This window comes from Aegilops tauschii, chromosome 7 (genome assembly GCF_002575655.3).
Source record: "Aegilops tauschii subsp. strangulata cultivar AL8/78 chromosome 7, Aet v6.0, whole genome shotgun sequence".
Classification (NCBI taxonomy): Eukaryota; Viridiplantae; Streptophyta; class Magnoliopsida; order Poales; family Poaceae; genus Aegilops; species Aegilops tauschii.
The window spans coordinates 3724353-3795350 of record NC_053041.3 but is presented as its reverse complement, the minus strand read 5'-3'; the positions used below and the strand labels follow the sequence as shown (position 1 = coordinate 3795350).

Here is a 70998-nt window from a genome sequence, read left to right as displayed (position 1 = left end):
GGCCCTCTCTATGGAGGTAATACCCTACTTCCTGCTTGATTGATCTTGATGAATATGAGTATTACCACGAGATCGTAATGGCTAAAACCCTAGAAGTCTAGCCTGTATGATTGTGATCGTCCCTATGGACTAAACCCTCCGGTTTATATAGACATCGGAGGGGACTAGGGTTGTACAAAGTCAGTTACAGAGAAAGGAATCTTCCTATCCGAACGCCAAGCTTGCCTTCCACGCCAAGGAGAGTCCCACCCGGACACGAGTGATAGTCTTCGGTCTTGTATCTTCACAGCCCATCAGTCCGGCCCATGTCCAACAGGCCGGACACCCGAGGACCCCTTAGTCCAGGACTCCCTCAGTAGCCCCTGAACCAGGCTTCAATGACGAGGTGTCCAGTGCGCAGATTTTCTTCGGCATTGCAAGGCGGGTTCCTCCTCCGAATACTCCAAAGCATTTCCCGAACACAGAAAATGTGTCCGGCTCTGCAAAACAAGTACCACACACAACCGCAGAGAGTATAATATTTCACGAGTCCAATCTACTGACAACTTTTTGTAATGTGACACCACGTCATCACCCGGTCATTATTTCGAACCGGTTTTCAGCCTGCCGCTCCATGTTTTAAGATGCGGTTTCATTGGCACGTCTTGTCGAAGCAGAGATCGTGTCCCCTTATTGCGGGATTCTCATCAATACGGGCGTGGGTAATCCAACCGCGCCGACTGCGTGGCCCTAGGGAAACATGCGAGTTTTAAGGCGAATGGGGAGGCCCTTGATATTCGCTGCCTTTATAAAGGGATAATGATTCACCCTCTTTCACCCATGCCTTCTCTCTCTGCCTATCCATTCTCGAGCTCCAGCGCCCAAGTTCTCATCCTTTCCGCCTCAAGAAAGCACTCCAGCCATGTCCGGATCCGGAGTGCAGGGCAAGTGGATGGGTTCCTCCGTCAAGGAGAAGGACATCACCAAGCTCCGGGAGGCCGGATATTTGGCCAAGGTGGTCACCCACTGGCTTCCGACCAAGGGACATATTGTCCCTACCCCGGAGCCCCACGAGAGGGTAGTGTTCATCCCCCACTTCGTCCACGGATTGGGATTTCCCCTCCACCCATTCGTCCGCGGGCTTATGTTCTACTATAGGGTGGATTTCCGCGATCTGGCCCCCAATTCTTTCCTCAACATTTTGGCATTTATTGTCATGTGCGAGGCCTTCCTTCGCATCTCCCCCCACTTAGGATTGTGGCTGAAGATCTTCAATGTGAAGCCAAAGGTGGTGGACGGAAAACACGCAGAGTGCGGAGGCGCCATGGTGAGCAAGATGCCCAACGTCATATGGCCCAAAGGTACTTTCATGGAGACCGTTAAAGGGTGGCAGAAGCAGTGGTTCTACGTCACAGAGCCCCGCGATACCACCTGGGCCGCGGCACCCGAGTTCCGGTCTGGGGCCCCGATGCGGCTCACCTCCTGGCTAGAGAAGGGCCTAGACTGGGCCTCGTCAGACGAGCTGACAGCGCTGCAGACGTGCATCAAGAACATGGTCGACAAGACACATCAAGCTCGTCAATGTGATCCAGGTGATGCTCTTTCGTCGGATCCTTCCATGCCAAAGCTGGACCTGCAATTTGTGGGAGTTCGATCCGGCCAAGCACCAGACCCTGCAACACTTCTTCGGCGTTACGCACGAAGGTATTTGGAAGGTGCTCTTCAAGGGAAAACAGACGTGGCCGAAGGAGACCGAAGACCGTGGGTACAACCTGACCCACCCTGCCAGTCCGGTGAGTTTTTCTATATTTTCAAGGTGTATCCATTACTTAGATACCCGAGGAGAATGTCTGAACTTCCCCATCTTTCTTTCTTAGAGCTGGACAAAGAAGGTGGAGCTGGTCAAGAGTCTGGCTCCACTGCCAGAAGACCCAGCAATTCCACTTCTGACGAAGATGCTGGTTCCGGCGCCCTACAAGACGCCGGAGAAGAAGGCCAAGAAGAAGGCCAAGGGGGCCAGAGGTGGCCTCCGCCATAAGGGCACTTCAGACGTGACGCCCGAAGACGCCGAGACTCACTCTTCCACCGCTGAGGACGACGAGGAGGAGGTGGAGGAAAGGAACTCTCCGCCTAAGGGGGGAAGGAAGAAAAGGGCGGCCTCCACACATCTGGAAGCCGAAGCATCCAAGAAGGGGAGAGCCTCCTCCGCGGACGACACCGCGCTAGATACTGACAGCAGCTCGGAGTGGCGCTTCAGGGATAAGCCCCTGGCTGAATCGTAAGTACTCAAAAACGTGCATATATATCCAACTCCTTTACTTTATGGTTTTAAGATATACAATTACGCGCTGCAGTCCGGCCCACAACAGCTCCCAGCGGTCCTCATCGAGGGGTTCACTAGATCAAAAGGCTATGGACAAGGATTCGCCACCGACAGCCACCTCCCCCAAGGCCACGGACGACGCCGAGGCGGTGTCCCGAAGGACCTTCAAGGGCCAGGGAGAGACGCATCGGGCCATTAGGACGGCGCCGGAGGGTGAAACCTCGGATGCCGGACATCTGGGGGAGCAAGTCCCCCTGGAGACTGGTGATGGGGGCCATATCCAGTTCAGCCCCCAGCCGAATACCATTCTGGAGACCCACACGGCTCCGGAATCAGGCAGGCAGCCTCCTTCGAAAGGAGGAAGTGCGCCTATTCCGCCGATGGCCTCTGTCCATCCAGAGACACCGGATAATCTGCTGGAGGCACTGCAAGGTGCTTCCATTGTTGAGGAACACCGTATCCTCATGGGTACGGTGATTGAGAGGGTTCAATCCGTTAAGAGCGGACTGATTGAAGCCTGCACCAGCCTTCTAACAGGCTTTGAGGTAAGCGACGCGATTGTGTACAAAGAATGTCACAGTATAGACAGTAGCCCCTGATACTCTGTCCGGTGTTCGGAAAGAAAAGCCGGACTGAGGATCAAATGATGTCCGCAGGAGACTAACCTTACATGTCTATGTGAAATGAGCAAGCATCGTTGCTGGCTGCGACCTCTCATGCTGCCGAAGTCTTCGGACTGAAGCCGAGTCTGGAGCGGGCCGAGGAAGAGCTCGGCCATGTAAAAAAGCAGCTGGATGACACGCAAGGTATGCCATGACCTTTTGTATATCAGAAAGGATAGATGATTTTGTATTGACCGTAGTGCCCTGATATTTGTAGGAGCGGCGACTAAGGTGGAGGCCCTTAAGGAGGCGTTGGCCGAGGCCAAAAAGAAAGCGGCAAAGGAGCAACCGCCTGTGAAAAACACGAGGCCAGAGCTGGAGAGGTCCAGCAAGAGCTCCAGAATGCCGTGAAGAAATGCGAGTCCTTGGAGCGCAAGATTGCGGATCAAGAGACCGAACTCGCCAAGGCTCGTCAGAGCGAAAAACAGGCCCGAGTTGAAGCCCAGGGCGCCCACCAGGAAATCCAAGAGGCCAAGAAAATTACGGCGGGTAAGGCCTTCATTATGCAAAGCAAATATGTGAAGAAGAGATATCTCTTACTAACCCAGATTTGAAGTTCTCCAGGGGCGTTTGCAGATCTGCCGCGCAGCGTTTCTGACGCTGCGGAATTCTTCCGAGCCGAAGAGGGGAGCTCAACAGAGAAGTTGTTCTGGCCGCAATACCTTGCGCCAGAGCATCCGGTGCCCTTTAGCGATCAGCTAAAGAAGCTGGCCGAACTACATAGGGTGGCCGAACTAGCCATGAAGGATTTCATAATCCGGCTGTGGCCTGCCGAAGCTATACCCAGCAGCTACTTCGGGTTCGTGAAGCGGCTGGTCAATGCCTGCCCTCTGCTTGATGCGATCAAGCGGTCGGTCTGAATTGAAGGTGCACGGATGTCCTTCGCCCGTGTCAAGATAAAGTGGGCGAAGATAGATGCCGTTATGCTCGCGTCCGAGGGACCGCCCGCTGGTAAGGAGCACCGCACGCTGGAGCGGTATTTCGATGATGTCATCAAGGGATCCCGCATTGTAGAGGGCCAATGTTCAAAAGACATTATCTTCGAATGAATACATTCATGTTATCTTGTCTTGTATGATGAAACAAAGACGTTATGTAATATAATGCTTATTAAAATTTTACCTCCTGTGCGGCCGTTTTTTATTAAATCTGAGAGTTGGCCAGTCGTCGGCTTCAGCCCCCACGTAGGTAGTACGGGGGTGTTCGGGATGAATCTAAACACTCCTGATCCAAGATTTTGGTCCTTGAAGGAGGTGTTTAGCGCAACGAACCAGGCAATCGGACTATGTGGCTTTATCACTCTCACTTAGCCATAGGAGTTTGACAATAAAAATGTAGGCACAGCCCCTAGTTAGCATCTAATCTGGACTAGGGTGCTGTAAACACCTGATCGGCCGATTCATCGCATAACGCGGAAAAAATCGCAAAAGATTTTTAACCTCCGAATAGCTGACCAGCTCTCGCGGCATCATGACAGTCAGTTTTCGGCTTTCGCTACTGAGGTGCTCATCCGGATAAACCAGGACACTATCGCAGTAGTTCTCCCTTTACTACCCTAGCCGATATAGCGGAACGTAAGGTAGTAAGCACAGGAGCCGGGCAACCGAACTATTGACCAAAGACATGATTCGGAGCCAATGCATATAATGCTAAAATTCGGGGTGCCGAAATATACTGTAAAAGTGTTCGGACTTTGTTGCCAAAGTGTGGAGCATAATGAAGCCCCTGGCGAATTTAAAGCGTACCAAAGTGTACAGGTGCAATCGACAGGAATGACGAAATAAAATGAAGCATTAAGCTAGTGCCACAAAAGCTGGGCCGCAATTTGTTTCCATTATAATTTGATTAATATGTCAAAGCGTATTTGTACAAATGTGCGATAAGCAACCTGGCTATTTAACATGCCACGACCAAGGGAGAGCTGCGTGCGGGTCCTGAAAGCAGGTAGAGTAATCGTCAAAAAGACCACCTAGAGGTTCCCTTATACGTCAATGCTTCTTGCCGCCTTGGTGTGTCCGTCCTTCGAAAGGACCGATGAGCATGCCGCCACGAGGGACCTGTGGAAAACAGACCTGAAAAGAAAAAGAAAAGTGAAAGTATGTGTGCCCGGAGAGGGTCGAGCCGTATTGTGGGCCACATTCTGGTTATGCCTCGTCTCTGCCCATGGTATTTTGAGTGCGTAGTTATGTACGCGCGGCACGAGCGCCACCGTTTGATCGGGACTGGGACGGAGGCCAAATTGTTAGTCGAGCTCTTGACAAGCTGGACTGTCCTGCTGCAGAGTAGTTTGGACTCGTTTGACAGTGTCCGGGAGCTTGGCCGCCGAATTAAGGTTCTGCTTGAAAAGGCTGCTCTGTACTTCTGCTGCTAGGGCCGCGGTGTGCTCCTTGGTACGGAGGGAGCACTCCATGTTTTCGTTAACTATTATGACACCGCGTGGTCCGGGCATCTTGAGATTGAGATAAGCATAGTGTGGCACCGCATTGAATCGAGCAAATGCGGTTCGTCCGAGCAGTGCATGATAGCCGCTGCGGAAGGGGACGATAACGAAGATCAACTCTTCGCTTCGGAAGTTGTCCGGAGATCCGAAGACAAGCTCCAGTGTGATTGAGCCCGTACAGCGGGCCTCTACACCTGGTATGACTCCTCTAAAGGTAGTTTTTGTGGGCTTGATCCTTGAGGGATCAATGCCCATTTTGCGCACTGTATCCTGATAGAGCAGGTTCAGGCTGCTGCCGCCGTCCATGAGGACTCGCGTGAGATGGAATCCATCAATGATTGGGTCGAGGACCAGTGCGGCTGAACCGCCATGACAGATACTGGTCGGATGGTCCCTGCGATCGAAGGTGATCGGGCATGATGACCATGGGTTGAACTTTGGGGCGACTGGCTCCATCGCGTAGACGTCCCTGAGCGCGCGCTTGGGCTCCCTCTTGGGGATATGAGTAGCGTATATCATGTTCACCGTTTTAACCTGAGGGGAAACTTCTTCTGTCCCCCTGTGTTTGGTGGACGGGGCTCCTCATCATCGTCCTTGCTTTGCCACCCCTTCTCCTTGTTCTCGACATTTAACTTGCCGGCCTGTTTAAAGACCCAACAGTCTCTGTTGGTATGATTGGCTGGTTTATCAGGGGTGCCGTGGATTTGACATGGATGATCCAGTATGCGGTCCAAGCTGGAAGAGCCCGGATTGTTCCTTTTGTATGGCTTCTTCCGCTGACCGGACTTGGAGCCACTCAATCCGGCGTTGACCGCTGTGTCATCGGTATTGTTGCTATTGTTTCGACGCTTATGCCTGCTGCGTCGGGGCTGCCGTTGCTATCCTTGGCTTCGGAAGTGCCAGGTTCGCTTGCATTATTATTGCTATGGGCTAGCCAACTATCTTCGCCCGCATAGAAGCGGGTCATAAGTGCCGTGAGGGCTGCCATAGACTTCGGCTTTTCCTGCCCGAGGTGTCGGGCGAGCCATTCGTCGCGGATGCTATGCTTAAAGGCCGCTAGGGCTTCGGCATCCAGACAGTCGACGATCTGGTTCTTTTTAGTTAAGAACCTAGTCCAGAATTTCTTGGCTGACTCTCCGGGCTGTTGGACTATATGACTTAAATCATCTGCATCCGGAGGTCCGACGTATGTACCTTGGAAGTTGTCGCGGAAGGCGTCTTCCAGGTCCTCCCATCTGCTAATGGAGTTTTCAGGCAGGCTGTTCAACCAGTGTCGAGCTGGTTGATACGTCCATTTTGCATCATGCTTTGATATTGATATTTATTGCATTATGGGCTGTTATTACACATTATGTCACAATACTTATGCCTTTTCTATCCTATTTTACAAGGTTTACATGAAGAGGGAGAATGCCGGCAGCTGGAATTCTGGGCTGGAAAAGGAGCAAATATTAGAGACCTATTCTGCACAACTCCAAAAGTCCTGAAACTCCATGGAAGTCAGTTTTGGAATTTATAAAAAGTACTGAGCGAAGAAAGCACCAGAGGGGGGCCACCCACCATCCATGAGGGTAGGGGGCGCGCCCCCTGCCTCGTGGGCCCCCTGGCAGGCCTCCGGTGCCCATCTTCTGCTATATGAAGTCTTTCGTCCGAGAAAAAATCATAAGCAAGCTTACGGGAAGAAACTCTGCCGCCACGAGGCGGAACCTTGGCGGAACCAATCTAGGGCTCCGGCGGAGCTGTTCTGCCGGGGAAACATCCCTCCGGGAGGGGGAAAGCATCGCCATCGTCATCACCATCGATCCTCTCATCGGGAGGGGGTCAATCTCCATCAACATCTTCACCAGCACCATCTCCTCTCAAACCCTAGTTCATCTCTTGTATGAAATCTTTGTCCCAAAGCCTTAGATTGGTACCTGTAGGTTGCTAGTAGTGTTGATTACTCCTTGTAGTTGATGCTAGTTGGTGTATTTGGTGGAAGATTACATCTTCAGATCCTTAATGCATATTAATACCCCTCTGATTATGAACATGAATATGATTTGTGAGTAGTTACGTTTGTTCCTAAGGACATGGGAGAAGTCTTGCTATTAGTAGTCATGTGAATTTGGTATTCGTTCGATATTTTGATGAGATGTATGTTGTCTTTCCTCTAGTGGTGTTATGTGAACGTCGACTACATAACACTTCACCATTGTTTGGGCCTAGAGGAAGGAATTGGGAAGTAATAAGTAGATGATGGGTTGCTAGAGTGATAGAAGCTTAAACCCTAGTTTATGCGTTGCTTCGTAAGGGGCTGACTTGGATCCATATGTTTCATGCTATGGTTAGGTTTACCTTAATACTTCTTTTGTAGTTGCGGATGCTTGCAATAAGAGTTAATCATAAGTGGGATGCTTGTCCAAGAAAGGGCAGTACCCAAGCACCGGTCCACCCACATACCAAATTATCAAAGTAACGAATGCGAATCATATGAGCGTGATGAAAACTAGCTTGACGATAATTCCCATGTGTCCTCGGGAGCGTTTTCCTTCATATAAGAATTTGTCCAGGCTTGTCCTTTGCTACAAAAAGGATTGGGCCACCTTGCTGCACCTTATTTACTTTTATTGCTTGTTACCCGTTACGAATTATCTTATCACAAAACTATCTGTTACCGATAATTTCAGTGCTTGCAGAGAATACCTTACTGAAAACCGCTTGTCATTTCCTTCTGCTCCTCGTTGGGTTCGACACTCTTATTAATCAAAAGGACTACGATAGATCCCCTATACTTGTGGGTCATCAAGACTCTTTTCTGGCGCCGTTCCCGGGGAGTGAAGCGCCTTTGGTAAGTGGAATTTGGTAAGGAAAAATTTATATAGTGTGCTGACATTTACTGTCAGTTGTTACTATGGAAAGTAATCCTTTGAGGGGCTTGTTCGGGGTATCTTCACCCCGACCAGTAGAGGAAAGAGTTGCTCCTCAACCTACTAAACCTACTGAAAATGTTTACTTTGAAATTCCTTCGGGTATGATAGAGAAACTTCTAGCTAATCCCTTTACATGAGATGGAACATTGCATCCCGATTTGCACCTAATCTATGTGGATGAAGTTTGTGGATTATTTAAGCTTGCAGGTATGCCCGAGGATGTCATCAAGAAGAAGGTCTTCCTTTATCCTTGAAGGGAGAGGCATTGACATGGTACAGGCTATGTGATGATATGGGATCATGGAACTACAAACGATTGAAATTGGAATTTCATCAGAAGTTTTATCCTATGCATCTTGTTCATCGTGATCGTAATTATATATATACTTTTTGGCCTCGCGAAGGAGAAAGCATTGCTCAAGCTTGGGGGAGGCTTAAGTCAATGTTATATTCATGCCCCAATCATGAGCTCTCAAGAGAAATAATTATTCAAAATTTTTATGCTCGGCTTTCTGACAACAATCGCTCCATGCTCGATACTTCTTGTACTGGTTCTTTTATAATGAAGACTATGAATTCAGATGGGATTTATTGGAAAGAATTAAACACAACTCTGAAGACTGGGATCTCGACGAAGGTAAGGAGTCAGGTATAACACCCAAGCTTGATTGTGTTAAATCTTTTATGGATACCGATGTTTTCCGTGGGTTTAGCACTAAATATGGACTTGACTCTGAGATAGTAGCTTCTTTCTGTGAATCATTTGCTACTCATGTCGATCTCCCTAAGGAGAAGTGGTTTAAATATCATCCTCCCATTGAAGTAAAAGTAGTTGAACCTATAAAAGTTGAAGAAAAAACTATCACTTATAATGATCCTATTGTTCGGACTACTTATATCGAGAAACCACCTTTCCCTGTTAGAATAAAGGATCATGCTAAAGCTTCAACTATGGTTCATAAGAGTAATACTAGAACACCTACAACCCCTGAGCAAATTAAAGTTGAACCTAGTATTGCTATGCTTAAGGATCTCTTGGCTGATAATATTGATGGGCATGTTATTTACTTCTATGATGAAGCTACTAGAATTGCTAGACCCGATACTAAGGGTAAACATAGACCTGTTGTTGGCATGCCTGTTATTTCTGTTAAAATAGGAGATCATTGTTATCATGGCTTATGTGATATGGGTGCTAGTGCAAGTGCAATACCTCATTCCTTATACAAAGAAATTATGCATGATATTGCACCTGCTGAGATAGAAGAAATTGATGTTACAATTAAGCTTGCCAATAGAGATACTATTTCACCAGTTGGGGTTGTTAGAGATGTTGAAGTCTTGTGTGGGAAAGTTAAATATCCTGCTGATTTTCTTGTTCTTGGCTCCCCACAAGATGACTTTTGTCCTATTATATTTGGTAGACCCTTCTTGAATACTGTTAATGCTAGGGTAGATTGCAAAAAGGATGTTGTTACTATCGGTTTAGGGGATATGTCTCATGATTTTAATTTTGCTAAATTTCGTAGACATCCCCATGATAAAGAAATGCCTAGTAAAGAGGAAATTATTGGTGTTGCTTCTATTTCCCTGCCTCCGAATGATCCTTTAGAACAATATTTCCTCGACCATGAGAATGATATGTTTATGAATGAAAGAAGGGAAGTAGATGAAGTATTCTTTAATTAGGGGCCTATTTTGAAACACAACTTGCCTGTTGAAATCCTAGGGGATCCTCCTCCACCCAAGGGTGATCCCGTGTTTGAGCTTAAACCATTACCTGATACTCTTAAATATGCTTATCTTGATGAGAAAAAGATATATCCTGTTATTATTAGTGCTAACCTTTCAGAGCAAGAAGAAGAAAAATTATGAAAACTCTGAAGAAGCACCGTGCTGCTATTGGATTTACTCTGGACGATCTTAAGGGCATTAGTCCCACTTTATGCCAACACAAAATTAAATTGGAGAAAGACGCTAAACCAGTTGTTGATCACCAACGACGGTTAAATCCTAAGATGAAAGAAGTGGTAAGAAAAGAAATACTAAAGCTTCTGGAGGCAGGTATAATTTATCCCGTTGCTGATAGTCAGTGGGGCCCTGTCCATTGTGTCCCTAAGAAGGGAGGTATTACTGTTGTTCCTAATGATAAAGATGAATTGATCCCACAAAGAATTGTTACAGGTTATAGAATGGTAATTGATTTCGGCAAATTAAATAAAGCTACTAAAAAGGATCATTACCCTTTACCTTTTATTGATCAAATGCTAGAAAGATTATCCAAACATACACATTTTTGCTTTCTAGATGGTTACTCTGGTTTCTCTCAAATACCTGTGTCAAAAGAAGATCAAGAAAAGACCACTTTTACTTGTCCTTTCGGTACCTTTGCTTATAGACGTATGCCTTTTGGTTTATGTAATGCACCTGCTACCTTTCAAAGATGCATGATGGCTATATTCTCTGATTTTTGTGAAAAGATTGTTGAGGTTTTCATGGATGATTTCTCCGTGTATGGATCTTCTTTTGATGACTGCTTAAGCAACCTTGAGCGAGTTTTGCAGAGATGTGAAGAAACTAAAGATATTGAAAAAGGTATTGAAGTTGATAAAGCTAAAGTTGATGCTATTGAAAAGATGCCGTGTCCTAAGGACATTAAAGGTATAAGAAGTTTCCTTGGTCATGCCGGATTTTATAGGAGGTTCATTAAGGACTTCTCTAAGATTTCTAGGCCTCTGACTAATCTCTTACAAAAAGATATTCCTTATGTCTTTGATGATGATTGTGTAGAAGTATTTGAAATACTTCAGAAAGCTTTGATTTCTGCACCTATTGTTCAGCCACCCGATTGGAATTTACCCTTTGAAATTATGTGTGATGCTAGTGATTATGCTGTAGGTGCTGTTCTAGGACAAAGAGTTGATAAGAAATTAAATGTTATCCAATATGCTAGTAGAACTCTAGACAGTGCCCAAAGAAATTATGCTACTACTGAAAAAGAATTTTTAGCAGTTGTATTTGCTTGTGATAAGTTCAGATCTTACATTGTTGATTCTAAAGTAACTGTTCACACTAATCATGCTGCTATTAAATATCTTATGGAAAAGAAAGATGCTAAACCTAGACTTATTAGATGGGTTCTCTTGCTACAAGATTTTGATTTGCATATTATTGATAGAAAGGGAGCTGAGAATCCCGTTGCAGACAACTTGTCTAGGTTAGAGAATGTTCTTGATGACCCACTACCTATTGATGATAGCTTTCCTAATGAACAATTAGTTGTCATAAATGCTTCTTGTACTGCTCCATGGTATGCTGATTATGCTAATTACATTGTTGCTAAATTTATACCACCTAGTTTCACATACCAGCAAAAGAAAAAGTTTTTCTATGATTTAAGACATTACTTCTGGGATGACCCACACCTTTATAAAGAAGGAGTAGATGGTGTTATTAGACGTTGTGTACCTGAGCATGAACAGGAACAGATCCTACGCAAGTGTCACTCCGAGGCTTATGGAGGACACCACGCTGGAGATAGAACTGCACATAAGGTATTGCAATCTGGTTTTTTTGGCCTACTCTCTTCAAAGATGCCCGTAAGTTTGTCTTGTCTTGTGATGAATGTCAAAGAATTGGTAATATTAGCAGATGTCAAGAAATGCCTATGAATTATTCACTTGTTATTGAACCATTTGATGTTTGGGGATTTGATTAATTATGGGACCATTTCCTTCCTCTAATGGGTATACACATATTTTAGTTGCTGTTGATTACGTTACTAAGTGGGTAGAAGCTATTCCAACTAGTAGTGTTGATCATAAGACCTCTATTAAGATGCTTAAAGAAGTTATTTTTCCGAGGTTTGGAGTCCCTAGATACGTAATGACTGATGGTGGTTCACATTTTATTCATGGTGCTTTTCGTAAAATGCTTGCTAAGTATGACGTTAATCATAGAATTGCATCTCCATATCACCCACAGTCTAGTGGTCAAGTAGAATTGAGTAACAGAGATCTTAAATTAATTTTACAAAAGACTGTTAATAGATCTAGGAAGAATTGGTCTAAGAAATTTGATGATGCATTGTGGGCTTAAAAGAACTGCATATAAAAATCCTATGGGTATGTCTCCATATAAAATGGTTTATGGAAAAGCATGTCACTTACCTCTCGAACTGGAACATAAGGCATATTGGGCCATTAAAGAGCTCAATTATGATTTCAAACTTGCCGGTGAGAAAAGGTTATTTGACATTAGCTCACTTGATGAATGGAGAACCTAGGCCTATGAGAGTGCCAAACCGTTTAAAGAAAAAGTTAAAAGATGGCATGACAAAAGGATACAAAAGCGTGAGTTTAATGTAGGTGATTATGTGTTGCTATTCAACTCTCGTTTAAGATTTTTTGCAGGAAAACTTCTCTCTAAATGGAAGGGCCTTACGTTATCGAGGAGGTCTATCGTTCCGGTGCCATAAAAATCAACAACTTCGAAGGCACAAATCCAAAGGTGGTGAACGGTCAAAGAATCAAACATTAGATCGCAGGTAATCCAATAAATGTTGAAACTAATGTTATTGAGACCGTAACCCCGGAGGAATACATAAGGGACACTTTCCAGAATGTTTCAGACTCCGAAAAGGAATAGGTATGTGGTACGGTAAGTAAACTGACTCCAAAACAGTTCTAATGGTAATTTTTCTCCGTTTTGGATTATTTAAGAAAATAGGAAAATAAGAAGCAGTCCGGGAAGGACACGAGGCATCCACGAGGGTGGAGGGCGCGTCCTACCCCCCTGGACACCCCCCGCCTCGTGGGCACCCCGTGTGCTCTCCGGACTCCGTTTTCTTTTATGATACTTCTTTTGGTCGGTAAAAATTCATTATATAACTTCCCAAAGGTTTTGACCACCGTATCACGCAAATATCCTCAGTTTTTGTTTCGAGTTGTTTCTGCCGCAAATTAGAGCAAGATGTCTTCTCAAGAGTCAGTCGGGGAGAGTCGGGTGTCTCATCCGACACCGGGTCCAAGAGCAAACAGCGATGCCTATCACTTTGGGCCATCAACGGAGGAAGAGATGGAAGCCGACTTGAAAAGGATAGATGCCATGGAGGAGGATCAAGAAGTTACCTCTCATTTCCGGGCTGGATTCACGATGGGGGAATTACAGAGCTCAGCTATTCCAAACTCGGTCATCCCTTCCAATGTTAAATTTCTCTCTTATGAAAATATGAAAAAGAGTGTTACTTGTTCTCCCGCAGCTATGCAACATCCTTGGGTGAAAGGAGCTTTAGCCGTCACGGGTAAGCTCCGTAAGGAAATAATGGACCTCAAGCAGCAAGTCAATAAGCTCGAGGAGGAGAATCGTATCCTGAGGGGCATCATCGCCAAGAATATCACCTCACCACCCCAGAAGAAAGAGCAATAAACACATGGGTATGGGCACTCCCCTTGGCAACTGCCAAGCTTGGGGGAGGTGCCCCGGTATCGTATCACCATCACACTCCTATCTTTACCGTTTTTCTTAGTTCGATCCTGTTGGTAATATCTTGATCTAGTAGAATAAAGTTTTAGTATGGTCTAGTTTTAAGTCTTGCTTTATGATCTCTCTATGTAATCGAGTCTGTGAGTTATATATAATAAAGATTAGTGTTGAGTCAAGGGTTTTGGTTATCTTACCATGATCTTGAGGGAATAAAATAAAAAAGGAAGAGAAATAATAAAAAGAAATAAAAGCAATCATATTGACCTTATGGAGAGTAATGACTTCACATATAAAGAGTATGATGAATAAAAATTGTTGAGAGTTGACAAACATAGTTTTGGTCATCGTTGCAATTAATAGGAAGTAATAAAGAAAGAGAGGTTTTCACATATAAATACACTATCTTGGACATCTTTTATGATTGTGAGCACTCGTTGAAATATGACATGCTAAAGAGTTGATGTTGGACAAGGAAGACAACGTAATGGGTTATGTTTTCTTATATCCGAAATAAAGTATATTGTCATGGATCATCCAACATGTTGAGCTTGCCTTTCCCCCTCATGCTAGCCAAATTCTTTGCACCAAGTAGAGATACTACTTGTGCTTCCAAATATCCTTAAACCCAGTTTCTGCCATGAGAGTCCACCATATCTACCTATGGATTCAGTAAGATCCTTCAAGTAAGTTGTCATTTTGCAAGCAATAAAAATTGCTCTTTAAATATGTATGATTTATTAGTGTGGAGAAAATAAGCTTTATACGATCTTGTGATATGAAGCAATAAAAGCGACGGACCGCACAATAAAGGTCCGTATCACAAGTGGCAATATAAAGTGACGTTCTTTCGCATTTAGATTTTGTGCATCCAACCTTAAAGCACATGACAACCTGTGCTTCCCTCTGCGAAGGGCTTATCTTTCATTCTTGCCTTATACATTATACAAGAGTCATGGTGATCTTCAACTTTCCTTTTTACATTTTATCCTTTGGCAAGCACATTGTGTTGGAAAGATCCTGATATATATATATATATATATATATATATATATATATATATATATATATATATATATATATATATATATATATATATATATCCAATTGGATGTAAGTTAGCATGAACTACTATTGTTGACATTACCCTTGAGGTAAAAGGTTGGGAGGCAACACTATAAGCCCCTATCTTTCTCTGTGTCCGATTAAAACTCCATAACCATAAGTATTGCGTGAGTGTTAGCAATTGTGAAAGACTAAATGATAGTTGAGTATGTGGACTTGCTGAAAAGCTCTTATATTGACTCTTTCCTATGTTATGATAAATCGCAATTGCTTCAATGACCGAGATTATAGTTTGTTAGTTTTCAATGAAGTTTCTGATTCATACTTGACATTGTGAATAGATTGTTACTTGAGCGTAAGAAATCATATGACAATATATAAAAATGTTGCTGTTATAAGAATGATCATGATGCCCTCATGTCCGTATTTTATTTTATCGACACCTCTATCTCTAAACATGTGGAGATATTTATCGTTATCGGCTTTCGCTTGAGGACAAGCGAGGTCTAAGCTTGGGGGAGTTGATACGTCCACTTTGCATCATGCTTTGATATTGATATTTATTGCATTATGGGCTGTTGTTACACATTATGTCACAATACTTATGCCTTTTCTCTCCTATTTCACAAGGTTTACATGAAGAGGGAGAATGCCGGCGACTGGAATTCTGGGCTGGAAAAGGAGCAAATATTAGAGACCTATTCTGCACAACTCCAAAAGTCCTGAAACTCCACGGAAGTCAGTTTTGGAATTTATAAAAAGTACTGATCGAAGAAAGCACCAGAGGGGGGCCACCCACCATCCACGAGGGTGGGGGGCGCGCCCTACCCCCCTGGGCGCGCCCCCTGCCTCGTGGGCCCCCTGGCAGGCCTCCGATGCCCATCTTCTGCTATATGAAGTCTTTCGTCCGAGAAAAAAATCATAAGCAAGCTTACGGGAAGAAACTCCGCCGCAACGAGGCGGAACCTTGGCGGAACCAATCTAGGGCTCTGGCGGAGCTGTTCAGCCGGGGAAACATCCCTCCGTGAGGGGGAAATCATCGCCATCATCATCACCATCGATCCTCTCATCGGGAGGGGTTCAATCTCCATCAACATCTTCACCAGCACCATCTCCTCTCAAACCCTAGTTCATCTCTTGTATCAAATCTTTGTCCCAAAGCCTTAGATTGGTACCTGTAGGTTGCTAGTAGTATTGATTACTCTTTCTAGTTGATGCTAGTTGGTTTATTAGGTGGAAGATTATATGTTCAGATCCTTAATGCATATTAATACCCCTCTGATTGTGAACATGAATATGATTTGTGAGTAGTTACGTTTGTTCCAGAGGACATGGGAGAAGTCTTGCTATTAGTAGTCATGTGAATTTGGTATTCGTTCGATATTTTGATGAGATGTATGTTGTCTTTCCTCTAGTGGTGTTATGTGAACGTCGACTACATAACACTTCACCATTGTTTGGGCCTAGAGGAAGGAATTGGGAAGTAATAAGTAGATGATGGGTTGCAGTGATAGAAGCTTAAACCCTAGTTTATGCGTTGCTTCGTAAGGGGCTGACTTGGATCCATATGTTTCATGCTATGGTTAGGTTTACCTTAATACTTCTTTTGTAGTTGCGGATGCTTGCAATAAGAGTTAATCATAAGTGGGATGCTTGTCCAAGAAAGGGCAGTACCCAAGCACCGGTCCACCCACATACCAAATTATCAAAGTAACGAATGCGAATCATATGAGCGTGATGAAAACTAGCTTGACGATAATTCCCATGTGTCCTCGGGAGCGTTTTCCTTCATATAAGAATTTGTCCAGGCTTGTCCTTTGCTACAAAAAGGATTGGGCCACCTTGCTGCACCTTATTTACTTTTATTGCTTGTTACCCGTTACGAATTATCTTATCACAAAACTATCTGTTACCGATAATTTCAGTGCTTGCAGAGAATACCTTACTGAAAACCGCTTGTCATTTCCTTCTGCTCCTCGTTGGGTTCGACACTCTTATTTATCAAAAGGACTACGATAGATCCCCTATACTTGTGGGTCATCACTGGTCCCTTGAGTTTTACTGGGAGGTATTTGATGGCATGAAGATCATCACCGCGGGCCATATGAATATGGAGAATAAAATCCTCAATCCACAGTGCGGGGTCTGTTGTCCCATCATATGATTCGATATTCACGGGTTTAAACCCTTATGGGAATTCGTGATCCATTACCTCGTCAGTGAAGCAAAGGGGGTGTGCGGCACCTCTATATCGGGCCACGTCGCGACATAGTTTGGATGGAGTCCGTCTGCGGTTTTCGGCCCGGGCGTGATTATGCTTATCGCGTCTGGCTGGATGGCCGTCGTCGCGTGTCGGGGTGCGCCCCCGCGATCTGTAGATCGATCTGGTCTGACCTGCTCTATTGTCCAGGTCCTGCTGTAGGTCATATGTATATCCCTGAGCTGTTTTATCTCTGCCTTTACGGCGAGGTAGTGTGGCTGGTGTTCGGCTTGAGTTGCCGCTTTGTCCCGGCCACGTGGTGGTCGGTCTGCCGCATTACGCGCTGATGGTACAGGCTCCAGCGCCTCGTCATCAAATTAAGGTAGCAATTTGCGCTTCAGGTAACTTTTGGTTGGGCGCTCGAGGCCGTACTCCTCGGCTGCCAGGACATTAGTCCATCTATCGTTGAGCAGATCTTGATCAGCTTGAAGCTGTTGCTGCTTCTTTTTCTGGCTCCTTGCAGTGGCTATTAGCCGGCGCTTAAAGCGCTCCTGCTCGAGAGGTTCCTCAGGCATGATAAAATCCTCGTTGCCGAGGCTCACGTCATCCTCGGAGAGCGGAAGATAATTACTGTCCTCCGAGTCTTCGTTTATGGCCTGTTCATTAGGGCTAACTTGCCGGTCTTCCCGTTCATCCTGTTCGGAAGTTGGCTCGACGGGGTCTGCATTGTCTTCGGCATCGTCCGGATTGTTTTCTCCTGTGCCGGTATTGCTGTCTTTTCCACGGCGTGACTTTGAGCGGCGCCGCTGACGTCGGTGCTTTGGCTGTATCTCAGGAGGTTTATCCTTGACTGGATCTTCTTTGTCATCGCCATTATTCTCTTTGGGTGTATCCACCATATACACATCATACGAAGAGGTGGCCGACCAGCGTCCGGTAAACGGCGGGTTTTGGGCATGTTCTTCTCCGGCATCGTTGTCCATACCGTCGATGTCTTCGGAGCCGTAATCAAGCATGTCGGTTAAGTCTTCGACAGTGGCTATGAAGTGGGTGGTGGGTGGGAAGCGAAACTCTCCGTCATCAGCCTCCAGTTCGAACCGGATATAATTCGACTGAGAGTCCTCTGCTAAGGAGAGGGTTTTTAATGAGTTGAGCACATCGCCTAAAGGTGAGTGCCGGAAGATGTCCGCGGAGCTGAATTCAACGATCGGCGCCTGATCAGGCTCGTTGGGCGCGGATGCACGCGGGTCAGAACCTGTGGCCGGAGATGAATCCGAGGTTCCAGTGACACAGATCCCGCTCGAGGTCGGGTCTGTGTGCGGCTTTAACGCCGCTGAGTATGCGGCTTCCGTGGTGGGGTTGAGCTTCCCGTCCTCGGATGGCGCAATCTGCTCCGGATCTAGGGCCAGAGCAGTTACATGTGCTATCTCCTTGGTATGGTCCGATGACAGATTTTGGTCATGTTCATCGCGGTGGCAGGGAGCGGCTGCCGTTGGCTCGAATCCGTCGAAGATCAAGTGTCCGCGGATATCAGCAATGTAGTTCAAGCTTCCAAACCTGACCTGATGGCCAGGGGCGTAGCTGTCGATCTGCTATAGATGGCCAAGCGAGTTGGCCCGCAGTGCGAAGCCGCCGAACACAAAGATCTGGCCGGGGAGGAAAGCCTCCACCAAGGCAGCGTTGTTGTAGATGATTGATGGAGCCATCGAGCCTTCTAGTGGCGACACATCGGAACTCTCAATGAAAGCACCAATGTCGGTGTCAAAACCGGTGGATCTCGGGTAGGGGATCCCGAACTGTGCGTCTAAGGTCGATGGTAACAGGAGACAGGGGACACGATGTTTACCCAGGTTCGGGCCCTCTCTACGGCGGTAATACCCTACTTCCTGCTTGATTGATCTTGATGAATATGAGTATTACAAGAGTTGATCTACCATGAGATCGTAATGGCTAAAACGCTAGAAGTCTAGCCTGTATGATTGTGATCGTCCCTATGGACTAAACCCTCCGGTTTATATAGACACCGGAGGGGACTAGGGTTGTACAAAGTCGGTTACAGAGAAAGGAATCTTCATATCCGAACGCCAAGCCTGCCTTCCACGCCAAGGAGAGTCCCATCCGGACACGAGTGATAGTCTTCGGTCTTGTATCTTCACAGCCCATCAGTCCCGCCCATGTCCAACAGGCCGGACGCCCGAGGACCCCTTAGTCCAGGACTCCCTCACTTGGGACCCGGGTGGATTCATTACTTGAGCACTTTATGCCTAGCTTAATGGCTTTAAAGAAAGCGCTGCCAGGGAGACAACCCGGAAGTTTTAGAGAGTCATTTATTTCTGTTGAGTGCTTTTACATAGTTTAAAAACAAAAAATATAGAGGGGAACTTAAAACTTCACAAAAAGAAAAGTGAAAGTGAGATAGACGAGCACCGTGGAAGCGGGAGCATGCCTTGAATTTTGTTCATGCCCATGGAAACGTTGTGAATCTTGAATTACAAAAACTTTTCAACAAAAATAATTATCCCCTTGTACAATTCCATTGTATTATAAAAATAATGTGCCAAGGTTTTCCTTTAGGATGTTTAAATTGCTTGTTGGCATGTGCGGTGCAAAACAGAAACTTTGGCTGTAGTGCGCGATTTTACATTTTTTACTGGAATGTCAAACGGTTCTGAAACTTTTTGCACTGTCTTTCTATACAAAATGTTTATTTTTCCTAAATTTTTTGGAATTTTTGGAGTACCAGAGGTGTGGTGAATGTTCAGATTACTACAGACTGTCCTGTTTAAGACAGATTCTGTTTTTGATGCATTGTTTTGCTCGTTTTGATGAAACTATCGATTTTTATCGGTAGTATAAGCCATGGAAAAGTTATATTACAGTAGCTACAATGCAAAAACAAAATATGAATTGGTTTGCAACAGTACTTAGAGTAGTGATTTGCTTTATTATACTAATGGATCTTACCGAACTTTCTGTTGAGTTTTGTGTGGATGAAGTGATCAAAGATCGAGGAGGTCTCGATATGAGGAGAAGGAGGAGAGGCAAGAGCTCAAGCTTGTGGATGCCCAAGGCACCCAAGTAAATATTCAAGGATACTCAAGCGTCTAAGCTTGGGGACGCCCCGGAAGGCATCCCATCTTTCTTCAACAAGTATCGGTATGTTTTCGTCTTTGTTTCATTCATGTGATATGTGCAAACCTTGGAGCGTCTTTTGCTTTTAGTTTTCATTTTTTTCTTTTGTGCACCATGCTGGTATGAGATAGTCCATGGTTGATTTATAGAATGCTCATTGCACTTCACTTATATCTTTTGAGTATGGCTTTATAGAATGCTTCATGTGCTTCACTTATATCATTTGAAGTTTGGATTGCCTGTTTCTCTTCACATAGAAACTGTTGTTTGAAGAATGCTCTATTGCTTCACTTATATTTGTTAGAGCATGGTATTTTGTAGAAAGAATTATACTCTCGTGTTTCACTTATATCTATTTAGAGAGTTAAAAGGAATTGGTCAATTGCATGGTTAGTCATAAAATCCTACATAAAACTTATGGATCACTGAATATGATATGTTTGATTCCTTGCAATAGTTTTGCGATATAGAGATGGTAATATGTGGGAGGTACTAGTGAATGGTTGTTTTTATGAATGGTTGTTTTTAGTAGGAATATTGGTGTTAAGGTTTGTGATTCCCGAAGCATGCACGTATAGTCTCTCGTTATGCTATGATGTTGGAGCATGATTTATTATTGATTGTCTTCCTTATGAGTGGCGGTCGGGGACGAGCGATGGTCTTTTCCTACCAATCTATCCCCCTAGGGGCATGCATAGTAGTACTTTGCTTCGAGGGCTAATAAACTTTTGCAATAAGTATATGAGTTCTTTATGACTAATGTGAGTCCATGGATTATACGCACTCTTACCTTTTTGCAATTTGCTAGCCTCTACGGTACCGTGCATTGCCCTTTCTCACATCGAGACGTGGTGCAAACTTCGCAGGTGCATCCAAACCCCGTGATATGATATGCTGTATCACACATAAGCCTTATTATATCTTCCTCAAAACAGCCACCACACCTACCTATTATGGCTTTTCCATGGCCATTCCGAGATATATTGCCATGCAACTTTCACCGCTTCCGTTTGATGACTTGAGCATTCATTGTCATATTGCTTTGCATGATCATATAGCTGACATAGTAGTTATGGCTCAACCACCATTCATCATTGTTCATACATGTTACGCTAGATCATTGCACATCCTGGTACATTGCCAGAGGCATTCATATAGATAGTCATACTTTGTCACAGGTATCGAGTTGTAATTTTTATTTCTTTTGATTTATAAGTAAATAGAAGTGTTATGATCATCATTATTCATTTTTAGAGCAGTGCCCCAGTGAGGAAAGGATGATGGAGACTATGATTCCCCCACAAGTCGGGACAAGACTCCGGATAATGAGAGAAAAAATATAAAAAAAAGAAAAAAGAAAAAAAAGAAAGAAAAAAAGAAAAAGAAAAAAGAAATAAAAATAAATAAACAACGAGAGAAGGGGCATTGTTAGTATCCTTTACCACACTTGTGCTTCAAAGTAGCACCATGTTTTTCATGTGGAGAGTCTCCTATGTTGCCACTTTCATATACTAGTGGGAATTTTTCATTATAGGATTAGATGCACACCCACTTAGTTTCCATATTGAGCTTTCATACACTTATAGCTCTTAGTGCATTCGTTGCATGGCAATCCCTACTCCTCACATTGATATCGATTGATGGGCATATCCATAGCCCGTTGGTTAGCCGCGTCGATGTGAGACTTTCTTACTTTTTTGTCTTCTCTATATTTACCCCTATCATCATACTCTATTCCACCCGTAGTGCTATATCCATGGCTTGCGCTCATGTATTGCGTGAGGGTTGAAAAAGCTCAAGCACGTTAAAAAGTATGAACCAATTGCTCGGCTAGTCATCGGGGTTGTGCATGATAAATACTTTGTGTTAAGAAGACAGAGCATGACAAGATTATACGATTTTGTAGGGATAGCTTTCTTTAGCGTTGATATTTTGAAAGACATGATTGTTTGTTGGGATGCCCGAGTATTGATGTCTTTATGTCAAATTATAGACTATTGCTTTGAATCACTTATGTCTTAATATTCATGCCATGGCTAGACATATGACCAAGTTTATGCTAGGTAGCATTCCACATCAAAAGTTATCTTTTTTATCATTTACCTGCTCGAGGACGAGCAGGAATTAAGCTAGGGGATGCTGATACGTCTCCGTCGTATCTATAATTTTCGATTGTTTCATGCCAATATTATACAACTTTCACATGTTTTTGGCAACTTTTTATATGATTTATTGGACTAACCTATTGATCCAGTGCCTAGTGCCAGTTCCTGTTTTTTGCATGTTTTTTGTATCGCAGAAAATCCATATCAAACGAAGTCCAAATGCAATAAAATTTCACGGAGAATTATTTTGGAACATATGTGATTTTTGGGAGTTGGAATCACCGCAAACGGAGGCCCGTGGTGGGCACAACCCACCAGGGCGCAGTCCCGGAGCCAGACGTGGCGTGGTGGGTTGTGCCCTCCTCGAACGTCGGTTGGAGCTCTACTTCGGGCATAAGGAAGCTTATATCTGGAAAAAAAATCGTGTTAAAATCTCAGCACAATCGGAGTTACGGATCTCCGGGAATATAAGAAACGGTTTTCGGCCAGATCTGCAGAAGGCGAAACAGAGGAGAACCGAGAGGGAGATCTAATCTCGGAGGGGCTCCCGACTGAAGGAGTCCTGGACTCCTCGGGCGTCCGGCCTGTTATCCATGGGCCGGACTGATGGGCTATGAAGACATGAAGGCCGAAGACTATACCCGTGTCCGGATTGGACTCTGCTTGGCGTGGAAGGCAATCTAGGTGATCGATTATGAAGATTTCCTCCTATGTAACCGACTCCATGTAACCCTAGATCTCTCCGGTGTCTATATAAACCGGAGGGCATAGTCCGGATAGGACAGATTCATTACCATATACTGATAGGCCAGACTTCTAGGGTTTAGCCATTACGATCTCATGGTAGATCAACTCTTGTAACACTCATATTCATCAAGATCAATCAAGCAGGAAGTAGGGTATTACCTCCATAGAGAGGGCCCGAACCTGGGTAAACATTGTGTCCCCCGTCTCCTGTTACCATCGATCCTAGACGCACAGTTCGGGACCCCCTACCCGAGATCCGCCGGTTTTGACACCGACATTGGTGCTTTCATTGAGAGTTCCACTGTGCCGTTGACGAAAGGCTCGATGGCTCCTTCGATCGTCAGTCATGACGTGGTCTAGGGAGAAACCTTCCTCCTCGGACAGATCTTCGTATTCGGCGGCTTCGTACTGCGGGCCAACTCGCTCGGCCACCTGGAGCAGATCGACAGCTACGCCCCTGGCCATCAGGTCAGATTCAGAAGTTTGAACTATGTCGCGGACATCCGTGGGGACTTGATCTTCGACGGATTTGAGACCACGGCAACCGCTCCCCTTCGCCCCATTGAACATGGCTTAAACCTGTCCTCGGGCCGCATCCAGGAGATAGCTCCTGCAACAACTCTGGCCTTAGATCCGGAGCAGATCAAGACGTCCGAAGGTGGGAGGCTCAACCCCAGGGGCCACCGAGTTTGTGGCGTTGGGGCCACGCGCAGATCCCTCTTCATACGATACCTGCACCAACGGAACCCCGAACTCGTCTCTGATATCGAGTTCCGAACCCTACGAGCCCGTGGATACCGAACTCGATCGGTTATCGATCTTCAAGTTCAGCGCCACGGACATCTTCCAACACTCGCCCATGGGCGACCTACTAAACTCACTAAAAAACCTATCCCTGGCAGACGGCTCATCGCCAAACTATGTTCGGTTCGACCTTACGGCGGATGATGGAGAATTTTGCTTCCCACCCGCCACCCACTTCATAGCCACCGTCTAAGACCCAACCAACAGGCCTGGCATCCGCTCTGAAGACATCGACGGTCTGGACGACGATGAGGGGCAGGGCCAGAGCTTACTATCCGCTAGACGCGGGACGACCACTTCCTGGTATGACGGTGTGCATGGTAGACACACCCAACGACGATCTCGACGATGACAAGGAGGATCCAGTCGAGGATAAGCCTCCTTGTATACAGTCCGAACACCTACGCCCCCCGCGCCACTCTCAGTCACGCCACTCAAGAGAAAACAATACTAGCACCGGAGGTGATAATACACCGGACAACGAAGACCCTGTTGAGGCAGGACCCGAACAGGAGGACCAGGAAAGCGGGCAAGAGAGCCCCGATGAACAGGTCATGTACGGAGACTCGGAGGATAGTAATTGTCTTCCCCTCTCCGAGGAGGAGGAGAGCCTCGACAACGAAGAATTCATCATGCCGGATGAACCTCTCGAGCAGGAGCGCTTTAAACGCCGGCTAATTGCCACAGCAAGGAATCTAAGAATAAAACAGCTGCAGCTTCAAGCAAGCCAAGATCTGCTCAATGATAAATGGACCGAGGTCCTAGCCGCCATAGAATACGGCCCTAGTGGCCCGGACAAAAGCCACCCCAAGAACAGGTGGCTCCCTCCACATGATGGCAAGGCGTTGGAGCCCATTCCACCATTGAACAATGCGGCAGGTCGACCACAGTTCAGTCCGGATAAAGCAGCAGCCCAAGCAGAACAACATACTAACCAATACGGCCGTAAGAACAACACGGTTCGGGAAAACAATCGCGACATCCGCCAAAGCTTAGTGGGCGGAGCAGGAGAGACAAGATCGACGTACAGATCGAGGGGATATGCCCCGACCGGTGATGATGGTCAATCAGCCGGACTCAACCAAGCCAACCACGCCCGAGGCTGCCAACGGCATCCAACGGAGGTGCTTCACAGTGTGGCCCAACATAGAGGAGCCGCACACCCTCTGTGCTTCACCAACGAGGTAATGGAGCACGAATTTCCAGACGGGTTTAAACCCATCAACATCGCATCATACGACGGAACAACAGATCCCGTAGTATGGATTGAGGATTACCTCCTCCATATCCACCTGGCTCGCGGAGACAACCTTCATGCCATTAATACCTGCCTCTCAAGCTTAAGGGGCCAGCGCGGTACTGGCTAAACAGTTTGCCAGAAAATTCTATTGGCAGCTGGGAAGATTTGGAAGACGCCTTTCGTGACAACTTCCAAGGAACATATGTCCGGCCATCTGATGCCGATGACTTAAGTCACATTGTCCAACAGCCCGGCGAGTCAGCCAGGGAACTCTGGACTAGGTTCTTAGTCAAAAAGAACCAAATTGTCGACTGTCTGGACGCAGAAGCCCTTGTGGCCCTCAAATATAGCGTCCGGGACGAATGGCTAGCACGTCACCTCGGCCAGGAAGGACCTAAATCCATGACATCCCTTACCGCTCTAATGACTCGCTTTTGTGCGGGAGAAGACAACTGGCTCGCTCGTAAAAGCAACAATGCCAGCGACCAGGGCACTTCCGAAATCCGAGACGGCAACGGCAAGCCACGACTAAACGAACACAACAGTCGCAGCAATAGTGAAAGACTATGCGACACAGCGGTCAACACCGGATTTCACAATCCGAAAACCGGTCAACGGAAGAAGCCATTTAAGGCAAACCAGGATGGACCATCCACCCTCGACAGGATATTGGACCGACCTTGTCAAATTCACAGCCACCCTGATAAGCCAGCTAATCATACCAACAGAACTGTTGGGTCTTTAAGCAGGCAGGCAAGCTTAACGCCGAACACAATGGGAGGAGGCCACCAGGCGATAAAGACGACTGATCGGCTCGCCAGCCGAACACCAGGGGCCAGAAACAGTTTCCCTCTGAAGTTCGACCACTCCCAGAACGGAAATAGCAGTTCGGCTTCCGCCACCCACCCGCTATACCGGCAAGATTCACACCACGCATACATCACTATGCGCTCAAGATACCATGGGCACCGGCGGAAGCACAATACGGGCAACCCTGCAAACATTCCCGTAACGTTTTTTACTTGTTTTCCATATTTTTCTTTATTATCTCTTAAAAACAGGTGACCATCAGGACAGCATCTAGTCGGAATCTATCGGAGTTCGGACCCGTACACTCACCTAAGGGGCTACTTCCGTTAAGAACTCCCCTCCCAGAGGACGGGCGGCGCAGACGTGCGACAGGAGGTCCAAAATAGCTTTTTGTAGACCGCACTCGTTATTTTGAGCCTGTACTATGCCCTTTTCCTCCGTTCCCGACCCCGAGCATGTCAAATAGCCGGGTTGTGGTTCTTCCTTTTATACGAATTTATCATTGGCATATTGCTCCACTACCAGTAAACTTTATCCGAGCTAAGCTTAAAAACTCTGTATACAATGAGTACGACCGCAATGGCTGTGTTACAAGACGCACCTTGGCATAACTTGCCAGGGGCTCGGTATGGGAACAAATGAGTCGCCAATAAAAGTCCGAACAGCTCTATAGCTTACTTCGGCGTCGCAAGTTTGGCCTTATATGCATCAGCTCCGAATCATTGTCTTTGGTCAATAGTTGGGTTGCCCGGCTCCTGTGCTTTCTACGCTACGTTCCGCTCTATCGGCTAGGGTAGTAAAGGGAGAACTACTGCGATTGTGCCCTGGCTTTGACCGGATGAGCGCCTCAGTAGAGAAAGCCGAAAATTGACTGTCATGATGCGGCGAGAGCTGGTCAACCACTTGACGACTTATTCGAATCTTTAGCGATTCTCCGTGTTACACGAAGGATCTTTTTTAGATCAAAACATGTAAGGCACAATATTAGGATACGCCGCATACATACCAGGGGCTATGTCGTAGCCCCACCATAAAACTCCTATGGAAGTGAAAGTGTTAACGCCCTATAGTCCGATTGCCTGGTTCGCCGCATTATCACCTCCTTGATGGACCAAGACGTTGGATAAAGAGTGATTCAATGCTTTTCCGATCACCCCCGTATCTCCTACGAGGGGGCTGAAGCCGACGACTAGAAAACTTTCAATTTATATTAAAACGGCCGCACTGGAGGAATACAAGCTCTCGAGCAAAACATAAAAATAGATTAACTATAAAGTTGTCTGTTACAACCCTTGTACACATCACTCGAATATTATGTTTTTCGAGCACTGACCCTCTATCAAGCGGGCAGCCTCAAGAACGTCTTCAAAATAACGCTCCGGTTCCGGACGGTCCTTGCCTTTGGGTGGACTCCTCGTCGCAACGTCGATGGCCTTCATCTTCCCCCAGAATGTCTTGACACGGGCGAAGGCCATCCGTGCACCTTCAATGCACGCCGACCGCTTCACAGCATCCATACGCGGCACCGCGTCAGCAAGCCGCTGAACCAGGCTGAAGTAACTACTAGGAACAGGTTCAGTCGGCCACAACCGGGCTATGACGTCCTTCATGGCCGCGCCGGATATCCTATGCAGCTCGGCCCACTGGGACATCTGTTCATTCAGCAATAGAGGGTGCTTCGACGCGCCAAATTGTGACCAAAAAAGCTTCTCCGTTGCATACCCCTCTTGCGCCTGATAAAACAGCGCCACATCGGAAGAACTCTTCGACAAATCTAAAAAATTGTCCGGAGAACTCCATACTTGGTTAAGCTGAGCATAGTTCGGATCGCCGAACCTAGCCTGTAGCAAAAAGGACTTGCCAGCCACAATCTCCCCAGCTTGCCGGATCTCCTCACGGGCTGCTCTGGATTCAGACCGCGCTTCTCTCGCCTCTCGTAAGGCCTTGTCAAATTCAGCCGTTTTGGCTTCATTTTCCTTCTCAAGAAGTTTATAGCGGCTAGCCGCATTTTCTAACTCGCGCGCCATAGTGGACATCGTCTCCTGGTCTTGATGCCGCGCGGCTTGTTCGGCCTTCAATTCAGCCGATGCCTTTTCGGCAGCCACATTACTAAACCGGGCCTGCTCCTTGGCCTGTGCTAGCTCCGCCCGAAGGGCTTCCACGGCGGCAGCACCATCTGCATTCATGCACATTTCATATCAAACTCTTTTCAGACTCAGGATTAAATTACAGACACATTGGTATATGGAATACTCGAAATATATACCTTGCGAGTCGTCAAGACGCCTGTTGATCAAAGCAATGTCATCCTCCGCAATATCCAGCTTTCGCTGCAGTTCGGTCACCTCCGAATTACGGGCAGTGGCGGGAGGGGAGACAACCTACATTCCAACCTACATTCCAAATTAAACCAAGGTTAGCACCTGAAAATATCTTTTCGATCCTCCGATCGCTTCCTTTGGAAGGCGACCCGAGTCTCAGGGGCTACTGCATACACAACAGGTGCATTCTGTCAATATTATTCAATTGGCAACATCACATCACAAACCTCAAAACCCCTCCAAAGGCTCGTAAAGGCCTCGTTCAACCCGCTCTTCACGGATAAAACCTTTTTGACCACCGTAACCATTAAGGCACGGTGCTCCTCTGAAACGGACGCTCGTCGCAGCATGTCCGTCAGCGTCTCCGGCACTCCTGGGTCTTCGGACACCGCTGCTGGAGCACGACATTCCTTTGGAGGAATTCGCTTACCCGCCTCCAGCATTGTCTTCGGCTGTAAACCGGACAGTTCGGGGTCGTCATTCTTGATCCCCGAACCTTGAGTAACAGAGGCACCACCTTCGGGTACCTCCTCCCTCGTTTCCTGCACTACCTGCTGGTTGGGTGGATCCCTCTGGGACGACACCTCGAGATTATCCGCCCTGTCGGGCGAAGAGGCCGGAGAAGGCGTGTCACTCTCCATCATCTCCGGAAGAAGGTCTCCCGAGGAGGAGGACGATTGAGAAACACCAGGTGTTAACCTGCGAGGATGCACGCATGTCAGAGGATTATTTTAGTAATAAGGAAAAGAATGAGGTATGGTTGAAGTGCCCTGCTTCACTTACGGTCTGGCCGGAGGTTCGTCCTCATCATCAAGCTCTACAACGGCATCGCTTGCCCGGCCCAAGCCGCCCGGCGATGGCATTTTCCCTTTCTTGGAAGGTTTCCCCTCTTGACCTCTAGAAGTAGCCCTCTTCTTGCCATGAAGTGCTCCCTCCACACCTTTGCCCCTGGGCAAAAGGGTTTCAGTTTCCCCGAACACAGAGCTTAAATCGCCCTCAGGATGAGCATCGCCTCTGGGCTCCCTGCTCTCGCCCCCTCTGCAGACACCAGGTACGGTGTCGGAGTCAACATCCGCGTCAATAGGACGGACACAGGGTCTTCGGGAAGGGGCGCTGGACACCAGATTAACACCGCTTTCTTTATCCAGTCCTGTATAAGGATGAGTTGCTGAGTGTCTTGTCAAGAGATGCTTGGATGAAAGGTGTACGACGATTGAATACTTACCGGAGTGTCCGGATGATTGCAGTCGAGGCCAACATCTTCAGTGGTGTCCGGCCATTGCTCTCGCTCCCCGAAATATAACTTCCACATTCCTTCGTGCGTAGTGCCGAAGAAGTGCTGAAGAGTCCGCCGCCCTTCTGGGTTGAACTCCCACATACGGAGAGGCCGCCGCTGACACGGCAGAATCCGGCAGACCAGCATTACTTGAACGACGTTCACAAGATCGATGCCCTTCTCGGTAAGGCTTCGGATGCGGCCTTGCAGAGTCTGCACCTCATTGACGGATCCCCAGTCCGATCCCTTGTTGATCTATGAAGCAAGCTGAGTTGGAGGGCCGGGTCGGAACGCAGGAGTAGCCACCCACTTGGAGCCCCGCAGCTCGTTGACATAAAACCACCCCTGCTGCCATAGTTCGGAAGACTCGGCGAAGGATCCTTCAAACCAAACCGCGCTGGCGAGCTTGTTTATTACAACGCTGCCACACTCCGCCTGCTCCTCCTCCATCACCCGCGGTCTCACATCGAAAGTCTTGAGCCACAAACCAAAGTGTGGAGGAGTCCGGAGGAAGGCCTCACACGTGACGATAAATGCCAAGATAAGAAGAAAAGAGTCTGGGGCCAGATCGTGAAAATCTAGCCCATAGTAGAACATGAGCCCCCGGACGAAGGGGTTAAGCGCGAACCCTAACCCATGGAGGAAGTGAGACACAAATGCTGCCCTCTCGCCGGACTTGGGGGTGGGAATAATCTGCCCCTCAGCAGGAAGCCGATGAAGGATTTCTGGAGTCAGGTACATCGCTGCGCGGAGCTTCGCAATATCCTCCTCTATGACGGAAGAGGCCACCCACCGGCCCGAACGGCTGGACCCGGACATGATTAGGGCTGGTGGTGGTTGGAACTTGAGGAGGCTGGGGTTGAGGAAGAAGCAAGCGCAGAAGAGAAAGACAAGTCTGGGTCCCTATATAAAGGCCCAGAATATTGAGCGTCCCCTCCTGGGTCTTGAAACTTACCTATCCTCAAAGAGTTGTACCCGGGGGACGGTTGGGTTACCCATACCTACATTATTGAAAATCCCGTGAATAAGGGGCACGATCTCTGCTTTGACAAGACGTGCCAATAAAACCGCTTCCTGAGACATGGGGCGACGGGCTAGCCAACGGATGGAAATAATAACCGGGCAGGCGTGATACAATTTCATAAACAGTTGTCAGCGGATGGGACTCGTATAAAATATATAAGTTCTCTCTGCGGTTATGCGTGGTGTGTAACAGGTCTGGATACAATCCTCGCATCCGAAGACTATCTTGGAGTTCGTAAAAGGGGGAACCCGCCTTGCAATGTCGAAGACAATCTGCGCGCCGGACTCCTCGTCATTGAAGCCAGGTTCAGGGGCTACTGAGGGAGTCCTGGACTAAGGGGTCCTCGGGCGTCCGGCCTGTTATCCATGGGCCGGACTGATGGGCTATGAATACATGAAGGCCGAAGACTATACCCGTGTCCGGATTGGACTCTGCTTGGCGTGGAAGGCAAGCTAGGCGATCGATTATGAAGATTTCCTCCTATGTAACTGACTCCATGTAACCCTAGATCTCTCCGATGTCTATATAAACCGGAGGGCATAGTCCGGATAGGACAGATTCATTACCATATACTGATAGGCTAGACTTCTAGGGTTTAGCCATTACGATCTCGTGGTAGATCAACTCTTGTAACACTCATATTCGTCAAGATCAATCAAGCAGGAAGTAGGGTATTACCTCCATAGAGAGGGCCCGAACCTGGGTAAACATTGTGTCCCCCGTCTCCTGTTACCATCGATCCTAGACGCACAGTTCGGGACCCCCTACCCGAGATCCGCCGGTTTTGACACCGACATTGGTGCTTTCATTGAGAGTTCCACTGTGCCGTTGACGAAAGGCTCGATGGCTCCTTCGATCGTTTACCGAACCTACAGGGTCACGAGCTTAAGGTAATCACAATCTGGTGAGTGTAAGTAGGATAATAATGAGAATATATTTGTGGAATTGTTTCATTCATATTCAGAATAGTTTCGAGAGGAACCAGAAGGGTTTCGCAGTTTATCGGGCAATACCGGGTATTTCTGATAAATAATATATAGGTGGAAAATGTTTCCGGAGATGTAATAATAAAAGGCTCTAGTAATTGTTAGGAGGCTTTGATAATTAATTAAATATCAACGGGGCTTAAAAGGCCAAGAGGTGGAAGGCAACTTGGGCCACGAGGGCCAAAGAGGGGAGGCACCCACCCTTTCCCTCTAGGGGAGGCCGAATTGGGGTGGGGAAGGACTTCCCCTTCCCCCTTTGGCCGGCGCAAGGAGGGGAGTCCTTCCCCTCCTTGTGGCGCCCTCCTCTCCCCTCTAACCTATATATACTAGAGGATTTCGCACCTTTTCTACACACAAGTTTTGGAGACCACTCTAGTTCTAGTTCTAGTTGATCAATTAGAGCTTAACCTAGATCCTCTAATCCTCATAACTAGAAGACCAGTGTGGTTCTAATATCCTCCCTCTAATTCTCCGATGATGATTAGCTCTGGACAGTGAAGCGCTGCCTGATCGTGAAGACCGTACGCTTGCTACTCGTAGAGAGGCCGTGCTTTCGGTCTTTCGTTCGAGGGACTTTTCGTTGGCGGCTCGCCAGATTGTTCATCTACAGTTCGAGGGACTCCAAGTACAATCTATACCTACTCATCTTCTTCCGCTACAACTCGGAGTCGGTAACGACCTAATCCAAACCATTAATGCATCTTCATATTGTTTCTGGGTGATCGTAGGGCGATTTTTTTTGTTTTCTACTATATTTCCCAACACTTACAACATGTGAGTTGCATTGAAGAATGTGATGAAGCTAGTAGTGCAGGAGAATTTCAAACGGTTGACTGTGTGCGATGAATTTGATGGATTCCGTCTAAATTAAGTCCAAAATTGAACATGAAATATAGATCTATTCTTCTATGAGCGTCAAATTTTTTTTACAACAAGAGAGTGTAGTGGAATAGGGAGATGAAGCTATTGGTCAAAGAAAATTTCAAAAGGTCGACCACACGTGATGATTTTGATAAAATTCTTCTTAAAAATCCATAAACAGAGAACTGAAAATTAACGGCGAGTGAAACTTGAAACAGATCGCAAGAATGGAATCACAATGTCGAGGCACATCTTTATAATGTAAAATTTAACTCGAATCGAAGTACCGTTGTGTAGATTATGAGTGATTAGGTGAAGGAGATTCAGGAAGGCGCAAAGCCTACCCACCAGCCCACACCATCAGAGCCACCGGTACGAAACACGAGGCCCTTTCGTGGCTCGCTAGAAATGTCGATTTGGCCATTCCTCAAAAGCCAGACTCCGGGCTGCTTTGAAGATCGTGCGAGCCTTTTTCTCCCTATGGCCTAGGCAACCAAACAACAGGGGTCTGCATGGCTCTTATGCAAGCAACCAAACATGTCCTTGCGCAGGAGGGTTTGCCACGCGCTGTCCTCAGTAAGGAGTTTGAACAACCTTTTATTAAGTAAGGCGTTGTTTTTGACCTCGAGGTTTTGAGTACATAGACCTTCCTGGTCGTTTGGGTGACAAACCACGCTTCATTTGATTAGCCTGTATTTTTTCTTTCCCGCTGCCCCTTTGCCAAAAGAATCTAGATCTGAAATAATTCAGTCTTTGCAAGACCCATTCTGGGAGTTGGAAAAACAAGAGCATATGAGAAACATATACAATCGCCCTAGCTTCACATTGGGTAGAAGCTTAGCAGCAAAAATGTGAAGATGCCATGCACCAGGATGCAACACGCGCAGAAGGGGCGTGCAGAAAACGAAAGGAGGGAGGGAGGGCCAGGATAAAGAATGTGGTGGCTGACCGGGTGAGGCTAATCATCGGACGAAGCTCACGCCTGTCATGGGGGCGGTGTTGGAGGGAATGAATGCAACATGCCACCTTTCTCGCACAAGCCAAGAATGTATTCTCCTACACACTTCTCCGGTAGTACCCCACTTGCTGTTTTCATGCATGGTCTATCACTTCCATTGAAAAAACAATCTTGTAAGAAATATCAGCTTTTATACCTTTTTGGTGCAAGCCAGGAATGGGGTATTCCCCTACACACTTCTCCCATCTGGGCCAGGAATGGGGCATATCACTTTTATTTTTCAAAAGGACAAACTTCTGATGAAATTAGCTTTTCCATGAAAAGTTGTCTTCTCTTTTATTTCGGAGTTTTTAAAAAAACAATCGGAGCAAAAAAAAAAAACCCCTTTGCCTCTTTAGACTACTGGCTTGGTTTATATTTCTCACCGAATTCGTTTGGACTCACTTAATTCCCTAAAAACATCATATCTTGAAGCACTTTACTCGCCGACTAGTTTCTAGAATGATAAAAGTGTTGTCCCTACAAGGTTGTTCTACATTATTTGAAAAATAAAATCGTATATACATGCAAATTACGGAACGAAGATCATGCGTGCAAGTTTCGCTACAGAATATGACTATACGCAAATTTGTGCAGAAATAAGGTAAATAATTCAGTTGTTATAGAACGGGCAGTAAATCGCCATAATTAAAAAAACATCACAGACATACGTTTCACTGCATACTCTACGTACATATATGATTCTTTCTAGTTTTTTTTTTAAATTCAATAGAAAATTTGTGAAGATTAAACTGTTGACATACTTGCAGTTCTAGTAATATTTTGCTGCGTGCATGCAGACACCGGGTGAAATAATGGTGGCAATCAACTCTATATGATCAAAGTTTGTGGTATCGATGCCTATCCATATACATGGGGCTCTAGCCATCTTGAAAGAAATACCAGCTTTTATACCTTTTTGGTGCAAGCCAGGAATGGGGTATTCTCCTATACACACTTCTCCCAACTGGGCCAGGAATGGGGTATATCACTTTGATTTTTCAAAAGGACAAACTTCTGATGAAATTAGCATTTCCATGGAAAGCTGTCTTCTCTTTCATTCGGAGTATTTTTTTAAAAAAGTCGCAGCGAAAAAAATCCCCTTTGCCCCTTTAGACTACTCGCCTGCTGGTTCACATTTCTGATCGAATTCTTTTGGACTCACTTAAATTCCCTAAAAACACCATATCTTGAAGCACTTTACCCGCCGACTAGTTTCTAGAATGATAAAAGTGTTGTCCCTACAAGGTTGTTCTACATTATTTGAAAAATAAAATCGCATATACATGCAAATTTACGGAGCGAAGATCATGCATGCAAATTTTGTTACAGAATATGACTATACACGAATTTGTGCAGAAATAAAGGTAAATAAGTAATTCAGTTGTTATAGCAGAGGCAGTAAATCGCCATAATTAAAAAAACATCACAGACATACGTTTCACTGCATACTCTACGTACATATATGATACTTTTTAGTTTTTTTAATAATTCAATAGAAATTTTGTGAAGATTAAACTGTTGTAATACTTGCAGTTCTAATAATATTTCGCTGCATGTATGCAGAGGCCGGGCGCGGCAATTCCATTTTGATAGAAATAATGATGGCAATCAACTCTATATGATCAAAGTTTGCCGTATGAATGCCTATCCATATACATGGGGCTCTAGCCATTTGTGGTCTTCATCTTCTCCTATCACTCTACGTGTGTACGTACAAACTAATGCTGTAATGCACCTGCCGGCCGGCCCGGGTAGATCATGAACCATGCATGATCACTAATGATCAGTGTCATACATAGGGACAAGCACATGATTATTTACATCCCCCAGGCTAAGCTTGACCCACACATTATGCTCTACACATACAGCCTAGGTAGGGCAGGTACGTGGGATGACGATGGAGCTATAGCCAGAGACGACGATGGATGTAATGAGGAGGGACATGAACACTTATCACGCATGAGATTGCTACCTGCATGCCTAGCTTTCTATCTACTTGGCACATATTGAACCATGCAATTATATTAGACTCTTCTTCTTAAAAATAAACATACATACCAACAATTGTCAATGCAGATAGTCGTTGATATTGGAGGCAAGTTAACGACGATATTTCCAAATGTTGTTTCTTGTGTGTGTGGGAAAGATAATTCGAGGCGTTGGTTTCAAACAAAAGATCTAGCTAATTAAGAAAGGGATCTCGATCACGGTAAAGGCGCGAAAACATCTCTTTCGGTGTGCAGACATGAGATCGCGCGGCGGATCGAGTACTCATCACATGAGTATTTTGAGGGATCTACGGCGGGCGAAAGCCGTTCTCATCATGATAGGAGTATAAATGTCATTATCTTGCAAAGACTAGACTTACATATCCGATCGAAGTCCTACCCTTAAGATACACCCCCCAAATTCTTTTCATACTACGTAGTCCGGTCCTAAAATTCCGAGTTTCGAGATTTAACTTTGTCCAACGGTTAAACCCACAATATAAGGGGGTTGCGTATCCAGCCGATCATACCGTTTTAAATTTCTTCCAAATGCATATTCGATGATTCAAATTTTGCGGTATACATATACATAACCTCCGCATTATTCGACTACAGACTGATGGTGAAAGTTGAATCTCGAAATATACGAGCGACTTGTGGTTTATGGCCATAGGAAGCGGAATGGTGCTAGCTATAGTATCCATCACACTTGGAGGCATTAGGCAGATGGATGGATGGATCAAGCTAGCCACAAACCCTAGAAGAGAGGAGAGGAGCAGTAGCAAATTGGCATTGGGCTTTTGGAGGGATATTTTATGGAAAGAAAGTGAAAAAGGAGGGGAATGATGGCGCGAGGCAACAAGGGTGGACGGGAGGGATTTGTTTGGTGGGTGGTCGGGTCCCTTTCCCTCTTTCTTTTCTAGCATTGCGTGTGGGCCCCAGGGGGGTCGCTGTTCTGCTACGTCTTCTTCTTCTCCACCTCTCTCTCTCTCTCTCTCTCTCTCTCTCTCTCTCTCTCTCTCTCTCTCTCTCTCTCTCTCTCTCTCCCTCACTCACTCGCCACCACCTCCATTGCCCTCCCTTTCACCCTAGCCAGGCAGCTCGATCCTCCGCGGTTCATCGGATCGATCGCTGCCTAGCCTTGATGGTTGGATATTAATCTTGTTACTACCTTTAGCTGCCTGCCTGTCAACCGATCCATGGCGGCCATAGATTAATCAATCCTTGTGCTAAGCTTTTCCTTCGTCTGATCATCCTATCCCGTTCTGCCCCCTTACATTTATCAACCCCGTTCCCGTCCCGTTCCCCCACTCTCTCTCCTCCTCCTCCTCTCCTGCAGCCCCCTCCCCCTCTCCTCCCCGCAGCGGCTACCCGCTGAGCAGGATCAAGGGAAGGAGGTGGAGGAGGAAGAAGCAGCAGCCAACAATCAGCCAAGAACTCTGCTGGAGGGTGCATGCAGATCGATCGACCGACGAACACTTGCGGCTAGGCAGCAGGTATATGTACGACCGAGCTGATCCTTGATGATGTTTTCTTTTTCATGTGCTTCTGAGAGGAGCTAGCTAAGCTAGATTCATCCTCATCTCTTGTTGCTCTTAGTTTGTCTTGTTATTCTTCAAGGTCCGTGAGCTTTTTCTGATGTTGTTTGTTATTGTTGTGTTGTGCGCGTGCTCTTCCCTGTGGTCGTCGTCGACATTCTTCTTGGGATCTGAGCCAGACAATGAGTTATTAGGGATCAGAAAGGCAGATCAGAGAGACAAGCCTCGAGACAAAAAGCTCATCCCTGTCTACTAGCTATTGTATTGCTGCTCCCCTAGCTAGCTAGACAGATCTCTGGGTTTCTTTCTACAAGGTTCCATCACGCATCTCACTGATCTCCATTGATCAAACAAAGGTATAAAACCTAGACATATATTTCAGTTGTCCTGAAAACATGTCTTCCCTGGAACCCTAGATCAACTCTTATCTATATATGATATGATAAGTAGAGATGTTCTGTTTGACAGTACGTTAAAATTGATCACAGATGCAACATACTCCCTCTGTTCCTAAATATAAGACGTTTTGGTAGTTCGAACTACCAAAACGTCTTATATTTAGGAACGGAACGTCTTATATATACGAACGGAGGGAGTATATTACTAGCAGACTAATAGACGCAAGAATTTCATACATTTAATTGATTGCATCTTCTTCAATATGGACTTATCATTTGTCGAAACCTATATGTACACATGAGAGTAAATTTTTGTGTTGACGAAATCCAAGTTCAATCTAGCGCACATACATATATGGATATCATTTACATATTTGATTTCGAAACTTGTGTGAGCTACGAGCTTGCTATCACCTTTTATTTTCAGCTCCCCAATTATATATTGTGTTTGTGTGTTTTATTTTCTTGTGGAGGATGGATATAGTGCGTCTGTATGTTTTATTTTCTTGTGGAGAATGGATATGATGTGTTTTGTTCCGCTACATAATCTATGCTTGATATTTCTTTGTGCTGATAAGTTTGTACATATACATGTAAATTATTCTGGAAAGGGATCATATTATCATATATAACACACACTGATCGATGTATATCGTGTAAGTACATGCATGTTGAGATGATGTGTGTGCATGTCTACTTTATTTAAACTTGAAATTTTTGTAATTAAATGAGTAAGGATATACCCCTTCCGTTCCATAATTGTTGTCGTGGTTTTAGTTCAAATTTGAACTAAAACCACAACAAGAATTATGGAACGGAGTGAGTATATGCATGCATGTTCCCTTGCACATGACCATGCGTATTTTTACTTGCAACATTATACATACACATCCATGCACCATGGGTGCTAAATGTCTCCTCCAAATAGATCTTACAACTTAGATCTGATCCAGGCATAAAGCATGTGCACCAGAGCCAGCTAGCTAGCACATATGATCATAGATGCATGAGCACCTTGACTGGGACCTAAGCTAATACAAGTGCTTATATGTAAAAACTAATACAAGTGCAAATACAAGTAGCTAACTAGATCAGGGACAAACATACATACATGCATGTATGATGAGATCTACCTTTGAGCAGTAGAAGCCGGGGAACATTCCACAAGGTGCAATGAGTGGTGCCTCTCGGCATGTGTAGTATGCATGCGTCACACAAACGATCATGCTTTCCTCCAGCATTACCACTACTTTTCACCCGTCCATTATCACATGCACGCTTCCCACACAAGACACATCTAGGCATGCATGCTTGCCTGCTCGATCTCCATCGAATTCAGTTAAATTAACACAGGCATGCATGCCTACATGTATAGATGGGCAATATGTTTCCTGATCTGATATTTTGCTATCTTCTCTGCACTGCATGCATGCTTCGTTTTTACTCACACGCCACAGTTATGTAATTAAAAAGATTTCCGTACATTTTGCAGGCATAGTTATACATCGGTCAATTGAACGGACGACATGGGTAGCAACACACAGCCGCAGGTCCCTCCGGGTTTTCGGTTCCACCCGACTGACGAGGAGCTCGTGGACTACTACCTCCGCAAGAAGGTGGCGTCCAGAAGGATCGACCTAAACGTCATCAAGGATGTTGATCTCTACAAGATAGAGCCATGGGATCTCCAAGGTATATACATTACATGCACAATTAATTAACGAAGTCCAATTAAATGTACAATGACAACTTTTTTTACATTAAAATGTACAATGACAACTTAGTGTAGCCTTGACCACATAGTATGTTTTTGCTGATCTTCTATACCATTCATTTGTGTACAGAGAAATGCAGGATAGGGCCTGAGGAGGAGCAGAGCGACTGGTACTTCTTCAGCCACAAGGACAAGAAGTACCCGACAGGGACTCGGACAAACCGCGCTACCGCGGCGGGTTTCTGGAAGGCGACGGGGAGGGACAAACCCATCTATGCAAAGCACTGCCTGGTTGGCATGAGGAAGACCCTGGTGTATTACAAGGGCAGAGCTCCCAATGGCCAGAAATCCGACTGGATCATGCATGAGTACCGCCTCGAGACCAATGAGAATGGCCCTCCACAGGCAAGCTATAGCTATAGTATTCCACTTTACATACATTGATCTCTGTCCATCTTGACTCGCATACATATAAACCTGCAAGATGCTCTACAAATCAACATAGCCTAATTAATTTTCAAATTTTCAGGAAGAAGGGTGGGTAGTATGCAGGGTGTTCAAGAAGAGATTACCAACAACAAGAAGGGACCTAGACCATGATGCGCCATGTTGGTACATCGATGACGATGGGCCCTTCATGCATGACCTCAACTCTCCCATGAGAGGAATGCCGCCTCACCACAGCATGGCACTGCAAGAACAACACCTCCAGATGCTCAACAGCACCTACAAGAGGGAGCTGAAGCTGCAATACCAAATGCCAAACCATCATCATGTTCTCAACACCATTCCTCACGAGCTAGAGAGCCCTTCTTCCTTCCACTCTCTTTTGGTATCGCCAGACGATCACCAAATCAATGTGCACCATGCCCAGCACCACCATGTTCAACTTATTGACCATGCCGTCGACGACCAAGCTGCCACCGACTGGAGAGTTCTGGACAAGTTCGTCGCGTCTCAGCTTAGTAACGATGCGGCCAAGGGTGTCGATTATGCTCATGAAGGAGACATTCTTCAGCTCAACGAGAAGGCGCAAGAGTTGGCAACTGATTACGCGTCGACCTCAACATCGAGCAGTCAAGTTGATCCATGGAAATGATGAGCAGCGGCATCAATGGAATATACTAGCATCCCATCTATAATTATTATATTAAGGAGTTACAATAAGGATGATGATCATATATCAATTATTGGACAGATAAGTATTTTGAGTTACATAACGCCATGTAAATAAGACTATTACATATGCTGTGTGTAGTGTTGTGCTGCTTACGTGTTTCAGGGGCATTGTACTAAATATACAATTACATATCACACTGTGTTGCTATATATATGAAATAATATCATGGAGAATATAAAGGCTTCATGAATTATGATTTGTAAAAGGCAACACGGTTCAGTTATGTAATTTTAATCAGTTGGTCTTTCAACGAACTTGATAATGATATGTACAATTGTGCCAATATATATGCTCGAACACCGTAGCGACAGTGCTCATCTTTATAACAAGAGATTTATTTCTACATTTGTTGCCGTTAAGAAGATGTTTATACTCATAGCCTTACATGTCAGAGAACAAAAAAATTCAGCAGACTTAACCATGTACAGACGCTAAGAAGTATAAATGACAATGCGAAGATCTTCCAGTTAATCTAGCAAAGATTGTTCAGAATAACTAGATCACATAAGACAATAATATTACATTCAAATAAGTTAGGCAAAGATGTAAATAACGTAAACACTTAATCTTAAGAAGTATGACTAATCATTCTCCCTCTGTGGTCTGAAGGGTGAGCCATCATTTCTTATCTATGTGGATGCATGTGAGTATGCATTTAGTTCATCATCAGCTAATTCTTTTACAGAAAACAAAGGGCTATGGGATGAAGTATTTATGATTACATGCATGCTGTATATTTGATTGTATACGTATAATGGTAGCTAGCTTGCTTGAACAATGTGTGTTCACGAGGATCACCAAGAGAATTATCTAGGTCCCTGGAGTGCATATATATATATATATATATATATATATATATATATATATATATATATATATATATATATATATATATATATATATATATATATATATATATGGATGGGCCTGAAATATTAGTCTCACATGTTCTTCACATTGTTTTATCTAGTTCGATACAGGCTATGTTCTACTCTGCTATGATCCTACCTAAATAAATAAATAAACACTTATAGACCAAGCATTCTCTATGTCAAAGTCCTGCAATAACTCACAGAATCAGTGATGAAATGTAGGTCTCTGCTACGATTCTGGGTACTAGCAAATAACTGACGCCAAAAACATGTAGACAACAGAAAACTCAACATGGCGTCATAGTCGCAGGGAATGAGTAGTCTCAGAGCAGAATAAGAAAATTTAAAAGTCTGACCCGAAAGAACCAAACAACTTAGATCAACAAAGCGTTTAATTTCAATCATAAGAAACATATGTGGAGAAGAAAACCGACATGCATATGGAAGAACTTCTCCAGATCATGATACAGAACAGTCCGCTTATATGATGTTGGATAGGTATGCTAGAGAGAAGAGAACTAACTAAACTTGACATCATATATTTGACAGGGATGACCTATATACTTGACATCATATATATGTGTATCTGTGATAATGTCTTCAGATATAGCTCTGCATGGAAGGTAATGTTAACAGAATGACAGGTACCAAAAATCTTCTGTCCAACTAGTTATCTACATCACAAGTACTTTGTGTTCATAGGAACAGGATAGCTCTACCACTCAGGGAAAACAGTCACTCTTGTTTCATGAGACATTCAAACAGCAACTTACAAAGGTAAGAAATGGGATTAAAAAGCAAAGCATATAATCTAGGGCCCTGGGCTGGTCGTATACTGAGCCACAAAGGCGAAGTGTTTTTCGACAAAAAGAGCTACAGGTAAAGGAATGACTTTCTGGAGAAGAATGAAAAGAAAAGGTAAATGTCAATCACAAGCCCGGAGATATTAACTAGGCTAACCAACGACGTAGCAATAAGGGAAGAACAGTAATGCATATACGGAACTCACCTACCACAGATAACGCGCTGGTGATTATGGCCCAAGGATGACGCTGAAGCAGCAAGTAGATGACAGCATTAGAGACAAGAAAGCCCGGCCGGGATGAGATCGACAGCGACCCCTTGCGGCCTGAGTGGTACCGGCGAAGCAGGGAATGTATGCATGCTTCCCAGCCACTGCTTTAAGAGGATGGCAAACACGCATAAGAGCAGCAATGACATGCATGCCTCCCACCAACTTAGCTTCGGGCTGGCCGACTGCCTGCTGGCTTATATAGTGCATGCAAGAACGAACCCTATGCTTGACCGCAAGCCATGCACGCACCGCAATCTCCCCTCTCACCACTCAATGCTGCTCAGTTTGTGCGAAGCAGCGGGCATGATGGAACACATGCATGAAGCGTACTGACCGGAATGTCAGAGGAGAAGAAAGCGGGGGGAACACAATATGATATAATTATGCGCGCGTGTATGAGGTTGAAAAGAAGGTGTGGAAAAGGCAGGAACTCGAGAGGGTGAGACGAGGGGGGCGGGGCGGGAGGGAATAATTAAGTGAGGAGGGAGGGACAGATGGGCGATGGTGATGTTTGTTTGCAGTGGAAGATAAAATGATGCCTGCGTGAAAGCTCTCATGTGAGGACCCATCATGCACGCAGCAGCCCTTCTGTTCTATCTTCCTAATTAATCCTCCCTTCTACTATGCTGTTTTCACACTGCATATCTCTCGCGTGCAAAATATAATAGTGTCTGAACAATGATGCACACAAAACAAATAGAAAGGAATTGAGAAGCTATATGCAATGGAAGGGAAAACGATCCTGGTACTTACATCATTATTGTGCTCATCCCATGTGTACCACGGAATGATGAATGTGGCAGATCCACCATTTGCCAAGATCACCCCATTTTATTCCTCCAGTCTCAGTAATTAGTTGAAGCACTGAGATCCAAAGGGCAGGCCACCGGCCCAGTTCAGATGAAGATGCCATTTCCGCTCCTTGCTATTGTCCAGCTTGCTTCACATGATTTTCATTTGTCGCGGCCAAACAGCTTCAATGTATATCTGTAGAACAGCAAAAATGATGAAATATTGGAATATCTGATTCAAGAATCATGGATAGGGTAGAACTTAGAGAAAAAACAAAAGAGACAAAAAGTTCAACTCAATATGTTCTCTACCTGGGGTATGCGGGCCGACTGAAGCCAGAAGAACTAGCAAGCGATCCTTTCCGTATGCCATTAGCTTAGGTTAGTCTTAACTCCAAACTAGTAATAGCATGGTGCTATGATTGAGCTTATGAGCACATGTTCCCCTCACCTTTGACCAAAGCTTAAGGAAGAAGCTACCAGATTGCAAGCATACTCCATTTCTACTTTTTCCTGGGTGATGTCAAGCCCTGCATGCCTGCGTGAGTGCACATCACATTTACTATGTGTTTCCTTATGTGACACACTACAGAAAAAATATTGAGTAGAGTACATCTAAACGGTATGTTTACATATAAATTGCAAACATTGTTTGCTGTTATCAGGGTTTCTGAAAGCTTCGGTTAAAATGAAATTTGATATCATGAATGGTTAACTACAACAGCACAAGCTGAAATATCCTGTGTGGAGTTACAACAGTACTAGTTAAAAATCTGTCAGTGATTCGGCCAGATCGAAACCAGGCTGCCGGGATCGCGCTACCGTCTACAGTGGCAGCAAATGCAACAATAATTGCCTTTTGTTCCTTGCCAGGAAATTACCACGGCATGCCTACATACAGCGCCCAGGACCAAGCTGCAAATGCAGTACACTCATGAGTTGAGCTGGGCATAGACCCAACCACACATGAAGGCCATTGCCCAGCCAGGAGCAAGCAATAATATACTACTACTACCAAGGCAGGGGCAAAGCAAGCATATGCATGTGGTGTGGAGCCAACCAGCAAGCAAGGGGACAATGCTTCTTCCTCCAGTGATTGCTGTTTACTCCACCAGGGACCAAACACCCAGAAAAAAAGGCAGGGGTGAAGGTCCCAATGGAAAAAGGGCTATGTTGAGTTACTTTTAAGCATTGAGCACAGGTGTTTGTCTCTAAAACCCCAAGGTTTGCAACTTGCATACTTACTTTATTGACTTCTCGTGCGTGGTGCTGAACTTATCCAAACCTCAGAGTGGCAAATAAGATGTGGTTGCATAGCCAGTTGTTTAAGTCTATATGTTTCAGTTGCCTTGACAAGAGCTACATGCATAGCCTTTTCAATTTCAGGAGATATCAGATAAAATAGGACGTGCCTTCCGAACTAGATGTGCTAAACTTAGCTAGAGTTTTCTGCAGACAAAACTAATAATAATAACCATCAGCATTGCACAGCAGGGTTTAGTTGCAGCTAAAGTCATTAAATGAAAGGATTTGCTCAGGTCATAAAGTAGAAGACAAAATGAAGCAACCACAGTATTAAAACACATTCCTACGAGAACTAAGAGGGCATGTCAGTTACCTTGACATAGGGGAGAGGGGGAAGCAAAAAATAAGTCACCATTCGATCCACCAACAGTGCAAACAAACCTGACCAAGTACTAATAGCTGTATAAAAAAAACCCGACCAGCTAAGCACTTTCTATCTCAGCAAATCTTATTCTTCTTTGCTGTTGTAGTTGGTTCAAGTTATTGCAAGTTACATGATCGACTCCCTGTTATTAATACTTGGGATTTCATTTAGCACTTCAAATGTAAAAAAGATATATATGCAAGATATTTCATGTAGCACTTCAAACGTAAAAAAGATATATATGCAAGAGATTTCATTGAGCTGTAATTCAAACTGCAGACTAACTGTCACAAGATGTTGCATACCCTCCAGATTATAGGAAATTATAGGAAACAATATGTGTTATCCATTTATTCTTAATGCCCTCGGAAAGTTAAGCACTTCCATAGTTGCGTGACATTCGGGAACATTTTCACTCATCCGCCAATGTTTCCCAAGACACATCCTGTTGACTGGTAAATGGTAATACAACTGTCAAACTTTACAGCAGTTCTGGTTGTCAAAAGAAGCGAAAAGCTGCAATGTAAATAATTGTGGGAATATATTTTGTCGTCAAGAAAGGCTGCATAAAAAGGAGGCAATAAACAGCAGGTCAAACAGTTGCTGACACATCAACATTAAGGTTTTTGCAGCAAGAGTAAAGTATTTCGCAAATTGATTGCAAATTTGGACTTTGGACCAACCTGTAAAAATTCAGTCACCAGAGAAGGTAAAGGAAATAGTAAGAGAAACAGGGGAGCAATGAATCCAACAACAGCTGAAGCACCGTGCAAGGAGCATGATCAGAACCACCAGCCAACCTCATTTTATTTGTTTCCTTTTAGATCATAATAATATGTAAACAGAAACATCATAGAGAAAAGTGAGATGTGCTGTCGTACCTAACTGTGACTGATAAGGAAGTCAAACAAAAAGTTGCTGAAAGCCAAATATGAGGCTGAGATAGGCACTAGTTTCTGATACAATGAGGAACTTCTTTTCTTTATGCAATGACATTGCTTGCAAGAATTTTTCTATACCAAATCATTAGCAACTACTCCCTCCGTTCCAAATTACTCGTCGCAGAAATGGATGTATCTAGAACTAAAATACATCTAGATACATTCATTTCTGCGACAAGTAATTCGGAACGGAGGGAGTAGTATTCTAATATGCTAAAAAAAATGTTAGCCAGCCTGATTATCTTATAACTGAATTCACAGTACCTATACGGCAATCAAGACATATGAGTAGATCCTTAACCACACATATCTGCATTACCTGAAAATCTGAGATCGAAATGAAGGTGATCATGACTTCTGCTTATGCCTTCATAGTGGGCGCCGCACATCTGAAGCTTGCACCAATGGAGTTAAAGCATCAGGTTCATATCCTTGTCAAGTCATCTCAGAGTAGCTGCCTAACCCTTTCTCTCTTGGGTTCTCTTCCTGCAACAGAGGTCACTGAATATTGAACTATGGCAGTGCAACAAATCAAGCCCCACATCCCAGAGGATCCATCGACCCCCCTTGTATTGGAACAATCTGGGCAAGGAACAACTGAAAGGACAAGCTCAACAGATAACATTCATCCACCTCATGTCGATACTCGAATACAAACGAAACAAACAACCCTCAACAAAGCATGTATCCAATGAAAAAGGAAGCTACATCAAAATTGCTCAGAAACAGCCAGTTGGAGCAGGTAGCAGAGCTTTTCTTCATCATCAAGCTTATTACATTCCCGTAAATGGATACCCCAGGTTTAGTCTGGGCTAAAACGCATGCTGACCCGCGCTTTCAACAAACACGGTTCACACGGCATGGATGAATTCAGTACTTGTTTCGCCACGCGTGCCAGTTGAGCTTCAGCTGGTACCACAGAGGGGATATGCCATGGACTCCACTGGACAAGCGCGAGTCGAAGACATTGAATTCGCGGTGTCGCAGGGAATCCAGAAGGACTTGGGCCGGCACGGCTGGGAGGAGCACGGGGACCGCCTCTGCCGGCACAGACGTGGCCAGCTCCCGCGCCTTCTGCAGGTGAGCTTCGGCAACAGACGCAACCTTGAAAACTGCATCCGGGAACGCGTCGCCCATCCTGACCTCTGTCCGGCCACCCTCCCGCGCAAGCAGCCCGCACTCCTCGGCTACACTCGCCGGGATGTACGGTATCTTCCCTTGCTTGCTCACGTGGTGAGGCAGCGCCTTGAGCAGCAGCAGCAGCCCACTCGCCTTGCCGATGTGCGAGGCGGCATGGTCAGCAACAGTGGACTGTATCCCGCCGGCCTGCAGCGTCATGTACAGGATGGTCGACTGGGTGTCCTCCGCGTACCTCTCCAGCTCCGGGACGTTCTCAGGGATGGCGTCCTCGTCCCGGTTCCCGTCGTTGATCCTGGCATCCAGCGACCGCTTGAGCCAGTGCTTGCTGACCTTGTGCTCGGAGAGCACCGAGGAGAGCGCGAGCGCGACGGGGTGCTCGACCTTCTTGCCGGCGCAGACCTTGTCGACCACATCCTTCCACCAGAGGAGGCGCATGAGGCCCTTGCGGGGGTCGGACACGACGTCCATGGCCTTGGCCGTCTCGACGTTGAAGGCCCGGAAGGTGAACGCGGCCTTGCGCATGGCAGGCGGCAGGTGGAGCAGGCAGAGGTAGTTGTGGTAGTCGTAGCTGCGCACCTGCTGGACGCAGTACGAGAGGGCCGTCCGCAGGCTGCCGGTCGCCGCGGCGCCCCTGCTCATGGGTTCTGCGGCAGATGTGTATTAAGTTCCTGTAATGTAGAGGAAATGCAGAAGATTATCAAGCCAGATGTACTACCATGTATGACAGGATCGGTGGATGGAACCGCCGGACAGGTACTGGCAAAGCAAACTGGCAAGCAAAGCATAACAGCCTGATTGTTTTTGGCCTAGCAGTCTAAGAAAAGATGTGATTCACCTAACAGGGTAATATCATTATGTAGTGCTAGCCTGAATGAAAATTGCGTCGTGGAACTTGTGAAAATGGGGGCCTCTATTTGTATTTGAGATCCCGAAACTGGGTTCAGTTAGCCCACAATACAATGCAACTGGAACTGCTGTGCAGTCGGTTCTAGAATTGGCGTTGTCCTACATCACATGGTGATGGGAAATTGTGAGTTAGCAGCAAGCAAAGTGTCTACTCAGTAACAGGAATGGACCAATTTTGTTGGACTCGTTAGTAATCACTAGCAACCGGTTTCAGTAATGCAATACAGATAGCACTAGCAGAGGAGCTAGCTACAGATCCGTTGGGGGCGTTGGCCGAGGGCGGCGGGCCACCGAAGACGGCGGCCAGGTGCGGGGGGCAAGGAGAGGAGCGCGCGCCGGCGCCGGCCAGCGGCGCAAGCGGGAGTGGGGCGGCGTGCGGCGCGGTTGGCTGAGGGGAGGAGAACGGAGCCGAGGGTAGAAGCACGAGGAGGCGCGGCCCGGCTCGGCGAGGGAGAGGGGGAGGGAGGGACGCATACCGTGGCGGCGGAGACCACCGGAGCAGAGCAGAGCAGATCACGGTCGCCGGAGACGGGCAGAGGGGGAGGATTGGGGCTGGATGTGGCCGGCCGGCTGGACTCGGGCCTTTCGTGCGGGTCGGCTGGGCCGGTGATGGGCTCCGTCCACGGGCCCAGCAGGGGGAGCCCCACGTGGCGGGCCGCGCCTCCGCGGGGGCGTTATCCTTCGGGCGCCACCCGTTCCGTTCCGTTGGTTCGCGCCAACGAAGGGATGCTGCTGCTCCACGGCGCCAGACCGGCGCCGGCGGCCGCCGCCGTCCCGATCCCCTCCTTCTCCGCGGCGCCGGCGCCGTCTTACACCAGTAGGATCCCCATACCCTCCTCGTTCTCCACCGCGGCCCGCTGCTCCGTCGGCAACCTCTCGCCGGTCCAGTTCGAGCCCCTCCGCGCCGACGCCGGCCCCGATCCCGATCCCCCCTTCTCCCAAGACGGCGTCGGAGTTTGCGCGGCCACCGTCGACGGCGAGCAGCAAGAACACGAGCAGCAGACGCGCGACGGGGGGAAGGATGGGGACGACAAGGGGGGCGGCATCAACGTGCCGCGCCAGCGCTACATCGCCGTCCCCAAGGCGGCGCTGCTCGACGCCGCCCTCTCCCTCTTCCCCTCCCCGACCGCCGCCGAAGACTTCAGGCGATTCGCGAGGCCAGTACTCACTCCCGCGCCCCTCCTCCGCTAAAAAAAGATCGGCATGTGTAGATAGAATGGGGGGAACTGACACGGCCTTGCTGGTGCCCTGCAGGTGCTTGGACGCGGTCCTGCACGCGGAGCACAAGGAGACGCTCGAGCAGATGCGCGCCTACTACATGCTCCCGGACGAGGAGGACGAGGAGAAGGGGCCTGGCAAAGCCTCCGGCGGCAACCGGGCGTCGTCATCGATGAACGGCAGGGGCTCCGGGCTCTTCGGCATGTCCCAGGACGGCGGCGATGACGACGACGACAGGATGTCGTTTCTCTCCAGAAGCCTGGACTGGAAGACTCTGCTCGGCTTATCACCGGATCCAGCTCCCATATCTCCCACCAGGTACTAAAATCCACTCTAATCCTCTTTTGTTATTACACTTATATACTTGCTCAACCAATTGAAATTGGTACTGCCACTACTAGCTAGCTAACCATGGTTCTTGCTTGTGTGATGATCACAAAAAGGGTTGCCTTTGCGACCCATTTCCAGCGCGCCTTCATGAACCTCCTGCGCAACGCACAGTTTGAAGAGCTCTCTGCCCAGGACCTGCTCCTGACCTACTCCCTCAACAGCGATTACCTCCTGACGCTGCCAGTTTACGTCGACTGGAAGAAGGCAGCCGAGTCTAATGCCATCATATTCCGGTGAGTTTTAATTTGGTCCTGTGACTTTGTAGTCTGTTGCATATACGCAAAAGGGAAATGGAGCTCCTGTGGTACGACTAATTCTTGACCTTGGCAGGCGTGGGTATTCGACCGAGAGCCAGAAGGGCCTACTGTTGGTAGAGAAACTTGATTACCTGCAGTCGAAACTGTTGCAGAATATTTTCTTCAGCCTTTCCAAACCCTTGGGGAACCTGGGGAAATGGACCAATGAGGTCAGTCAATCTTCCCCTCATGACAGTCCATTTGATTGCATTCTGTATGTCTTGCTCACCTCTCATTTAATCACATTCCAACTTAACTCATTCAGTCGCACTCTGACTGAATTTAGTTATACATGTATTCCCTTAGATAGTTGTGAACTGCGCTGTCAAGAATATTCAACTTAGGATAGCATAAATATACTGTGGTAATTTATGCAGCGAATTTCCTAACATGGCTAAATAACGCCAAATACACTGATATTCACGTATTATTCTCTTGTCTGAACTCATAATGACTGCTATACCTGTCATTTCTATGATTCAGCATGACTGTACCGCACTCTTAGCTAATTGTATGTGATTATTTTAGTTCATACCAGGCATTGAAAAAATCGACAGGGAGCCCGGGATTTCAGATCTGGATTGACAAATTGAAGCTCTGGCTGAAAGAGCAGACTTATGCAGAGAACTCACTGTTGCTGATAGAAAACTATTCTCGGGGCAACCTTACGCCAGATCAATTACCAGATGCGGATCTTCCTATTTGGATTGCTGCACAGAGGGCAGTCTCTCGTTATGAAGGATTTCTTTCACCTGTCGGTCCTCGTGGCAGACTCCTAAGAAGAGTGCTTACATGGACAGGATTAATTCCTTCTCTACCAGAGGCAACACTGAAATCTGATACTGAAGCAAAACAATCTGAAGGCTATGTGAGGTTAGATTCCGAGTAGATGCTGGTTTTCGTATGCTATTTTAGGGGCACATCTTTGCTTCTGCTTTATATGAACTTAGGCAAATCTAGCATTAGTACTAGCGGAGACCAGGGTTTGACTGTAAGTATATAACCTCATAACCACTTGCTAATTATAAATTCTTATTTTCCTTTGCGTACATCCTTCTATGCCACAAGAACCCCAGAAGTATTGCTGTCACCCGTATTTATCGGTTTCTTTCTTTTCCTATGTATATTAGTATCGTTGAAATGCGATATAATCAACATTAAAATTCATACTACAGGGTTTTCCTCGTTTATTTGGGGTGCATATTTGGTACTTGACCGCTATATGTTTATGAATTTATGAGGTATATTCTGCTTTTGCTTCAGGCCAAATTTTCTGCCTAGAATTACCCTTGCAAACATATGGGAGCCAGCAAGCAGAGAAGCTTGTGACAACAATATTTGGGAGATAATAAAAGCTTCTTTTGGCATTTTATTTGCCAAGTCTACTCTCCAGGTATTTGGTATTTGATATCTGAACACCTTCTCTTACCAGTAGGTTATGAACATGACTATTTATATTATGATTGTGAAGTATTCACCATGTTGTGTGAAAAAGAGAGGGTAGAGTGGTTTGAAGCTTCGAGCACTATTATATCATCGAATCCTGCTTCATGTGCAAATAGAACTGGCTTGCACTCTGTAGTCTCATATATGACCATGAAGGACCTTGCGTGATGAAGCATAAGCATAAGAAATAATTAAATGTAAACAAATCATGGACACAACATTTTCCCCAAATGTCTGAGACATTTTTTCATTAGCTGCAAACTGACAATATTCAGATGATTATCTGTTATTCTCTTTGTACTTACCGTGGGTTTGGGATGCTCATAAGCTACATAAATGTTACTTTATCAAAATAGTCTGCAACGAAGAGACATAATTCCATTTAGTTATTTGCCAGGAACCAGCATTCGAAGAACTGATCATACTTTATTCCGATGATTCTGCTCAAAGTAATGAGAAGGAGAGCTCTGAGATGCAGATGCTGCCGCCGCAATTGAAAATTTACGAGAAAATACCCATCCCAGATCTGCCAGTAAGTGCATCAGTCTCATGGGCACATTTGGTTTACCTACATCTAAAGTACAATGCTCATAGTCTCTATCTATTATTAAGATGAAAAAATTGGACAAACTCTTCAATGCAGATTTCAGTACTGACAATCTGACGGTGCATCCAAAAGCCTATGCACTATTAAGAATATATTTAGCATCATAGTACTTTATATTTCGAGAAAACACAAGAGAAATGTATATCTTCTGCGTTAAGAGAATAGTGCTAAATATCATAGTAATTACGCTTGTCTACAGGTGGTTTTCCCTCACAAAAAGTTGTCATTCCGCATCCTTGATACAGTAATTCCCTCTTGAATCTTTTGTTTTCTCCTTTTCATTTTTCACTCCTGCACTTTGGGTTGTTGAGATAACATTTTCCTTAATACAGGTAAGGCTTGATATAGCTACCGTTATAGGATTGTTGGCATATGTTGTCAACTACAAATTTGAGAGTTTAGCCTCATCTCCGTAAGTATGTAGTTTGCATCAGTAATATTAGAGAATTATTTCTTATTTTCTCAAAACAAGTAACGTTGTTTGCATTTCTTCCATGGTATGTAATGCAGGTCAGCTTTCCTTCTTGATCTAGCTGCTTTTACTGCACTTGCAATACTCGTGTTCCGTGTGACTCTGGGATACAAACAGACCAGAGATAGATACCAGGTAGATCATTTATATTAATCTATATTTGCATAATAGTGAAAGTGTTTATATGGTTCGATTTGCAAAGGGGGACAGACATAGCTAGTATGCTAGTACTCCCTCCGTAAACTAATATAAGAGCGTTTAGATCACTACTTTAGTGATCTAAATGCTCTTATATTAGTTTACAGAGGGACTACTTGTTAAGCTTCATGCACTAGCCAACGCAACCAATAGTCCGAACTGATGGAAAGGGTTAGGAAATCCACATATACACTTCAACAGTACTGACTCATGAGTACATGCATAAAAACAATGATACAATTTTAAATGGCAAAGCTTGTTAAGTTAATGTCTTTAGGAAACCAAGGTTTTTATGTGCTTCTCAGTGCGACAGAAGATATAGTTTGTTTGACATCAATACCTCTTCTCAGCTTTTGGTCAATAAGACGCTCTACGAAAAGACATTAGCAAGTGGCTTTGGTTCAGTTTACTTTCTTCTTGATGCTTCCGAGCAACAACAGGTAACATTTAATGAACAGCCCAAAGCATAACTTTTATGCATTTTGACTCTCTATTTGAGCAAGAAAATCCCCTCATCTGCTCTTTTCGTACAGTATAAAGAAGCACTCCTGGCATATGCTATGTTACTTGGCAGAAATAAGGTATGCCTTGCTGCTTTTACTACTTGAGACTTGTCACATTTAATTTACTGATTCCTTGTCCTGATTCCATCCGTGCAGGTGTCATCTCGCGCAAGCATCAGGGATATGTGCGAACAGTTTATGTATGAGAAGTTTAATGCTAAGGTTGGGAGTCGACACCTTCTATTCATGTATTCTGCGGTTGTCGTGAAATCATTAAGCATGGTTCTGATATCCTTGTAGATTGAAATGCCTATCGACAAAGCTATGGAGACGCTGCTGCGGTTGGGTCTGGTGGTCGAGCTGTCGACTAACGGCAGCTCCTCCTCTGTAATAGCTCTTCCCTGTCCAGACGCTTACGAGATCCTCAAAAGCCGCTGGGATAGTCTGCTGGAGCATAAGACATAGCAAGGTTAGTAAAGGATTGTGTGATGGAGGATGCTCTTTGAACTGGAAGGGCTTGCCTAAGATTCATGCTGTATGTTCTGCAGGGTGATGAAACCTCGCTACAAATCGAGTTTTGTTTGTATAGCGGAAGGCAAAATCTCAGTGTAGTCAAGTATGTGGCCTCTGATTTTGCTTGATCTCTCCAAGGTGTACACCGGAGAAGTTGAAGGAAAAATATTCTACCGAATTTCACAAAAAAAAAGGCACTTCTGCATTTCCAACTTCGAGCCAAGGAGAATAGCAGTTGTTGATAGACAATATGATCTCTCTGTGTGCAGACAAGTGGGAATTTCTAGGATATGAATTTGTGCATAAGCTCAGTCCAAGATTTGTATATATTTTCGAGGTATATCTATTTATTCGGAAAATGTTCAGCGTGCCATACATGCCACAAAGGGGAATTTACCGAGAATTACGCATGGTTTTTGCCGGCTGATAGATGATCTGGTTCCTTTTTTATCTGTTGAGAAGAGAAGGTTAAGCTCCTGGTCTGGCGATGCTAATTGGCAGTCACCCGCCAGTTAGTCCCTCAGTGGGCCATTTCCGACCAGGTGTTATTTGCTTTTTGGGAAAGTCATCCCTTGGTCAAACTTTCCATTAACTTCTGGAAAATCCAGCTCCAAATTTTCGAATTTCTAGAACTTGGGAAATTTTAAAACTTGCAGTAACTCAGACTTGAGGAATTTGGAACTTTCAGAAAATTTCAAGCATCCATAATTTCCTCTCTAAGTTTCATTCAGATGTGAATGTCCAAGTTGTGCATTGGAGAAGTTGAAGGAAACATACTCTTGTGAATTTTCCAGGAAAAAAGGAGACTCTTCTGAACTTGTTTTTTCAAGGGAAAACAGTAACTATCCTACCGCTTGTAAATTTTCAAATGTCTGTACATGAAGGTAAATAACAAAAGATAAAAATAGAGAGCCTTCAAGGCTTGAGCCATGCTTGCAATTCATGATACGATTTAGTTGTTGCACCGTTTATAACTAACCATGGCAAGCCCTGCTTTTCAAATTCCCCTGCATCTATCTGTACAGGGAGGTTCGGCTGGGTTTCTTGTGCCCCAAATGGCCCACCCAACTGATAAGAATAGCCAGCTACCTAACTGAAGAAAGAAACAACATAAATTCAGATCTGAAAGAGGTGTCATGATTTAGATGTGCAATAAAAGAACTACTGTACTCCCTCTGTAAACTAATATAAAAACGTTTAGATCACTACTTTAATTATTTAAACGCTCTTATATTTCTTTACGGAGGGAGTATGTTTGAACATGTCTTGGGATGCCAAGTTGTTTTTTTTGAGGTAAAGAAGAAAAATCATTTAGTTGTGGCCACCCCTTTTCAAAAGCCGAAATTATTTTTTATAGGGATCGGGGCCCAGCAGCGAAGGGAGAGGGAGAGGCCCAGTTCTAAGGATAGATCTGGAGCCCCGTTGCCCAATCCCCCCCCCCCCCCCCCCCCCCCCCCCCCCCCGGGTCGCGTCCAGGTCTTCTTCCTCCTCTCAATTGCTCCTCCCCTAGTCCACGAGCAAGTCTGCAAGTGCATGAGGTGAGTCCCCTCCCAAATCCCCATCTCCTTCTATTTTCTCATAGATAGATTCTTTCTCAAATCCAACAGCAGCAAGTAGATCTGCAGCCTATAGCAGCATATTCTCCAGCAACCCAGCTGCTGAGAGCGACCATGGACCTCGCGACGGGGGCCATGGGCAGCCTCCTCCTCAAGCTTGGCCAACTCCTCACGGAGGAGTACAAGCTCCAGACGGGCGTCAAGGAAGATGTTGAGTATCTAGAGAGAGAGCTGGAGAGCATGCATGCTGCCCTCCGCAAGGTTGGGGGCGTGCCGCGAGACCAGCTCGACGAGCAGGTCAAGCTCTGGGCCAACCAAGTCAGGGACTTGTCATTCAGAATGGAGGACGTCGTCGACAAGTTCCTGGTGCGCGTCGAGGGAGCTGAGCCAGCCATCAAGCCACACAAACTCAAGAAGCTCATGAAGAAGATGGGGAACTTGTTCAGCAAGAGCAAGACTCGCCATGAGATCTCTGATGAGATCAGAGACATCAAAGTCCGCGTCAAGGAGGCGGCTGACCGACGTGATAGGTACAGGGTCGACGACGTGGTTGCTAATCCTGTTGGCGCAACCACGGTTGACCCTCGCCTATTGGCTTTATACAAGGACCAGAAAGAGCTCGTTGGTATTGATGATTCGTTGAATGAGCTAACCAAGATGATGAGTGATGGGGATGCTGATGCGTCCAAGCAACTCAAGATACTCTCTATTTTCGGATTCGGAGGCCTTGGCAAGACAACTCTTGCCAAAGCAGTGTATGATAAGCTTAAAGCGCAATTTGATTGCTGTGCTTTTGTTCCGGTTGGACGGAACCCTAGCGTGAAGAAAGTTCTCAATGACATACTCCTTGAAATTGACGGCCAAAAGTACCCGGAGTTCGATGAAAGACAGCTAATCAACAAACTCCAAGGATTACTCGAGAACAAAAGGTACGCACCCTTTTATGTAGTTTCAGATACATCAAATAGTAAATGGGGGAGAATAGCGTCAATCCTGAGAAGAAATGAGTAGAACAATTGGTTTGAGACATATTATAAGATGAGGGTTTCGATGTCCTATCATCACTCTTGTGTATTTTGCAAAAAATGTGTACTTGTATGCGCATAATAATGTATTGTATCAAGGTTTTTCTACTCGCGCATAATTTGGGTTGGACTTCCGTCGAATCTTCATCGTTGTTTCATATATTCTAGAATTTCTTACAATTGATGTCAATTCAAAAATATATCTAATAGTTGAAAGAATCTAGATTGGGAAATGTGTTAATCAAAACTATAATTTTGGACGATGAAATGGAATTAAACTCCGCACTTGCATACATGTCTCTCTCCTAGCCCCCTCCATGTCCTGATTCAACAATGCAACTTTAGATTCCTCAACAAGTAGGCTAACATGCATGCATCCTCATTTTAAAGATATTTTGAATACTTAGGGGCCCTATAAAATATTTCCACTAATCTGTTATATCCCTTGCGCTATGGATGGCAATGACAGGTACTTGATTGTCACTGATGACATATGGGATAAAAAAACTTGGGAGCTGGTCAAGACCGCTTTGGTGTGTAACAATTGTGGAAGCAGGATAATCACAACTACTCGTACACTCGAAGTTGCCACAATGGCCAGTGAAGTATACAAGCTACAACCACTTTCTCTTGATTTATCCAAGGATTTATTTCATAGAAGATTATCTTGTGCTGCAATAGAATGGAATAATCATCTTCCAGCAGTGGTATATGATAAAATTTTACATAAATGTGGTGGTATACCATTGGCTATAATCACAATAGCTAGTTTGCTTGCTGGTAAACCTGTGGAGTTTTGGTCTAAGGTATACACTTCAATTGGTTTTGGGCATGAAGAAAATGAAGACGTGGAGAACACGAGGAAAATACTTTTATTTAGCTATTATGATCTACCTTGTCACCTCAAGACTTGCTTATTGTATCTGAGCATATATCCTGAAGATCATCTGATCGAAAAAGATAGTTTGATATGGAAGTGGATCGCCGAAGGTTTTATCCATGAGGAACCAGGGGTAGGACTATTCGAGATTGGTGAGAGGTACTTCAACGAGCTGGTGAACAAAAGCATGATAATGGCGGTAGAGGGAGATGAGCATATTGGCATCATAACTGGGTGTCGTGTCCATGACATGATGGTTGATATGATATGCCTATTGTCGAAGGAGGAAAAGTTTGTTACTGTATTGGATAGTAAGGAGCAATATACAACTTCACATTGCAATGCTCGTAGGCTAGTTGTTCATCGTAGAGCCCAGCCCCTGGCTAGCACGTCAACATTACAAGCAAGGTCATTTAATGCCATGTGCAGTGTTGATTTGTTGCCATCACTTTCATGCTTTCAAGTTTTGCGTGTCCTAGCTTTGGAAGGCAATGACACTTTGGATAAGTGTAGCTATAAGCTTGAGCATGTTGGAAAGTTAGTTCACTTGAGGCACCTCAAACTAGGGAGGATTGGTATCAGTGAGCTCCCAAAGGAAATAGGACATCTGAAGTTGTTGCTGGTATTGGACTTGGGTAGAAATAGCATAAGTGAACTTCCAGAGAGTATTGGTCGATTAAGTGAACTGAAGTGCTTGAACATCTGCGAAACAGACATTGAAGTGCCATACTGGATCGGAAATTTGACATCTCTGGAAGAGCTGTGCCTAGGACGAGTTCATGGGCACTCCAACTTTGTGACAGAGCTGGGCAAGCTGACAGAGTTGAGGAAGCTCCACATTTTTAAAAGCGTATATGTATATGGTGGTAGCAGAATGAATAGTTGGGCCGAGTCTGTAGCCAAACTGAGCAAGATCCAAGTCATAGACATTGATTTTTTTCTCGGGTGTAGAGATTCCAGTCACGAAGAGAACCCCTGGGAACGGATTGTTCTGTCTCCACAAATACGTGTTCTACACATGTCCTACCTAGAACCTGGGATGGTGGCGAGGATCAATCCCTCGCTTCTTCCGAACCTGTCCCATTTAAAACTGCATGTATGCAGTCCAGAACTGGAGGTCTTTGGAAGTTTTCGAGAGCTTGTTGCCCTCAAGCTGGAGACGGTGTCAACTCTCCACCATGACACCATTGGTGCGTTCCCCAAGCTGAGGTTCTTCAGGACAGAAGCAACGCTTGACTCGTTTCAAGAGGGGGATATGCCGGTCCTTGAATCACTCCAGTTTGAGGTGGTAGCACAGTCCAGTGATGATGGCATTAGCTTTGGCTTTGACTTTGCTAGCCTAGGGAACCTCCCTTTGCTTAAGCGAGTCGTCGTCACTTTATATGCCCCTCGTGCGGACGTGGACCAGAAGAAGGCTGAGAATACGGCGAAGCGTGCAATGGATATGCTTCCCAACCGTGTCGAGCATTCTATCATACCAAGGGCTACAGAGAACTGGCGTCGGAGGTAACCAAGTGTATATTTATTTATTCCTCAGTGCTCATCTCCATGGGCAGCGCTACCCGTGTATCTCACAGATCTCCTTTTCCTTTTTTTCCCAGATTAAAACATCGATTGAGCTAATCTAGCCATACAACTCCACCTCCACGAAACAAGGTACGTACACTCCCTATATATCTAAGTAGAGTATTTATCTGCACCTTGTTTTTTTTTTCTTTTTAGGCAAGATTAAATAAAAGGAGCTGCCAATCAACTGTAAAGAAAGCAATTACGAATCTGCACGCACGATACATCTATTTTTCTCATCATTTTAAATCAATGAAAGAAAATAACATGCTATGACAAAATAGCGTGGCCCTTAAAATACGCTATTAGAGAGACATTGTACATCGATTTATTTAGCGAGATATTGCTCAGGACGCTATAGCGTGCTATTTTTTCACTGTTTTAAATAGTAACCATTGATACTCCACAAATACATTTTCTGAGAGTTACTCCATTTATGCAGGCGGGCAGCAGTGTTAACAAATCACCGCAGAAAAAGAAAGGGGATTGGGAGGCTTCCGTTTTTTTGCTCTATTTATTGTCTTTTAAGCAAAGGAAAAAAACACAAAAAACATCTACTTATTTTACTATCTTTGCAAGAAATGGAAAAGCCGCACAAACTAAAAACAAGTGTTTTTTTTGCTATGTTCTCTTTTTTTAGCAGAATAAAAAATTAAAAAAATGCTTGTTCGTTTTACTGCCTTTTGTAATAAAAGAAAATGAAAATCACAAAAAAAGATTGTTTCTCTGCCTTTTGTAGTAATGGAAAAAACAGACACAAAAAAAAGTTTGTTTTGAGGGTTGAGTAGTCTGTTGCTTCGTTGTTCACTGACAAAAAGAATTCTAAAAGAGGGTCTTGGGGTTTTGTTACCATTTATTTGGCATGTGTCGTTTGGGTTTGTATCCTGGGTCTTGGTTTTGGAGGTCGTGCTTGCGCGTGTGTGTGTCTTGTTCTTTGGAATTTTGGTTTTTGATTTAGGGGGTTCGATGTGTATATGGGGGTGTGTGGAGTGGGGGTGTAACTCCGCCTATGCTAAGATGATGTTGCGCTTCATGTTGCATAGCCGGTCTCAAGCCCGGAAAAAGGAGGAGGGGCCAATCTTTGTTTATTATGAAATTGTGTGACCATCTTATCTTCTTATGGTTGATTGTGCCCATTACCTGTAGCATTTGGAGAACCAAAGTATGCAGCTGGTTTTTGGCATTTCCCTTTTTGCCTCTTAGAGTTCCATTTCCATTTAGTATTATTTTTCTCTGACGGTGCAGCTATATCCTGGCTGCCATCCACACCCATCTCGTACATGATATGTCCAGCAGATCTAACAGGCGAAAAAGGTATCAGCTATGGCATGTTTATGTATGAAAAATGTGATGTAAAGGTGAGGAGTCAGTACCTTCTGTCTGAAGTTTGATTCATGATTTCATATCTGGATTGACAAACTGAAGCTCTGGCTGAAAGAGCAAACTTATGCAGATAATTAATTCACTGTTGTTGATAGAAAAGTACTCTCTTTTTTTGCTAATAGATAGAAAACTTCTCTTGGGACAGGCTTACGCCAGATCAATTACCAAATGCAGATCTTCCTACTTGGATTGCTCCACAAAGGGCAGTCTCTCGTTATGAAGGATCTCTGCCAGAAGCTACGCTAAAGTCTGATATTGAAACAAAACGCTATGTGAGGTTAGATTCCGAGCAGATGCTGGTTACCTTCTGCTATTTTAGAGGCACATCTTTGGCTTCTGATTTATATCAGCTTAGGCAAATCTAGTTCATTAGTACTAGGGGAGACCAGGGTTTGACCATGAACCTCATTACCAGTTGCTTATATAAGACTCCACGGTTCACATTCTCATTTTTCATTGCGTTCCATGCCACCAGAACCCCAAAAGTGCTGATGTCACCCTTAATCCCTTATTTATCGGTTTCTTTCTTTTCCTATGTGTATTATCGTTGAAAGAAGTGTGATATAATCAAAATTAAAATTGATACTATATGGCTTTCCCTGTTTATTTGTGGTGCCTACATTGGTACTTGACCACTATATATTCATGAATTCATGAAGTATAGAAGCTGGTACCTCTAGTCTTTTTATTAGCCTTTGACTGGGGAATCAAAGCCAGCAATTTTCTATTCTAAGGATTATGGGAGTGTGGGGTTGATTTAGAAAATGGAGATGTGCGGTAGTTGTGTACTTGCGTTAAAGGTTCAGCTTCTTTAAGTGGACACCTAATTATGTGCAGGTAGGGGATGCTGGAGCATGATGCCGCACGCCTTGTAGAAGCCCTGTTTTCTTGGGCAAGGGCAGAGCGGGCAAACACAGCCAGGATTGGAGATGCTGGAGAAGGCCAAGGTGAGACCCGAGGACGGTGCTGGGAAAGATGCTGTTGAGGACAAATGAGATACTAGTACCTTGATATACTGATGGTCTATATATGTACGTATTTGAGTTGTGAAGCTTACCTGCCGGAGACCCCTTGATGATGGACCCCGTCAATTCATTCTGTCTCTTGAGCCTGCAATTATCAACGAGGGTGAAGGCAGAAGGCAGTGGACAATCAGAACTGATACATATACAGATAGACTGCAATTGTGCTTGCATGCAGCTCTGCTTTCTAAACTCTGAATACTTGCATGTATCAAGCTCTGCTTTTGCTCTGTTTTCTCAACTCTAATCCTCTGGTCTGCTCTGAATATTTTTCTGTCGCTTCCTCTGCTTTTGCTCTGTTTTCTCAACTCTGAATATTTGGCTGTAGCTTGAGGTGTCAGGTCGATTCGACTTGGGGCCTGACAATCTTCCTCCTTCCCACCACGACTGAATATTCTCACACTTACCTGAAGAACAGTTGAAGTTACAGAGTATTAGGCTACGTACCAAGAGGTTAGGGATTGAACAGTCAGCAAGTATCATGTTGATGCATAACATGTAGCGCTTTGTCTAATCTTCCCTGGTGCATATTTGTAAACATGTCTAGTTCATCCATTCCCAACCTACATATCTGCATTGGAGAAAGAAAACTAGCTTCCATTTCTACTGTACCAAAAATGAACATGTGTGATAGACTGTACGTACAGCAGTTGTAAACCAGCCTCAGTTGTAAAGTAGTCGCCAGTTCGACACGGTGATCGGCATGTTCGGCCTCTGCGACCACGTCGACGCCGAGGCGGTTCGGCGCGCCAATAGGGCGTCCACGCACTCAGTTACTGGCCGGGGTGTCACTCCGACTGCACCTACACCAACACTGCCTGCAGACCCGCAGCTGGGCGTGGGCGTGGACGCCAACGCCGGCACGGCACAGGCAACGGCGCCGGCTCCAGTACTGCTCCACCGCCGGTGCCACTGGGAGGGGGGGCGCCGCCGGCTCCAACTCTTCTACTGGGCTTGTCCAGGCATGGCCCATGCCTTGGTGTGTGCCGGGCTCCAGTGTCCTTGGCCCTCGCCCCGGTACGCCACCACAGCAGGCCATGTACGCTGCGCTGTCCAAGTTTCCGCCTAGTGCTCACGGGTACGGGCCCTACGTCCTCCACGGCTACACCGCCGCAACTGTCTACGGGGCTCCACCAGGGTATACCGCGCCTCCAGGCGCCATCGCCTATCATGGGGCCCTCGTCGTCTGGCAGCACCTCCGACTAGTACCTGGACTCCGGTGTGGCGTCACACATGTCTAACTCCTCTGGTAATCTCCACTCCCTTCGTCCTTCCACCACTCATTCTCATATAATTGTTGGGATTGGTGTACACCTTCCGATCACGCGCTGGCACCGGGTCTTTGATTTCTGGCATTTCTCTGCAATGTTTTGGTTGCCCCTTCTTTGATCAAAAAGCTTCTTTCAGTACGCCAGCTTTGCAGTGACAACCCTGGTTTTGTCGAATTTGACATCTCTGGTTTTTCTGTCAAGGACCTCAGGACCAGGGCGGTGATCCTGCGTTGTAATTCCATCGGTGATTTGTAACCCATGGCGTTCGGCCCGTCGTCTACACCCCCGTTCGCCGGCACGGTCACTACAGAGCTGCTTCACCAGCGCCTTGGGCACCCCGGCGCCACTTATGTTCAGCATGTCGCGCCGCTGCCGTTCTTTAGTTTCAGCAAATCTGTTCCACATCTATCCCTAATTTCTTAATTTAATAATAAAGCACGGATTGACCCAACATATATGCAAGGTGGTACTAATTCAAGTGCACTTGGGGATCGAACCCTGAACCTGCTTGCCTTCACAACTCGTACGATCCACCAAGCTAGGACACATTTGTATGTACAAAAGTGGATTCTTTCTTCTGTTTAATAATCCCAGCTTGCTTATAGCAGAAGCCTCTAAGAACGGAAGGAAATAAAAGAAGAAAAGTCAGTCGTCACTCAGGAAAGGAAAGAAATTAAAAGGGGGAATAAATATAGCCTTGCCTCAAGAAGGAAAATAATTAAATGAAGGAATAAAGTCCGCTTTATCTCCGAAAGGAAAGAAATAAAAAGAGGAAAATTCCCCTTGTGCCTGACGAAGGAAAATGTATTAAAAGAATGGAGGAATAAATTTAGCCTTACCTCAAGAAAAAATATTAGTTCGTCTTGCCTCCGAAAAGAAAGGAATAAAAAAAAATGCCCCTCATGCCTGTTAAGGAGAAAAGCTTGGGCGTGCATACCTTGCACTCCAAATCCAATTATCCAATTACTCATAAAAAGTGCTCATCTTTAATTGTTTTTGTGTCATTTATGCATCTTAAAATATTTGTGTAGTGCTAACAAAAGTGTTCATTTATCAAAATAATGTTTCTATAATTTACAAAATACTAACTCTTTTCTCAAAATGAAAAAACATGTAACTCTAAAAGGTGTTCACATGCTTAAAAATATATTCGCAATTTAAAAAATATTCACTCTCTTTAAAATATTATGTGATTTAAAAAGTGTTTGTGTTTAAAATAGAATGTTGATGCATTTTTAAAAAATACCATTTTAAACCGAGAGGGCGTAAGAGGGATGGTGTATGAACTAGGCATAGGACATAGCTCGGGAAGGACACCTGTCATGCCTAGCTCGACGATATTAGTTTTAAATCTATTAGACATTGACTTGTGATGGCGTGGTTTAGTGAGAGGTATGAGTGCGGTGGCCGTAATTATCACCTTGGGGTTGACCATGTTAGGACGCACTGCGATCACTTGGACACCGTGACATGATCGGTGAAGGTTGGAAGAAGAATAAGCGACAACACGGATGAGACGCTATGTTCAAATAGATAACATGGACCTGCGAAGGGGTTTTGAGTCGTGCTTATTGTGACAGGAGTGTGATTTTACTCCCGTTGCAACGCACATGCATGTTTGCTAGTAATATAAAAGTGAATAATAAAGCCCAATAATGTCCAAAACAGTAGATAATATAACATGGAGCAATAAAAAATTATAGATACGTTGGAGACGTATCAAGCATCCCCAAGCTTAATTCCTGCTCGTCCTCGAGTAGGTAAATGATAAAAACAAATTTTTTGATGCGGAGTGCTACTTGGCATAATTTCAATGTAATTATTCTTAATTGTGGTATGAATATTCAGATTCGAAAGATTCAAGACAAAAGTTTAATATTGACATAAAAAAAATAATACTTCAAGCATACTAACAAAGCAATTATGTCTTCTCAAAATAACATGGCCAAAGAAAGTTATCCCTACAAAATCATATAGTCTGGCTATGCTCTATCTTCACCACACAAAGTATTTAAATCATGCACAACCCCTATGACAAGCCAAGCAATTGTTTCATACTTTTGACGTTCTCAAACCTTTTCAATCTTCACGCAATACATGAGCGTGAGCCATGGACATAGCACTATATGTGGAATAGAATGGTGGTTGTGGAGAAGACAAAAAAGGGAGAAGATAGTCTCACATCAACTAGGCGTATCAACAGGCTATGGAGATGCCCATCAATAGATATCAATGTGAGTGAGTAGGGATTGCCATGCAACGGATGCACTAGAGCTATAAGTATATGAAAGCTCAACAAAAGAAACTAAGTGGGTGTGCATCCAACTCGCTTGCTCACGAAGACCTAGGGCATTTTGAGGAAGCCCATCATTGGATATATACAAGCCAAGTTCTATAATGAAAAATTCCCACTAGTATATGAAAGTGACAAAATGAGAGACTCTCTATCATGAAGATCATGGTGCTACTTTGAAGCACAAGTGTGGTAAAAGGATAGTAACATTGTCCCTTCTCTCTTTTTCTCTCATTTTTTTATTTGGGCCTTTTTTGATGGCCTCATTTTTTTATTTTTTTTATTTTTCGTCCGGAGTCTCATCCCGACTTGTGGGGGAATCGTAGTCTCCACCATCCTTTTCCTCACTTGGGACAATGCTCTAAAAATGAAGATCACCACACTTCTATTTTCTTACAACTCAACAATTAGAACTCGATACTTAGAACAAAATATGACTCTATATGAATGCCTCCGGCGGTGTACCGGGATATGCAATGAATCAAGAGTGACATGTATGAAAGAATTATGAACGGTGGCTTTGCCACAAATACGATGTCAACTACATGATCATGCAAAGCAATATGACAATGATGGAGCGTGGCATAATAAACGGAACTGTGGAAATTGCATGGCAATATATCTCGGAATGGCTATGGAAATGCCATGATAGGTAGGTATGGTGGCTGTTTTGAGGAAGGTTTATGGTGGGTGTATGATACCGGTGAAAAGTGCGCGGTATTAGAGAGGCTAGCAATGGTGGAAGGAAGAAGGGTGCGTATAATCCATGGACTCAACATTAGTCATAAAGAACTCATATACTTATTGCAAAAATCTACAAGTTATCAAAGAAAAGTATTACGCTCATGCTCCTAGGGGATAGATTGGTAGGAAAAGATCATCGCTCGTCCCCGACCGCCACTCATAAGGAAGACAATCAATAAATAAATCATGCTCCGACTTCATCACATTACGGTTCACCATACGTGCATGCTACGGGAATCACAAACTTTAACACAAGTATCGCTCAAATTCACAACTACTCAACTAGCATGACTCTAATATCACCATCTTTATATCTCAAAACAATTATCAAGCATCAAACTTTTCTTAGCATTCAACACACTCATAAGAAAGTTTTTACTAATCTTGAATACCAAGCCTATTAGGATTATTTAAGCAAATTACCATGCTATTTAAGACTCTCAAAATAATCTAAGTGAAGCATGAGAGATCAATAGTTTCTATAAAACAAATCCACCACCGTGCTCTAAAAGATATAAGTGAAGCACTAGAGCAAAACTATATAACTCAAAAGATATAAGCGAAGCACATAGAGTATTCTAACAAATTCCAAATCATGTATGGCTCTCTCAAAAGGTGTGTACAGCAAGGATGATTTTGGTAAACTAAAAAGCAAACACTCAAATCATACAAGACGCTCCAAGAAAAAAAAATATCATGTGGTGAATAAAAATATAGCTCCAAGTAAAGTTACCGATGGAAGTAGACGAAAGAGGGGATGCCTTCCGGGGCATCCCCAAGCTTTGGCTTTTTGGTGTCCTTAGATTATCTTGGGGGTGCCATGGGCATCCCCAAGCTTAGGCTCTTGCCACTCCTTGTTCCATAATCCATCAATTCTTTTTTTACCCAAAACTTGAAAACTTCACAACACAAAACTCAACAAAAAATCTCGTGAGCTCCGTTAGCGAAAGAAAACAAAAGACCACTTCAAGGTACTGTAATGAACTCATTCTTTATTTATATTGGTGTTAAACCTACTGTATTCCAACTTCCCTATGGTTTATACACTATTTTACTAGCCATAGATTCATCAAAATAAGCAAACAACACACCAAAAAACAGAATCTGTCAAAAACAGAACAGTCTGTAGTAATCTGTAACTAACGCAAACTTCTGGAACTCCAAAAACTCAGCAAAAATAGGAAGACCTAGGCAATTTGTTTATTGATCAGAAGCAATTTGAATCAGTATTTTATCACGTTCTGGTGATTTTTAACAATTGTTTTCGTGAACAGCTAGTTTTTGGAAATTACAGCAAGATCAAATAACTATCCTTCAAGAAGATCCTATAGGTTTAACTTGGCACAAACACTAATTAAAACATAAAAACACATCTAACCAGAGGCTAGATCAAATATTTATTCCTAAACAGAAGCAAAAAGGAAAAAACTAAAACTAAAATTGGGTTGCCTCCCAACAAGCGCTATCGTTTAACGCCCCTAGCTAGGCATAAAAGCAAGGATAGATCTAGGTATTGCCATCTTTGGTAGGCAATCCATAAGTGGCTCTCATAATAGATTCATATGGTAATTTTATTTTATTCCTAGGGAAGTGTTCCATGCCTTTCTTTAATGGAAATTGGAATCTAATATTCCCTTCCTTCATATCAATAATTGCACCAATCGTTCTAAGGAAAGGTCTACCAAGAATAATAGGACATGAAGGATTGCAATCTATATCAAGAACAATAAAATCTACGGGTACATACTTCCTATTTGCAACAATAAGAACATCATTAATTCTTTCCATAGGTTTCTTAATAGTGGAATCCGCAAGGTGCAGGTTTAGAGAGCAATCATCAAAATCACGGAAATCTTGCAAATCGCACAAAGTTTTGGGGATAGTGGAAACACTAGCACCCAAATCACATAAAGCATAGAACTTATGATCCTTAATCTTAATTTTAATAGTAGGTTCCCACTCATCATAAAGTTTTCTAGGAATAGAAACTTCCAACTCAAATTTTTCTTCATAAGATTGCATCAAGGCATCAACGATATGTTTGGTAAAAGCTTTATTTTGACTATAAGCATGAGGAGAATTTAGCACGGATTGCAACAAGGAAATACAATCTATCAAAGAGCAATTATCATAATTAAATTCCTTGAAATCCAAAATAGTGGTTTTATTAATATCTAACGTTTTGATTTCTTCAATCCCACTTTTATTAATTTTAGCATCAAGATCTAAAAACTCCGAATTTTTGGAACACCTTCTAGGTAAAGGTGGATCATATTCAGTCTCATAATTATAAAGATTCATATTGCAAAACAAAGATTTAATAGTGGACACATCAATAACTTTTAGATCTTCATATTTATTTTCATAGAAATTTGAAGAACACGCTTTCATAAAGCAATCTTTCTTAGCACGCATCCTAGCGGTTCTTTCTTTGCACTCTTCAATGGAAATTCTCATGGCTTTGAGAGACTCATTGATATCATGCTCAGGAGGAATAGATCTAAGTTTTAAAGAATCAACATCAAGAGAAATTCTATCAACGTTCCTAGCCAATTCATCAACTTTAAGCAATTTCTCTTCAAGCAAAGCATTGAAATTCTTTTGCGAATTCATGAACTCTTTAACACTAGTCTCAAACTCATAGGGCATCTTATTAAAATTTCCATAAGAGTTGTTGTAGGAATTACCATAATTATTAGAGGAATTACTAGGATAAGGCCTAGGATTAAAGTTTCCTCTATACGCGTTGTTACCAAAATTATTCCTACCAACAAAATTCACATCCATAGATTCATTATTATTCTCAATCAAAGTAGACAAAGGCATATCATTAGGATCAGAAGAAACCCTCTTACTAGCAAATAATTTCATAAGTTCATCCATCTTTCCACTCAAAACATTAATTTCTTCTATCACATGCACCTTTTTATTAGTAGATCTTTCAGTGTGCCATTGAGAATAATTAACCATAATATTATCTAGGAGTTTAGTAGCTTCTCCTAAAGTGATTTCCATAAAAGTGCCTCCCGCGGCCGAATCTAAAAGATTTCTAGAAGCAAAATTCAATCCGGCATAATTTTTTTGTATAATCATCCACAAATTCAAACCATGAGTAGGGCAATTACGTATCATTAATTTCATCCTCTCCCAAGCTTGTGCAACATGTTCATGATCAAGTTGCTTAAAATTCATAATATCGTTTCTAAGAGAGATGATCTTAGCGGGAGGAAAATACTTAGAGATAAAAGTATCTTTGCACTTATTCCATGAATCAATACTATTTTTAGGCAAAGACGAAAACCAAGCTTTAGCACGATCTCTAAGCGAAAAAGGAAATAGCTTCAGTTTAACAATATCATTATCAACATCTTTCTTCTTTTGCATATCACACAAATCAACGAAGCTATTTAGATGAGTAGCGGCATCTTCACTAGGAAGGCCGGCGAATTGATCTTTCATGACAAGATTCAACAAGGCAGCATTGATTTCACAAGATTCAGTATCGGTAAGAGGAGCAATCGGAGTGCTAAGGAAATCATTGTTGTTGGTATTGGTAAAGTCACATAATTTGGTATTATCTTGAGCCATCGTGACAAACAAGCAATCCAACAGACGAGCAAACAAGAGACGGGCAAAAAGAGGCAAACGAAAAAGAGAGGGCGAATAAAACGGCAAGGGTGAAGTGGGGGAGAGGAAAACGAGAGGCAAATGGCAAATAATGTAATGCGGGAGATAAGGTATTGTGATGGGTACTTGGTATGTTGACTTTTGCGTAGACCTCCCCGGCAACGGCGCCAGAAATCCTTCTTGCTACCTCTTGAGCACTGCGTTGGTTTTCCCTTGAAGAGGAAAGGGTGATGCAGCAAAGTAGAGTAAGTATTTCCCTCAGTTTTTGAGAACCAAGGTATCAATCCAGTAGGAGGCTATGCGCGAGTCGCTCGCACCTACACAAAACAAATAAATCCTCGCAACCAAGGCGATAAGGGGTTGTCAATCCCTTCACGGTCACTTACGAGAGTGAGATCTGATAGATATGATAGGATAATATTTTTGGTATTTTTGTGATAAAGATGCAAAGTAAAATAAAAGCAAAGTAAAAAGCAAGGGAAATAACTAAGTGTTGGAATATTAATATGATGAAGATAGACCCGGGGGCCATAGGTTTCACTAGTGGCTTCTTTCAAGAGCATAAGTATTTTACGATGGGTGAACAAATTACTGTTGAGCAATTGATAGAATTGAGCATAGTTATGAGAGTATCTAGGTATGATCATGTATATAGGCATCACGTCCGAGACAAGTAGACCGACTCCTGCCTGCATCTACTACTATTACTCCACACATCGACCGCTATCTAGCATGCATCTAGAGTATTAAGTTCATAAGAAGAGAGTAACGCCTTAAGTAAGATGACATGATGTAGAGGGATAAATTCATGCAATATGATAAAAACCCCATCTTGTTATCCTCGATGGCAACAATACAATACGTGCCTTGCTGCCCCTACTGTCACTGGGAAAGGACACCGCAAGATTGAACCCAAAGCTAAGCACTTCTCCCATTGCAAGAAAGATCAATCTAGTAGGCCAAACCAAACTGATAATTCGAAGAGACTTGCAAAGATAACCAATCATACATAAAAGAATTCAGAGAATATTCAAATATTGTTCATAGATAATCTTGATCATAAACCCAAAATTCATCGGTCTCAACAAACACACCGCAAAAAGAAGATTACATCGAATAGATCTCCACGAGAGAGGGGGAGAACATGTATTGAGATCCAAAAAGAGAGAAGAAGCCATCTAGCTACTAACTATGGACCCGAAGGTCTGAGGTAAACTACTCACACTTCATCGGAGAGGCTATGGTGATGATGTAGAAGCCCTCCGTGATGGATGCCCCCTCCGGCGGAGCTCCGGAACAGGCCCCAAGATGGGATCTCGTGGGTACAGAAGGTTGCGGCGGTGGAATTAGGTTTTTGGCTCCGTATCTGATCGTTTGGGGGTACGTAGGTATATATAGGAGGAAGGAGTACGTCGGTGGAGCAACAGGGGGCCCACGAGGGTGGAGGGCGCGCCCTGGGGGGTAGGCGCGCCCCCTACCTCGTGGCCTCCTCTTTTGTTTCTTGACGTAGGGTCCAAGTCTCCTGGATCATATTCTTCCTAAAAATCACGTTCCCGAAGGTTTCTTTCCGTTTGGACTCCGTTTGATATTCCTTTTCTGCGAAACTCTGAAATAGGCAAAAAACATCCATTCTAGGCTGGGCCTCCGGTTAATAGGTTAGTCCCAAAAAATAATATAAAAGTGAATAATAAAGCCCAATAATGTCCAAAACAGTAGATAATATAGCATGGAGCAATCAAAAATTATAGATACGTTTGAGACGTATCAGATCCCCACGACAACAGTTGGGATTCTTCGTCCTCTCATATATATATGGTGGAACTATCCCTCACTGATTTCTCTCTGACATTTGTGACCGTCGGTGATGGTAGCTCCTCCTTTTGTTCCCGAGTGCATTACACCAAATTGTCTAGCACACGGGAACGAAGGAGAAGCTACCCCACGACAACAGTCGGGATTCTTCGTCCTCTCATATATGGTGGAGACTCGACAGACTTAAAGTCAACCCGAAATATCATTTAATTATCTTTCTAAAAAAGGATTTGGCTGGTCTCACCTCGAGGTCAGAGGGGGTCGGTGACGGGGATGATGGAGGGGGGCTCCTAGATTTCAGCGACAACAAAAACCCTATAAGCTATCAACTAATCATATGCATACGCCTTGCATAGTGCTCTCCAATTTTAGCATTCAAAGTAGGAGTAATTTTCCAATTTGAGCATTCAAAAAGCAAAACCAAATCGTAAAATAAAGTAGTATTCAAATTAGCATGCATTCAATTATAAGCAAAACTACATCATCTCTTCCGTCCGTACATCGTCGAATATTATCACTAATACACCTCGAATACTAACATACATATATATAGCATCGCTAGTACAGCTAGAACCGTAGCGCCCGACGGGTATCGG

At 44.6% G+C, this 70998-nt stretch overlaps 4 protein-coding genes and 1 long non-coding RNA gene across 10 annotated transcripts; 4 read left to right on the top strand and 1 right to left on the bottom strand.

The window, feature by feature from the left end:
- The first annotated feature begins 36403 nt into the window (after positions 1-36403).
- On the top strand, positions 36404-41024 carry LOC109745828 (NAC domain-containing protein 7). Its single transcript, XM_020304936.3, has 5 exons — positions 36404-36852; positions 37074-37250; positions 38785-38984; positions 39137-39411; positions 39536-41024. The coding sequence occupies exons 3-5, from the start codon at positions 38819-38821 to the stop codon at positions 40103-40105; spliced, it is 1011 nt and encodes a 336-aa protein (XP_020160525.1). The 5' UTR covers positions 36404-36852; positions 37074-37250; positions 38785-38818; the 3' UTR covers positions 40106-41024.
- A 5108-nt stretch (positions 41025-46132) lies between these two features.
- On the bottom strand, positions 46133-48188 carry LOC109745826 (uncharacterized). Its single transcript, XM_020304934.3, has 2 exons — positions 48057-48188; positions 46133-47342 (listed from the first exon to the last, which is right to left on the bottom strand). Exon 2 carries the CDS (start codon positions 47311-47313, stop codon positions 46405-46407), a length of 909 nt encoding a protein of 302 aa, XP_020160523.1. The 5' UTR covers positions 47314-47342; positions 48057-48188; the 3' UTR covers positions 46133-46404.
- Positions 48189-48261: 73 nt separating this feature from the next.
- LOC109745795 (uncharacterized) lies at positions 48262-53582 on the top strand. 2 transcript variants are annotated; one of them, XM_020304909.4, is made up of 15 exons: positions 48262-48737; positions 48835-49116; positions 49242-49421; positions 49519-49654; positions 50023-50357; positions 50748-50877; positions 51328-51462; positions 51737-51781; positions 51870-51949; positions 52048-52144; positions 52558-52647; positions 52741-52788; positions 52867-52932; positions 53011-53179; positions 53259-53582. In XM_020304909.4, the coding sequence occupies exons 1-14, from the start codon at positions 48307-48309 to the stop codon at positions 53173-53175; spliced, it is 2220 nt and encodes a 739-aa protein (XP_020160498.1). In that variant the 5' UTR covers positions 48262-48306; the 3' UTR covers positions 53176-53179; positions 53259-53582. The 2 variants fall into 2 exon arrangements, with proteins under 2 accessions (XP_020160498.1, XP_045087734.1); XM_045231799.2 differs by lacking the exon at positions 51737-51781.
- Positions 53583-54576: 994 nt separating this feature from the next.
- Positions 54577-58966, top strand: LOC109745824 (disease resistance protein RGA5). 5 transcript variants are annotated; one of them, XM_040396737.3, is made up of 5 exons: positions 54577-54761; positions 54871-55708; positions 56274-58190; positions 58286-58340; positions 58693-58966. In XM_040396737.3, the coding sequence occupies exons 2-4, from the start codon at positions 54894-54896 to the stop codon at positions 58305-58307; spliced, it is 2754 nt and encodes a 917-aa protein (XP_040252671.1). In that variant the 5' UTR covers positions 54577-54761; positions 54871-54893; the 3' UTR covers positions 58308-58340; positions 58693-58966. The 5 variants fall into 5 exon arrangements, with proteins under 5 accessions (XP_040252671.1, XP_073361016.1, XP_073361017.1 ...); XM_073504915.1 differs by having other exon boundaries at positions 54586-54761; positions 54841-55708; XM_073504916.1 differs by having other exon boundaries at positions 54586-54761; positions 54834-55708.
- Positions 58967-60442: 1476 nt separating this feature from the next.
- LOC141027694 (uncharacterized) lies at positions 60443-60902 on the top strand. Its single transcript, XR_012189398.1, has 2 exons — positions 60443-60580; positions 60686-60902. It is a non-coding gene; the product is annotated as an uncharacterized lncRNA (long non-coding RNA).
- The last annotated feature ends 10096 nt before the right edge of the window (positions 60903-70998 follow it).

What these genes read in the sequence shown, in the direction of transcription:
- LOC109745828 (XM_020304936.3), top strand. Translation starts at nt 38,819, where the DNA reads ATGGGTAGCAACACACAGCCGCAGGTCCCTCCGGGTTTTCGGTTCCAC. An exon ending in AGAGCCATGGGATCTCCAAG is followed by an intron (nt 38,985 to 39,136) that starts GTATATACATTA and finishes ATTTGTGTACAG; the next exon opens with AGAAATGCAGGATAGGGCCT. An exon ending in ATGAGAATGGCCCTCCACAG is followed by an intron (nt 39,412 to 39,535) that starts GCAAGCTATAGC and finishes TCAAATTTTCAG; the next exon opens with GAAGAAGGGTGGGTAGTATG.
- LOC109745826 (XM_020304934.3), bottom strand. Translation starts at nt 47,313, where the DNA reads ATGAGCAGGGGCGCCGCGGCGACCGGCAGCCTGCGGACGGCCCTCTCG.
- LOC109745795 (XM_020304909.4), top strand. Translation starts at nt 48,307, where the DNA reads ATGCTGCTGCTCCACGGCGCCAGACCGGCGCCGGCGGCCGCCGCCGTC. An exon ending in TACCCATCCCAGATCTGCCA is followed by an intron (nt 51,463 to 51,736) that starts GTAAGTGCATCA and finishes GCTTGTCTACAG; the next exon opens with GTGGTTTTCCCTCACAAAAA. An exon ending in AGACCAGAGATAGATACCAG is followed by an intron (nt 52,145 to 52,557) that starts GTAGATCATTTA and finishes ACCTCTTCTCAG; the next exon opens with CTTTTGGTCAATAAGACGCT.
- LOC109745824 (XM_040396737.3), top strand. Translation starts at nt 54,894, where the DNA reads ATGGACCTCGCGACGGGGGCCATGGGCAGCCTCCTCCTCAAGCTTGGC. An exon ending in GGATTACTCGAGAACAAAAG is followed by an intron (nt 55,709 to 56,273) that starts GTACGCACCCTT and finishes TGGCAATGACAG; the next exon opens with GTACTTGATTGTCACTGATG. An exon ending in ACAGAGAACTGGCGTCGGAG is followed by an intron (nt 58,191 to 58,285) that starts GTAACCAAGTGT and finishes TTTTTTTCCCAG; the next exon opens with ATTAAAACATCGATTGAGCT.